The 70,949-nt window shown below is 34.1% G+C and overlaps 8 protein-coding genes and 2 long non-coding RNA genes across 11 annotated transcripts in view; 8 read left to right on the forward strand and 2 right to left on the reverse strand.

Annotated features, from left to right (window-relative positions):
* Positions 1 to 279: 279 nt before the first annotated feature.
* LOC106719804 (diphthine--ammonia ligase) lies at positions 280 to 12,899 on the forward strand. The gene is made up of 14 exons (XM_045680826.1): positions 280 to 667; positions 1,313 to 1,497; positions 2,267 to 2,340; positions 2,767 to 2,872; positions 3,256 to 3,425; positions 4,134 to 4,645; positions 5,664 to 5,848; positions 7,283 to 7,414; positions 7,587 to 7,748; positions 8,057 to 8,222; positions 10,391 to 10,492; positions 11,174 to 11,361; positions 12,304 to 12,491; positions 12,787 to 12,899. Exons 1-13 carry the CDS (start codon positions 553 to 555, stop codon positions 12,457 to 12,459), a joined length of 2,253 nt encoding a protein of 750 aa, XP_045536782.1. The 5' UTR covers positions 280 to 552; the 3' UTR covers positions 12,460 to 12,491; positions 12,787 to 12,899.
* A 2,030-nt stretch (positions 12,900 to 14,929) lies between these two features.
* Positions 14,930 to 30,742, reverse strand: LOC106719803. Of its 2 annotated transcripts, none has more exons than XM_045681015.1 (15): positions 30,601 to 30,742; positions 25,338 to 30,269; positions 24,775 to 25,252; positions 24,566 to 24,669; positions 24,380 to 24,481; positions 24,228 to 24,303; positions 23,105 to 23,255; positions 22,421 to 22,659; positions 21,778 to 22,007; positions 21,328 to 21,460; positions 20,943 to 21,141; positions 20,264 to 20,452; positions 19,594 to 19,789; positions 17,602 to 17,711; positions 14,930 to 16,068 (listed from the first exon to the last, which is right to left on the reverse strand). In XM_045681015.1, the coding sequence occupies exons 2-15, from the start codon at positions 30,239 to 30,241 to the stop codon at positions 15,719 to 15,721; spliced, it is 7,461 nt and encodes a 2,486-aa protein (XP_045536971.1). In that variant the 5' UTR covers positions 30,242 to 30,269; positions 30,601 to 30,742; the 3' UTR covers positions 14,930 to 15,718. The 2 variants fall into 2 exon arrangements, with proteins under 2 accessions (XP_045536971.1, XP_045536970.1); XM_045681014.1 differs by having other exon boundaries at positions 30,422 to 30,742.
* Positions 30,743 to 32,985: 2,243 nt separating this feature from the next.
* On the forward strand, positions 32,986 to 34,286 carry LOC106720055 (N-alpha-acetyltransferase 20). The gene is made up of 5 exons (XM_014514621.2): positions 32,986 to 33,141; positions 33,211 to 33,326; positions 33,454 to 33,583; positions 33,706 to 33,842; positions 34,171 to 34,286. The coding sequence occupies exons 1-5, from the start codon at positions 33,089 to 33,091 to the stop codon at positions 34,254 to 34,256; spliced, it is 522 nt and encodes a 173-aa protein (XP_014370107.1). The 5' UTR covers positions 32,986 to 33,088; the 3' UTR covers positions 34,257 to 34,286.
* A 59-nt stretch (positions 34,287 to 34,345) lies between these two features.
* LOC106720054 (protein crooked neck) lies at positions 34,346 to 37,359 on the reverse strand. Its single transcript, XM_014514620.2, has 5 exons — positions 37,209 to 37,359; positions 36,950 to 37,135; positions 36,525 to 36,640; positions 36,213 to 36,369; positions 34,346 to 36,021 (listed from the first exon to the last, which is right to left on the reverse strand). The coding sequence occupies exons 1-5, from the start codon at positions 37,245 to 37,247 to the stop codon at positions 34,429 to 34,431; spliced, it is 2,091 nt and encodes a 696-aa protein (XP_014370106.2). The 5' UTR covers positions 37,248 to 37,359; the 3' UTR covers positions 34,346 to 34,428.
* A 439-nt stretch (positions 37,360 to 37,798) lies between these two features.
* LOC106719884 (mitochondrial ribonuclease P catalytic subunit) lies at positions 37,799 to 40,519 on the forward strand. The gene is made up of 5 exons (XM_014514357.2): positions 37,799 to 37,971; positions 38,047 to 38,830; positions 38,947 to 39,333; positions 40,009 to 40,195; positions 40,353 to 40,519. Exons 1-5 carry the CDS (start codon positions 37,914 to 37,916, stop codon positions 40,497 to 40,499), a joined length of 1,563 nt encoding a protein of 520 aa, XP_014369843.2. The 5' UTR covers positions 37,799 to 37,913; the 3' UTR covers positions 40,500 to 40,519.
* Positions 40,520 to 41,098: 579 nt separating this feature from the next.
* Positions 41,099 to 45,162, forward strand: LOC106719958. Its single transcript, XM_045680984.1, has 7 exons — positions 41,099 to 41,271; positions 41,455 to 41,638; positions 41,870 to 42,011; positions 42,183 to 42,294; positions 42,539 to 42,744; positions 44,618 to 44,707; positions 44,993 to 45,162. The coding sequence occupies exons 1-5, from the start codon at positions 41,175 to 41,177 to the stop codon at positions 42,718 to 42,720; spliced, it is 717 nt and encodes a 238-aa protein (XP_045536940.1). The 5' UTR covers positions 41,099 to 41,174; the 3' UTR covers positions 42,721 to 42,744; positions 44,618 to 44,707; positions 44,993 to 45,162.
* A 4,582-nt stretch (positions 45,163 to 49,744) lies between these two features.
* Positions 49,745 to 50,376, forward strand: LOC106719986. The gene is made up of 3 exons (XR_001357438.2): positions 49,745 to 49,780; positions 49,994 to 50,083; positions 50,302 to 50,376. It is a non-coding gene; the product is annotated as an uncharacterized LOC106719986 (long non-coding RNA).
* A 2,282-nt stretch (positions 50,377 to 52,658) lies between these two features.
* On the forward strand, positions 52,659 to 53,261 carry LOC106719985. Its single transcript, XR_001357437.2, has 3 exons — positions 52,659 to 52,720; positions 52,971 to 53,063; positions 53,175 to 53,261. It is a non-coding gene; the product is annotated as an uncharacterized LOC106719985 (long non-coding RNA).
* A 10,863-nt stretch (positions 53,262 to 64,124) lies between these two features.
* On the forward strand, positions 64,125 to 66,563 carry LOC106719905 (pro-resilin). Its single transcript, XM_014514384.2, has 2 exons — positions 64,125 to 64,295; positions 64,796 to 66,563. Exons 1-2 carry the CDS (start codon positions 64,284 to 64,286, stop codon positions 66,197 to 66,199), a joined length of 1,416 nt encoding a protein of 471 aa, XP_014369870.1. The 5' UTR covers positions 64,125 to 64,283; the 3' UTR covers positions 66,200 to 66,563.
* Positions 66,564 to 70,885: 4,322 nt separating this feature from the next.
* The window catches only part of LOC106719945, a 1,424-nt gene continuing 1,360 nt past the window's right edge, over positions 70,886 to 70,949 (forward strand). Inside the window, exon 1 of the mRNA XM_014514437.2 lies at positions 70,886 to 70,949. This exon is cut by the window's right edge and continues 70 nt beyond it. The gene's annotated coding sequence lies outside the window, so the exon portion shown is untranslated.

Raw genomic sequence — 70,949 nt, forward strand, 5'->3', positions numbered from 1 at the left:
GTTTTACAGACAAAATTAATAATTAATCGTGGCATTAAAGTTGACCTTTATTTTTATTTTTTTAACTAATGAAAAGATTCGTTCAGAAATACTTTTGACTTTTTGTTTTTATTTGTTCATAAAAAATATCTTTTTTAATTTAGTATTAAGAAGCGAATCCAAATAATTATACGAAAATTCTTAAATTTTACAAATTTTCTAAGGCAAATTGTAAAATAACAAAAAGTTTGTTATACGGCAAAGCTAGTTTTCGAACGAAATAAGTATTTGACGTTTGATAAACCTTTGCGTGAAGTTTTTCAATATTTTTCTCCTAATTGAAGAATGTTATCAAAATAGATAACGATTATGCGGCAAATTATTTATCTCTCATGCAGGCTATTGTGTTAATTAGTGCTTGATATTAATTCTGTCATTACTTTAAGTAACCATGCTGCAGTCGTAGAGGAACCGCGTTGTGTATTTTTTTTATATTAAAAATGATTTATAATGTTATGAATGTTATGTAACGGGAATTTAGTGATATATATTCGGAAATATTGAATAAGGAAGATGAGGACGGTGGCGTTAATAAGCGGCGGGAAGGACAGTTGTTACAACATGCTCCAGTGCGTCGGTGCCGGGCACACAATCGTAGCACTGGCCAACCTACAACCACAAAATAAAGGTTACTTTCGTCACGTTAACTAATTTAGTCTTTTCAGTAGCGCGTATTAAATTGACGCTGTGTAAACAGTTTGTATTTGACCAAATTTATTGAGGAAAAAAATTCCCAATTTTTAAATTGCTCAGCATTATTTACTTAATTAATTTTATATAAAATGACGTCTAATCTGGTTATATTGTGTTAACAGAGAGTATATATGGCAAAATATCCTTTTTTAACATCAGTTATATTTTATATCAATCTATGGCTGTATTTTATTGACTCAAAAATAAAATATTGTAATCAAAATTCACAAAAAAATCCAAAATGATGACTCAAGTTTTATAAAGATACAACAATTCATACAAAGTAGAAATTTTCTTTTGTTGAACATGAATCCATAAATAGCTTGAGCCTAAAATGGTCATAGAGTTGCTTCTATGAAGAAAAAAAAAACAATTAAATATTTGTTTTTGGTTATTTTTAACATTATGCAAATAACAATGTGATGGAATATAATAACAAAGGAGCCAACAATGTAACAGCAACTGCATTATATAATTGTAGGAGATTTATTATGTGGCAATTGATATAATCATACAACAACAATACAGTTAGTTGTTTTTAACTAAATATTGCTTGTTATAATTAATCTTTTAATTTCAGATGAGTTAGACAGTTATATGTATCAAACTGTTGGTCATCAAGGAATTGACTTGTATGCCGAAGCAATGGGGTTGCCATTATATAGGGAAGTAATCTCTGGTGTGGCTGTAGATCAGGGCAGGTATTACAATCCTACAGAGAATGATGAAGTTGAAGATCTCTACAGACTCCTTAAAAGGATTATGGTATGTACATTTTAGTGTTAAACCAGGGATTCCCAAAGTGGTTGATATCGACCCCAAGGGGTCCAGTCCCTAAGGGTCAACATAAACAAAAACTGATTTTGGGGGTCGACGAGGTTTAAAAATCAACCCCTATTAATAATAGTCTGCTAACTTAAAGCATTGCTAATTTTCACTCTGTCTTCTTCTATTGACCTAAATCAGAATGAAAAATAACACTCTGTAGCTCTGCAGCTGTTTTAAGTTAGCAGACCATTATGAATAAGGGGGTTGATCTTAAAAGTAGGTAATTTGGCCATGGGGGTCTGAGGTAACAGGTCATTTTGGAAAAGGGGTCACTTGTCCAAAATAGTTTGGGGATCCCTGTGTTAAAGTAATACGCTGAAATCTGGATAACAGAGAAGCTTCTATAAGTGGGAGTCATTGTCCGATCCCGATGGACAATCTCCATAAGCATGAAACTCTGGTAAGAGGAAAACCTCTATATGCAAGAATAACATAGGTCTTTATTTGGTTTAATATTTACACACAAAAAGATAAATTTTTCCGCTCAACACTGTATTATGTGCACTTCATGACTTATCTTAGTTGACTTATGTAAACTTTCTCTTTAATGCAACAGTCATTATGTGCTACAATGACTTTGAAACTAAGTTCAATGTCATTGTGTTTGCTTAACGAGAATAATTATTTAGTGTGTTATTTTTATAATGATATAAGGAGAGATAACTAATTTCAGTATGTCACATAACAAATATTTGTTATGTTTTAGGATGATTTAGATATAGAGGCGGTTTCTTGTGGAGCTATTTTGTCTGACTACCAAAGAGTGAGAGTCGAAAATGTGTAAGTATATTAGATGGCATTCACGTAATGAGAATCATAAACTAGACTATTAAATAAGTATTTTAAAAATGATTTAAGTACATAGTTAACTAGTAAAAAATATGGACTCTGTAACACTGATCATACATACATTCAAATAAACTATGAGTACTATGTATAGATAAAAAGATGGTTAATGTTTAATTACTTTGATCATTACATTTCTTTTACTTTTTAATTTGTTTTCTGAAATTAAAATACCTGTTTAAAACATATTGTTATTTCTACTATGTCAAGGATAATAACAGATGACAATTTTATACAGAGATTTTGGTCTCAGAAATGAACAATCAAATAACAGTAGTACATTAATTTAATATTTAATATATTTAATATATCAACTAAAAATAGGCTATAACCATAAATCATAAACTTTTTCATTTTTAGATGTCAAAGGCTTGGTTTAGTGTGTCTCGCGTATTTATGGCGGAGGAATCAGAAGGAACTTCTACAGGAAATGATAGCTAGTGGCATAGAGGCTATTATCATTAAGGTTCAAAGACATTTTATCATTAATGTCATTGCTCATGTTTCCATGCCACTTTTTTTTTACCCGACTGACAAGAGAGTAATGTTTTTCCCAAGTGTGTAAGTTGTGTTACCTAACTGACAGAGGGTAATGTTTTTGGGTATTTTTATTATTTATTATGTAAGTGAGTTTGTATGTATGTAAGTAATTATGAAATCCAAGATCTTTTTGTTTTCTTTTGATAGTGTCGTAGGATTTCAGTCAGTCGGGTTTTTTGAGTGTTTAAGTTACTTTTTTTTGTAGAATATTGAACTCGTGAGTTTGTGGCATTTAATGTGTTAAAATTTTGATTTGATAGCCACTTAATAATTTGTATTTTAATTGACTGTTATTTTGACTTTGCACAGGTGGCTGCACTCGGATTGGACCCTAAAGTACATCTGGGTATGACCTTGAGTGATATTCAGCCACATCTTCTAGTCATGCAGGAAAAATATGGTTTAAATGTTTGTGGTGAAGGCGGAGAATATGAAACCTTTACATTGGACTGTCCATTGTTCAGAAAGCGACTGGTTATGTAAGTACTTAATATAATACACACACACAACTCACGCCTGTAACCCAAAGGGGTAGGCAGAGATCACGGTCCTTCATTTAGCTGTCATTTTTTCCCGGGAATACACACATATCTTGGAAATTGTCACTGATAATTTTCGCTGTAAGTCGAAAATCGAAAAACACATTGGTACATGGCGGGATTCGAACCTAGGACCTGCAGATTCCAAGTCAAGTGCTTAACCCCTAAGCCTGCAATATAATAAAGTAAATTCTTTGTTTTTTATATCACCATAATATTCAACTTGGGTGAATTTACAAATACATCTATCAAAATATTATCATACATATTGGATCATATAGTTATAGGTTATATATGTAGTTATGTAATTGGAAATGTAATTATTGAAGTAATTGTTTAATTAAAAACATTTAAGTCAATGATAACAAAGGAATATGATTTGTGGCAATACAAATTGCTTATTTGTTGTTTTTTAATATGTTAACTATCATTATGATAATTGATTTGAAGGCTTCAGATAAAGATACGTGATTTATTAAAACATGCTTTGAACATAAAAATATATTCACAGTACATTAAATTTATGTATTTCTTTAAAACTTTTTAAAACAGAAATGAAAATGTTTTAGATTTTCGGTATGGCAGTTATATATATATATAATATTTTGTTTGTATCAATAAATTTTATGTTTATTTTTACTTTAACAGAGATGATAAAGAATTGGTTATACATTCAGAGGATCCCATTGCTTCCGTTGGCTATTTAAATTTGAAGTTGCATCTTGAAACTAAAGAGAATTCCGGTGAACCAACACAACTACCTCCGACTGTTAAAAACTCTTTAGATTTTGTTAACGATTTAAATGATACTGTATTTAGTGATATAAGCGATATAGAACTCAGCGAATCTGAATTGGAATCTATTGAGAAATTGGAGAAAGGAAAGGAAGAAGAACTGAATCAATTGCTCACATATTCAAGAGAGGGGAAAGATATTTCTGCAACATTAGATGCGGCAGATGACTCTCAGATAGACAGTATCGAGAGTATAGAAGTTGGATATAATTACGATCATATGTGTAATGAGAGTATGAAACATCCAGTCATAGACCATAGAAGTATCTATGGTAATAGACACGGCTGGTATTTTATCGGAGGTATAGTCGGCGAGGGACATGATACTGCGCTCGCTACGGAGGACGCTATGAAGAAACTCATTAGTAGGTAAACTTTTTCGAGTGTTTTTTTTATAATCCAAAGTTCAAAAGAATGATCTCTTAACATTATATGAATTCTAGTAGTTAGATAAGTCAATCGTTTCAAAATTAAATCCCTTATCGATAGATCAAATATTGATAAGCTAGTAATAAATATTGCATGTTGTTAATATAATGTTAACATTGTGGTCTGTTTTAATCTTCAGTAGCAGATATATCGTTTTATCATATCATTTATTGTGCATGCGCCCACACGTACGTCACGTCAAAGCAACGTGTCTTTGATATCAATTTTTTTTTATATCAAATGGTAACAAACGAGCAAGTGGTTACCTGAGTCCGCCTAAACAGCGAAGCGACCGCTGCCCAAAGACATCCGCAATTGCAGATGTTTTGCCTACCTCTAATCTATAGAGGAGAGGATATATCCTCTTCCTATGCGTCCCCTTCTCCGTCAAATACACTTCTCTTTCCCATCCTCTCGTTATAAGAAAATTGTGGGAAGGAAACGTGGACTAAAATTAGGCCTCCGGCACCACACTCATCAGACGAAACGTGAAATTGCTTCAACTTCACGCCTGTCTTCTGTGTGGTCGTGGTATTTCAGCGGTCCACTCGGACCATTTGTGCACAAAACAAATATTGTTGTTACGGTAGCTACTACTGTTATTCATATTTTAATGTGGATATCAAAATTGGATGGATACGGATAGTGACTGATATCCTCTATTTATCAACTATACAACTCTCACCCAGAGGGATAGGCAGAAACTACGGGTTTCCATTAAACTCCCAGAAAGATTCAAAAACCTACTTCAAATATTAATTTGGGAATGAAACATATTGAAAATTCTGTGTAACGATGTTTATAGAGTAACTTCATCAAGATTTAAATAATTTTGAAGTCATATATTATTGAAATTTTGACTTTTTGAAACTATTTCCCTTGACCCTTTATACCCTAGACAAGATTATTTTAATGTCCTACACGGACAACTCAAGAACATGATACAATATTTAGAGTTGCTGGAGTCAGAAGATCTGCAGTTGTCCGCCGTGAGCTCTGTGAACATTTACATGAGGGATATGGCGGAGTACGCGGCGCTCAATGAAGTGTACGTGAACACCTTCAGACTGCCCAATCCGCCCACACGTGTCTGCATTCAGTGCCCCTTACCTGACGATGTAGGACTTATTATGGATGCGGTGAGTTATATAGTCCTTGTACAGTGTCATACAAACTTAAGACTGGATCGTAACTTCGTATAACATACTGCTCAGAATACATTTTTTCGTATCGGTGAGCACATACGTTCACTTATACCAACTTGCCTTCCATTAGTGCATGAGCTGCAATAAAGTTTGAATCTTATAATACCACAATAATATAATAACCTATAAATAGATTTTTAACCCTGCAATATGTATTCCTTTAGAAAGTGATAAGCGTGTATTACCGGATATGTTTAATTACGACACACTTTATTGTATTGTATTTAATTGGAATTGACACTCAGTGCTTTTGTAATCTTACTAATATTATAAATGTGAATGGATGTTTGTTTGGAAGGTATTTCTAGAACGGCTCAATCTTGATGAAATTTGGCACGGTTGTAGGACGTAGTCTGGAAGAATACATAGACTACTTATATAGTTTGTTTTAAATCTCGTGAGGACAGTCGCGGGGGACAGATAGTACATAGTAATTTAAAAAGAAACAAAGGCTAGCACGGATATTTCTCATGGCAGTTATTATTACGGAGAATGTATACCATTAGCTTCAATATTTGTTGTCTGATGCAAAACTAGATCGACCTTGATACAATAGTTAGTGCATTTGGAATATATATGTAAATTTCTTTTAAAATTTAATAATCTTGTAAGCATAATATGAATAATGTTTTGGTTAACAACTGGCTTAGTTAGACATAATTTTAAGACTGGTTTGGTAACAGATTAAAAAATAAATGTATAAGTCAAATTTGAATTAATACTTAAAGCATTTGTATCGCAGATGAACAATGTGTGCCAAGAACGTGCAAAAGATAAACATAATCTCTGTACATTTTTATACAATTATCAATTGTATTTTGTTACTATGCCTACTTTATCATTTCACTTTATCGTATTATACAACCGCTATCCGCTTTGATTGTTGTAAGATTAGTGACTACATCATTACAAAGCAAGAATATGAACTGCGTAGTTTGTTTTTTATGTGTTATCATAGTCATTCATAATACAAATCGTCATAAATCATGATATGAAAAGGTGGGGAAATAAGAAATAGGGGAAAAACGGGAAAAAATTTATATAAAGTAACAAAGGTGCGCCAATTTGGCGAATTTCACAGTGTCACGTAACCCTGTTAACCCCATCAAAGACTTGGTAAAATAAAGGGACGCTGTAGAAATCTCGCACACTGGTACTGAATTTAGGTCATTGACATCTCACACTTATCGTATGTGTGAGGTGTCAATGGTCATGTAAGTACCTAATCTCGAATTAAAGAAGTATTGACCGTATGTTCAGTAAATTTCATCATCATCATCATCTCCCTGTCTTTGTCATACTCTATATTTCTTCTGTTAAATATATTTTTTACAAAAGACCATGAAAGAAGGAACGTCAAATGTGCAGGTTGCGCACAAAGAGGACGTCAACCAGAGCCAGGAGGCGGACGGCAGCTGCAAGGAGCGCGTCACTATGCACGTGCAGGGCATCTCGCACTGGGCGCCCGCCAACATCGGCCCCTACAGTCAGGCGGTTAAGGTGAGCTGGGGTAACAACACCGTTGCTATGGCAACAATCATTTTAATACACTTTCCCTGTGGGACCCACCGGGTTGCCTTCCATCCAGTAAGTTTCAGTTGTTATCGCTGATTTCGATCGCTGGACTGGAATAATGTAAACCTGGCATAAGTTTTGCTTATATCGTATGTAGGTGGGTGAGGTAGTGAGCACCAGCGGGCAGATAGCGCTGGTGCCGGGTTCGATGCGGCTGGCGGGCAGCGGGGCGCGCGGCCAGTGCGCGCTCGCGCTGCGCCACATCGCCCGCGTGCTGCGTGCTGCCCACCCCCGTGCGCATATACGCAGCGTCGTACAGGTAACACTATACCAGAGATTCACAAACATTTTTTTCTTTACACCCCTTTCAAAATTTTACAGGATTCCATGAACTCTTCACTGTAACTTCTTTAAATTGTAAAACCCTTAATCTCTACCATTAGACATACAGCGGGGGACAACAGGTCCGTCGGGCATAACTTTGGGATTACTGCTATACACACACATGCTATATACTTTGTCAGTGTTACGAAACAAGGGTAAAAGATTGCAGGATCGTTATATTCGATATTTTATTCAGTACGATTGCAAGACATTACGTGAAGTGAGTCATGTTGTTGTGATCAGAGCGTGTGCTACGTGACGCACATCTCTGCGGCGCGCGAGGCTCGGCGACAGCTGGAGCGGCGCACGGCGGGCGCCATCGTGCAGTGCGCGGTGGTGCCGGCGCTGCCCCGCGGTGCCGCCGTCGAGTGGCACGCCTGGGCACACACTGACAACAACCGCTTCGACTGTACGTATGCTGCACACGCACGCACTACGTACACACGCATGCACTACGTACACACGCACGCACTACGTACACACGCACGCACTACGTACACACGCACGCACTACGTACACACGCACGCACTACGTACACACGCACGCACTACGTACACAAGCACGCACTACGTACACACGCACGCACTACGTACACACGCACGCATTACGTACACACGCACGCACTACATACACAAACAAGAGCATAAGTCAATTAGCGTTACAGCCGCACTCAATCATTAAGTCATTACTAATGGAGTTCCTTAGTGTAGAATCATCATCATCATCACTATACATACCCACTGAGGGCATAGTCAACCACGCTGGCCCAGTGCTGGTTGACCTCACACATATCATTGAATTTCTTCTCAGATATGTGCAGCATCACGATGTTTTCCTTCACAGTAAGAACGTCGGATGTATGTAGTGTAGAAAAAATACTTGAAATCTACATGAAATTACTTAAGTAACTAGAGTGCTACAGTATAAACAGTATATTTAACTGGGTACATAATTGAATAACTAAATTTAGAAACTAAAACAATGTTTAAATTACATTTATGTTGCGATATGATTTAAGAGTTGTTAGATGTTAGATTATTACTGATTTACTTATATACAAGTATGCCAGTATGTAGGCATAACTTTCACTCGGTGAGCGCCGAGACCAGTGAAAGTGCATACATATTAAATCATTCGCACTAGAATATTTCTAGTAATAAATTTTATTAGCTTCTTTTTTACTAAATTCGTAAAATTATCAGCCGAAAGAAGTAAATAGGTGACAAATTTAATTTCTAAATCTGATCCTATCTGATTGCCAAAACCATAGTACATTTATAAAACGCGAGATTAAACATGGGTGTCTAAGACCATAATCCCTAAATAAAATACATCGTCATCCCTGTCATTATTCATTAATAAAACAGATATAACAATAGATGTTTAAACGAAGATTTTAGTCTTCACGGTGAGAATTGCAAAATTACAATCGCAACACAAATTTTATTTATAAAGGTGGGTATAGACTAGAGCATTTACTTGTAACAAAACAACAAGCCGCTCTATGATATGTTGTGTACTTTCACGAACCAGACGTGCTTTGGAAACTATACTTTTACCTATATTATACCATTCGTAAGAACGTTACATTACATAGAAATGTTTGAGAAAATGCTCTAGTGTGTATACTCACCTTAATATTTTCAACAATAACTTATATTAATTTTGTATGAAACATCATGATGTTTTGTATTATCTTTGCTTTCGATTGGAAAAATTCATAAAAAATAAAAACACTCAAATATCCGCAATCGCAAGGAATGAAATGCGGAGAGCAAAACTGCTATCAAATATTTCGAAAGTGGAAACTGATGGTTACATTTTACGTCAACAAATGCATGAGTTACCAAAAAACAAGAATATAAATGAGAAATATTTCATTTATAAAAGTGTGTCAATATTTTAATATGCAATGAAATTGAATGAATTTTAACATTTGTCTCGCATTTTCTTATCTGATTTCCAAGGTCGTTATTATTAATAGTATTGACGTTTGTTTGGCTCCTAATATAAAATCATCGCGGCTGCCGACTGACGGTCTTAATTAGTTATAAGTTATTGACGTTAATGAAAATGTATGGACTTACATGTATGAGAAACTACTCTATCCGACATTTCTTGTGTAATCACATAGATAAATAAGCTAATTAAAAAAAACTCTAAATTTTTATCATCAGTGACCCAATTAATTGGATATAATAATGGAGAACAGAACATGTTCAAAATATAAAATATAGATTTTGCCCGCGAATTCTTCGAGCGGAATTTAAAAAAAAACTTAACAAGTAGCCTTATGTGATCATCCAGATTATATTCTACATCTGTGCTAAATTTCATCGAGATCCATTGAGCCGTTCTGGATACATACTAACTAACATCTATCCGTCTAAACTTTCGCATTTAAAATATTAGTAAGATAGTAAGAAGTACATCAGTCTGTTTGGCTGCGCTAATCTCGATAACCTAGGTAGCCTTTGACAGAACAATTATTATGTAAGGTTTTAGACAATTTAACATGAGTTGCAGACTTTGAAATAGCGAACTAAAATTTGTGTATAATATAAATATTGTTTGCAGACGAAGAAACCGGTTGTAATGTTGGCGAATACAAGGTTGCTATAACTCGTCGTTGGAACTACGAGAATACAGTCGCTGCCTGCGTCTGCTATGTAGCTACTGGTATGTCATTTTTAATTAATTTTAGATCCAAAAACGGTCCAGGTTCTTAGGAAATTAAGTCAAAACTCGTAAAAATTTGAAAGGAATGTATGAGAAAATGTTTAACAATCTCTGTGTTAAAACATCGACTGTACTTGTGATAAAGGTTAATAATTTTTTTTAAATTAAAATACAGAGAACTTGCTGACTTAGGTAAGACACTAATGGGTAGAATAAAGATAGAATGATACCTTTTATGTCAAAATTAGTTTAGTTGTTTAGGCTACATGTGATTACAATGGAACTTAGATATGTGCGAATAACCTTACCCTATTCAACAGGGATTTTTTTATATAGATAAGTATCCGCAATTGCAAATACCTTCAGTAAAGAGTAAAGATTGGTTTTGCAATGAATAGGCTCCGAAACTACCGTACTAATTTGATAAATTCTTTCTATTGGGAAGCTACGAAACGACTAAAACACTCACGTATATATGTCAGGTGTCGGCACCGACTAGTTTACTGATTGAGACTGGTAAGTTCCAGTCTCACTCACACTGATGAAAAGTGTTTTAGCCATTTCCTATTTTAGTTAATGATAATGTCTCACGAAAATTTATTAGTAGTTTTTGTTTTTAATTTCGCGCGAATGAAGGGTACAAAAATGACTAGATTTAATAATGTTTAGTGTTATGTTCAGGTTCGTCTCCATCTGCGTGTCAGCTGTCGTTCCCGAGTGAGGAGGCGTGCGAGTCTCATCGCGCGCTCGCGTCGCGTATGTCGTGCGAACACGTCGCCGACGCGCTCGAGTACGCGCTACGTAAACTCATCAACGACTGCTACGACCGCGAGCCTCAGCCACTCGTCAAACTCAGGATATTCTATCAGGTGAACTACTTTCAATGATTCTATCTTTTTTTTTTTTGTAGACAGATGTAAAAATATGTATATCTTACTAATATTATAAATGCGAATGTTTGGATGGATGGATAAATGTTTGTTACAAGGTATCTCCAAAACGACTCAACGGATATCGATGAAATTTGGCATAGATGTTGTTTATAACAAACAAAAATATTGCAAACGAAACGCATCTGACAAACTTTTAATTTTGAAGCTGTCATTTATCTGTCACGTCAAAATGAAACTGCTTAAAAGAAAATGTATTAAAGATGGAGAGCCTAATCGATGAGTCTTATCAAAATAATCCAGTTGTATCACTCAGATGTAGAACATAGTCTGGAAAAATACATAGGCTACTGATTAAGTTTTTTTATCAATTCCGCGCGAGACGGAGTCGCGGGCAAAATCAATTCAAAAGAGATTAATTTCATACATTACTCCAGCTTACTAAAGATTATATTTTACTTGTTCTCCCATTACAAACCATTATTTTTTTAACTTTTTGAGTGAATGAATAGAAACAGTTTATTGTTGGAATGTGTGTGTGTGTTGTTGGAATGTGTGTGTGTTGTTGGAATGTTGTGTGTATTGTTGGAATGTGTGTGTGTTGTTGGAATGTGTGTGTGTTGTTGGAATGTTGTGTGTTCTTGGAACGTGTGTGTATTGTTGGAATGTGTGTGTGTTGTTGGAAAGTGTGTGTGTTGTTGGAATGTGTGTGTGTTGTTGGAATGTTGTGTGTTCTTGGAACGTGTGTGTATTGTTGGAATGTGTGTGTGTTGTTGGAATGTGTGTGTGTTGTTGGAATGTTGTGTGTTCTTGGAACGTGTGTGTATTGTTGGAATGTGTGTGTGTTGTTGGAATGTGTGTGTGTTGTCGAAATGTGTGTTGTGTGACGTCAATTGTGGCAGTAACGTGTTGCGGATGTAGGTGTGGAGCGCGCCGTCACTGGAGACAGTGGTGGAGGGTGCGCGGTGTGCGGCGACGCGAGCGGGCGCGAGGCTCGCACTCACTGCGGCACCTGTCGCGGCGCTGCACAACGCATTCACCTTCCTGTCTATCAGCGGACTACGTCTCGACGAGTGACATTACATCTAATCACACAACTCACTTCGCAGGTTTGTAATCTGACTAGGCTAAATATAAAAAGTTCAGGAGGTTTAATGAATAAATCATCTATATCTATATATAAAAAAGAAAGTCGTGTTAGTTACACTATTTATAACTCAAAATCTGTCGAACTGATTTAGCTGAAAATTGATGGGGAGGTAGCTTAGAACTAGGAGACGGACATAGGTACTTTTTTATCATGTGTTTTTTTTATTCCGCGCAGACGAAGTCGCGGGTAAAAGCTCGTTTATTATAAATTTCACAATTCCTTGATATAATCTCAATTTTTTTTTTAATTCTCAGGTTCCCCCGAGATATGTAACGACGCTTTACGCCAGTTTTCAATGTATATGTGGCTGAATATTTTCAGTTTTTATAAAATTTTGTTAATTATAAAGCTACCAAGTTTTACCGTATTTAAGTCAAATTATATAAATTATTTTTATTGCACAATCGAGTTTGATTTATCCTAAAACGTAAATCCAAATTGAAAAGAAACAAAGAAAGAAAAAAAACAAAAATTAAATTAAATTTACTTTATTTTTATTTTTTTACAAAATTGACCGAACAGTGCGAGATTTCTAGAACGTTTACACTTGAATTAAGTAGACATAAAGTTATCATTATTCATCTTACACGTAAGTCTTATTCACCTGTCTCAATAAAGCAACTCGTGTACGAGCGAGACGCACACACGGTTAAATTCATCATAATATAAAAAAAAAATTAAACATGATTTGAATTTTTCTAACAGCGGGGACATTTATCTTAGAAATTGTCACTAAGTAAATTATTTACGATTAATATTAACGAAAGCAAATATAAAAACTAAACAATGATACATTTGAAAGTAATCAGTATTAGTTGATTTCACCGATCCTGCGTTTCAAACAAATCTAATACAATATAATACAAAATAGTACTGCGCTGGCTGACACAATACCGCGCAGTTAATGACGTCACTCGAATGTTTAGCATCAGAACTATAACCGCTTATAAACAACGCAATAATAAAGATTTATGTATTTATTTTATATGTTACATCAATCATTTGAAAATCAAAACAATTTCAGCAGACACATGATTTAATACTTAAAATTAGATTTTTAATTTATTGAGTCTTAAGGTGAATAGAATATACACTAGAGCATTTTCTCAAGCATTTCTATGTAATGTAATGTTCTTACGAATGGTATAATATGGGTAAAAGTATAGTTTCTAAAGCACGTCTGGTTCGTGAAATTGATACCCAACATATCATAGAGCGGCTTGTTGTTTTGTTACAAGTAAATGCTCTAGTCTATACCCACCTTTATATTTCCGATTAGTGATTTAGAGGCTGAAATAGTTCTCATGCTTTTTGTGCATCCAAAACATTATATGATTAATAATGTTTATGTCATAGATATATAACCTAATAATATATAATCCGGTGTACAAAAGTGAAGCGAAGAAACAGACTCCGAAGGCCTTTTGTGGGCATAAAATTCCTTCAGTGTTGTCATATACAATAGAAAATGACATTTGTAATGACTCAATTATATGTCAAACTTTTATGAAATACTCCATTTATAGGTTATATATATATGGTTTAAGTTTATATCTCCAGCAATGAAAAATTAGGTGCCCATTCTATATTTCAACTTTATATTACATTCATTATACAATAAATAATTTCTTAGTAATGAAAAATAAACATATACCTCTCAGTTAAATAATTTGATTCTTTATAATAATTCTATATACTATATTGGGCTTATATTTTCCAAGATAAATTAATAAATTAGGCAATTAGTTTTTAGTGTATGAGTTTTGTACTTCGAAAATAAGACGAAACGCTAGTCTTACAGCAAAATGTGGCTTTTAGTATTATAAGAAAATGTATAATTCAGTCAAAGATTAAGTAATGGATAACTTAAATGATGTCTCTTTTTCTTGCTAGAAGAAAAAAAGACATGATAATGTTTTTATACAAGTATATTGTCAGTAAAAACTCAACATAAAACTATTGCATCAACTTGTTCTAACCAAAGATTGCGTTTCGCCTTAAAAACATTCAGAGGAAAATCTGCTGAAATTCATTCGGACAACTAAATATAACCTCAAAAGTATCCTAATAATTATAATGTAGTGTTAATTATTTAAACAATATTTTAATTAAACTGCAAAATGAAAGATATTGTGATGAAGTTTCAAAATCGTATAGACATCACAATATTTAGTGTTTTATAATCAAAATATCAAAGGGAGAATTTCAACAACATTCTTTAATAATCCGTCAAGTATTTATAATATAGGGGCATATTGTATACAGTTGTATCCATATAAACGTATAACTAAAATAAATACCTTATTAAGGAAAAAATTAACAATAGTCTATAAAATTAATCTATTCTCAAATAAAAAAAAATGCGCTCTGTCTTCTTTTGAACATTTTAAAAATGATAACCAATTCTAAAACAAAATGATTGCATCACAAATGCATTAAAAGGCAGATTCATTTATAATATACAATTTATTTTTCCAATTTTTGAGAAATCATGTGCAAATAGAACATAAGTCAGACATTACACAAATATAAAACCATTCACAAAATGTATATAAACAACATGTCGATGACAAACGATAATACATCCATTTAACGAAACATCATACCGATTCAATCTCTATTTGACTCTCCTTAACATAAATAATTCACGGGGGATGCAAACATGATTTTTGCAGCAAACATAAAAAAAAAACTATTATTAATAAAAAATAGTATGATTGCCCAGCTACCCACATAGTGAAGTTAGTATTAAGTTACTGTACATTTTACGTGTTAGTGACCTGCGAACTACGGCTACCAAACCACTTCACGTCTGCCTCCGTCTGTCTGTCTGTCTGTCTGTCTGCGTGCGCACTGCCGGGGCACGGCCGACACTAGTATATCTCCACTATCCGACAACTTACATATACATAGCCTACTAGTTAAACGTAATTTAATCAGATTTATGCAACAGTTTACCTTACAACCGTATTACCGAAGCGGATAAGAGTTATATATAGACTAATAACAGCTAGATATATTACATAGTCAATGTACAGTCACTCGCAGTGTCCGATGCACGAATGAAATTAAAGCCGCGACACACACTTCGCGGTCCGCCCGCACGCACAACACGACACAACATACGTTTGCACTTATTAATATAGATAACGCACACTACGCGGTCCGCCCGCTGCAACACCGCGTTTACTCCGCGCCGTCGGGTCGCCGGTCGCCGACGTCGAGCGGGTCGTGCACCTCCTCGGGTACATCGGAGGCGTCGGACGCGTCGTCGGGACGTTCTGGGCGGTCGCACGACTCTATCGTGTCGTCTGCGACGTCGTTGGAGTTCTCAGAGACCTTGGAGGTCTGCATGCGGCTCTGCATGTACTGGCGGTGCGCGTACTTGTTGAAGCGCCGCTTGGCCATGAACAGCGTGGCGATGGTGCGGGGCGCGAGGCGCACGGCGGCCGCACGCGACGTGATGCCGCCGCGCCGACACTCGCCGCACGTATAGTCCATCACCTTCAAGTTGCTCACCGTTTGCTTAACGCAATCTACGAGAAAAAATTTAACACCCATTTACATGCAGTTTTCATTTATTAGATGACCTTGAACTCGGTTGCAGAGCTGATTAAAGTCATTTATTTTGTTCTTTACAAGGTTTAGTGTCATAGTCTTAAACAAAGTTGTCGTGAAGAAACTAACTACAGAAATTACCCTATGAGGTAAGATCTTAAACCGAGTTCAAAATCAGATATGTAATCGTCTAAATGCGTCTATAGCACACACAAATCGGCTGTTCTATTCGACTATTTGCGGCAATTTTCTTCCGCGAATCTTTCTATTTGCGTTCCGAAGTCAGCTATGTTCTAAACGAGGCAGATTATATATGTATAGTGTATATATATCATGCGTTCACCCATACGTTTTGTCTAACACATCTAACACAAAATTAAAGCATCGTTACGATGTATATCAATTTTAGTATCTTCAACTGTAGCTGTACATTTAAACCTGTTTTTTTTTATTATTTAGTTTGTGGATATATTTTTGCATGTGCAGGATTTGTAATGGAAGATGGCAGATATAATAAAAAATGAATAGAATAAAGCACAAAGTAATGTATTGTTACTCATATAATATCATTCTAATGAACAGCAGTATGACATGCACATGGATGTAAAGCAAATGAAAGCAAAAGCATTAATTTGAAGATATATTTTTTACGCTACAAATTATCACTTTTAGGCCCATCGTACACATGGAGACATAAATCGTCGAAACTCCGCCAACTTGAAAATTGTAGCGACAAAATACGAGCAATTGTCTTTGGCGATGACAGATATAAATGTCGGCGACGCGCGCTGTGTGCGAACCTCAATAACAATGTATTGAGTAAGTGCTTAGCGACTAAAATCGCAGGGTTTCGAAGATTTACGTTACCATGTGTATGAAGGGCTTTAAAACACAAAATATATCTTCGCTATTGTGAAAAAATTTAGTGACTAGTTATAAAAGGACACATGAATTAGACGATTTGTAACATATTTTTTAAAGTTTTAAAATTTTTAAAATCATATTTCTTAAAATTTATTTTTCATGCGATACCTCTTCAATACAAGATTCTGTACCTGATAACTTTTAAACACGTTACTGTTACTCTAAAGTTTGCAAAATAAAAGGCAATAAAGCTTCATTCTTATGCTTATAATCTTTATGCCATATTTTAAATCTTTACCATCACGAGTATTTTTTGGTGGAACTCAAATAATAGGTAGTGTGAATAACTAACAAATCAGTACTATAAGGTTGCTTTAAGATCTTTAGAAGTAAAATTAAGTTTGAAATCTTAATTTATTTAACACGTTTTACGTTTTTTAAATGGCATCTTTGTTTCTTTAAAAAACAACAATGATATTGATCATGTTATTTTTTCTAAAGGGTAATAAAATTCGAATCAAGGTCGTTTTACAAGCAGCCAATAGAGAGGTGGGCGTGGTGTGGGAGCGTGGTGTGGGAGCGTGGGCTGGGAGTGCGGGCTGGGAGTGGGCAAGCGTTGCGTCTACTGCGCGTGCCAGATGACGTACCTTGATGCAGTTGCCTATCGCAGAGTTTACATATGACGAGCTGCATAGTCCCCTTAGGCCCGATGAAGGAGCGCTCGCACAGCGGGCAGTAGCGACCGATGCGATACGCCCTACGCACGCACACACACACACGGACCGCACGCGCACAACCACCGGAACAGAAACACGCCATTAGTGTCAACGTCTCACTAACGACGTACCACATGACACACTATTTTTATTACTTCCCTTCTAATGGCTCGCTTTTTAACTTTGTATATTCAAATTAATATTCCTTTTTTTACTATAGTACGTAGAAGATTGTTAAATGACTTTAATTTTGAAAAATTAAGCAATTTTTAGTTCTAAATATTTTATGAAACCATATAGCTGGTAGACTTCTGTATACCTTATATTTTTACCGCTTTTACAACCAGAAAATTGCACAGAACGATAACCGACCTATCGAATTCGCGAAGTAACAACGACGAGAGACTCTCAGAGATAAATCATATATCAATAAAAGCTATTTTGCTACGCAATTACAATTGCTGTTTATGTCTTGTATAAACTTTATTCTTCTTTTTATTTAAGATATATTCACATCAACAGGTAGTTAATCTACACTGTTAGTTTTAACCAAATCGAGTATTAGATAAATTTAAGACGTTGAAAATGAGACAAATTAAACTTAATGGAACCATTTTAAGGGTTTATTAAAAAAAAGTTTAAAAATATTATACGTAAATAAATCTTAAAAAACGCATTGAGCCAGAAGGAAAGTAATAAAAATAGTCTAGTTAGTGAATGCTCTGAAATCGATGTAATTCTATGCCCGTGTTAGTTTTGTTTGAACAAATGAGAGATGTTAGTGGGACACGAAGGACAGATGATCACCCAGTGATGACCTAACAGCGATTGAAGGAACAAAAAGCTTAAACAAACCAATTATTTCTCATAAATTCACCTCAACAACTCTTTAAAATGTATCTTATTTAAATTACCAATAGTAAAAATAGTAAAACGGAGAGTGACCTTAATAATAATAATTTATAAAAAATAACATAACTGGCCACTTTACTGTTTCGCAAAGAAAACTATCTGCCAAAGTTAAAAAAAAAAAACTAATAAATTAAAAACAAAGGCAGTCAGTCTTCCAAATAACTAGAAAGTAACATTTGAAGGGGTGTAGCATGCAACATTACATAGCCTAATTCTTCTAAATAACAACAATAAAACAATAAATTTTGATATAAATCTATCCAATGGAGTCAATTGTTGGCCCGTGTAATACTTAGTAGAATTAGGCAGCCAACATTTTGTGCGTAAGAAATGCTGCGGGTCACAGAAATGATACGCGGGGGTCAAAATGCTACGAGACAGGTAAAAAGCGAATGGTCAGTGTCAGGGTCAGGGTCAGAGTATGTTAGTTCACATCGAAACACGCATAGACAATACATTAGCTACCAGGCCAAGGTTACGGCAACACATATTGTTCTGATAGTTCCACAATGTTATGTCTTCTACTGCGCCCCCAATATCCTGAATATATATTGAATATTCTTAATCACTTTGTCTTTATAAATTTAATATAATCATTTATTTTAAAATAATGATGCCTCAGATATCTGATATATTACGATTGTTGCCGTTTTTTATTATTCTGACGTAAAGATTTTGTTGACGGTAAAAATACACAATTCGTAAAAAAGCTAGTCAAGAAACTGAACATATTTAAAACATGGTTACAATATCACTGTAACAATGAATGTTTATTGTTTTCATTTTGTATACATGTATACATAGTAATTACAAAAGGAATGATTTTGTATTATGTATAGAATATGAATTAAAAATATTATCAAATTTTCAAAAAATGTAATAGTAAACTTGTTTTGTATTATTGCAAGTGTTATTAATCAAATCAAGTGTCAAATATTGGTGATAGTGACAGTTGGTGACAGGTAGTGACGCATTGAGTGATGTGGGCGTGTCGTGTGTGCGGAGACTGACCTGGCGCAGGGCGTGCACAGCGAGTGCGAGTACAGTTTGTGTCCGCCGGGGCCGCGGCGTGTCTGGTGGTGCCACTCGGGGGGCGCACCGCCGCACGCAGCCTCGCCCCCCGCACCACCACCACCACCACCACCCCCGCCCGGCTCCCGCGCCCCGCACGACTTGCACACAGCGCACTCCGCGCAGTGCCAACGACCTGGAGAACACACTCGCTCAATGTAACAACACACAACCCAACAATATTTAAGTTTAACTTTGGATTGGCTATCTTGAAGCTGGAATGCTAATCGCGATGATCAAAGACAAGGTCGTCCGACTTTTATTCCAGAACTAACAGTTGCCCGCGACTTTGGCGGAGCAAAATAAAGAAAAACGTAGCCTAAGTTACTACCTCACACACCAGTTATCTTCTAGTAAAAGTCTCCTCAAAATCGTATATGGTAATACAAATACTTTTTTTTTACTATATAAAATAAAGACACTTCAATTAATTTATATATAGATGTAAATGAACGTTAAAACAAGACGATTTAATTAGCCATATGATGTATTGAATAATCTTATAGCCTACAATAACATAGTGTTATACAGTGTTCATGTCAGTGACCCCTTGTAACATACCTAACCATAGTGCTAAGGTTTATTTTGAGCGTGTGCAAATGCTACATACCGCTGGGAACATGTCGAAGTCCTACACAGTAGATGTGGAAGCCGCGGTCGCAGAGGTCGCAGAAGAGCATCTTGTCGTCGTCAGCGGGCAGGCGACAGGAGCAGCAAGTCTTACACTCTGCGCACTGCCACGGGTACTCGCGACACTTGCGGATCGTGTCCGGACCCAGGTCCACGCAGCCCGGGTGCACTGTAATACATATAAACAATATATATAATACTGTTGCCCATTGACTGATATTTGACAAAAAAAAAAAAGTTGTCTATTGACGAAAAAAAAAAACAAGTACAGTGCAATCTCACTAATCCGGCACTATTAAAAACCGGAGGGTGCCGGATTATTGGAATTTTCGGATTACTGTGTTATACTGAAAAAGTCATCGGTAATTAATAAAATAAAGTATTTCATAGAGAGAATAAATGTGAATAATTTATTATGGAACAATTGAATTAACATGTAGGCACATATGTAATTAACTAATTTTGAAATAATCACAGGCACCCTCCCCCCACGCCTCCCTTTCCCCTCTATACCTGTGCGACCAAAGCGCAAAGGTAAAGGGAGGCGTGGGCGGAAGGTGCCGGATTATTGAACGTGCCGATCTATCGAAGTGCCGGATTAGTGAGATTATACTGTATTTTTCTTTAAGCAATTAATGCAAAAGAATAGAGTTACTTACATTTAGCATTACAGTTGGCGCAGACGAGGAACCTCTCGTGCGTATACTTGCGGTTGGCCTCTATGCGCAGACCGCAAGCGCGACACGTGTCCGCCTCCTCTTCTCTTGCGCCCCCGACCCCGCCCCCACTGCTAGCCCCGCCCCCGCCCCCCGCCTCGCCCTGCTGACTGCTGCGCTTCGTCTTTGTCAACTTCTTACGCTAAAACACGCAGATTATATAAATTATTTCTAGAAAGATAACATAACACTTTTATGATCACATGTTAAGGGTATATTTAGTATGTTACGTAATACTGCCGTACTCACGAGTTGTTATTGTCACTAAGGGTGATCCTTAGTGTAGTTAACGACTTAGAGTGCGACAGCTATTGTAAAAATATGAAACCTTAGGCGGGTGTGTGTCAACATCGGTGTCGGAGGAGGAGGAGCGCTCCAGCCAGTCCGCCTCCGAATCTGAACTGGACTCCGCGGACACGACCGCCGGCGGGGCCGCCAGAGCCGTGTTCAATGGGAAATATCTGTTTGTAAATAAATGGAGTTTATTAATATTTTACAAATACAATCAGTTTCTACATTAATTTGGTAATCTGTCCACCTATTACAATTTTAACAGACCAAAAGCCGCTCTCAGATACGCTACCTATTCTCTCTCTTCACATAATTTAGTATTAGAAAAATACGACAAGTGACTCCTTTACCACTCAATTAATGACTCTGAGTGCAGCAAAAAGATTTAGAAGGGAAACAAGTGAGTTAAATGGTTACAATCAACTATAAGCATCCCCAACACATAGTTCTGATATGTATAGGAGGAGGTGTTTTCAGGTAGCCGTACCTGAGTTGTTCCGAGCTGTAGACCCTGTAGCAGTGCTGGTACTGTCCGGGTAGCAACGCGAGCGGGTAGAAGCCGTGCGGGGGCCGCACGCGGGGTGGCGGCGGCGGGGCGGGGGGCGCGCGCCTGCGCAGCAACGTCAGAGACTGGAGGTCCGCACACGCCGGCCGCCGCAGAGAGTTCAAGCGAGCGTTCCACTCCGTGGCTGAAGCTATCGCCGCCGCTGCCATGTCCTACAAAACACCATTTTCTTTATATCTATCTATATATATAAAAGAAAGTCGTGTTAGTTACACTATTTATAACTCAAGAACGGCTGAATCGATTTGACTGAAAATTGGTGGGCAGGTAGCTTAGAACCAGGAAACGGACATAGGATAATTTTTACCCCGTTTTCTATTTTTTATTCCGCGCGGACGGAGTCGCGGCTAAAAGCTAGTATTCTATACTTTAAAAAAACCGTAGTTAAAAAGTTCACATCTTACAATATTGCATAAACAATACAATAAACAGTATATCAGTCAGTTACTTTAATAGGCACTTCATAGAAATTTTACAAAACACAAATTATAAATGTTTGGCATTATGTTTAACAATACTAAAAAAAATAAAACTATGATCCTTTCTATTAATTTCTAAACCTCACCTGTCTCATTTTCTCTGGATCTACTTTCGGTGGTTCCGGTTTTTGCTCCACAGGTTTCGGCTCCGGTTTCACATCAACTTTCTCCACCTTCACCTCCTCCACTTTAATCTCTTCAACCGTCTCCTCACTAGGGTCGGTGATCTGTTTTCTGCATTGATGTGATCGGTACTCTTCATACTTGTGTGGGTAATCGGAGAGCATTATGTCTAAAACGTCACTTGCATCTACTGCTGTTATACCTGATAAAGAAAAAAAAATGTTGGATATATCTGACTGTGGGTTTCCACTGTCGAAAAATTTGTACAAAAACATGACATCATTCTAAAAAAACAAGGACTAAGGACTGTTTTAATACAAGTGTCATGGCAGTTAAATACACAGATTATTTATTTTTTTTATAATTTAGAAAACAAAAAAACATATTTTAATTGTAGAAATTTAGAAATGACTTATTGTGAATTATTTTTACTTGGCAGATATGTGTTTCATGATTAGCAAAATATATGTCTAAACAAATAGATCTCCCACAAAGATTTACATACTGGGGGGTATTAATCTTGACATTGACCTCAAATAAAACCAGATGTTGTCAACATTTAATGAATTAAATTGAAACTAATTTAACGGTTTGAAGTTAAGTAACCCTGAAACTACAATAAGTTGGACAGTAGAGTTGACACTTACCAAGATCGCAAAGTGCTTCTGTTACAAGCCCTTTGCTGAGTACATAGTCCCTTTCATCACCACTTATAGTTCTTCTTTTTAATTCAGGATACCGCCGTTTGAAGCTTTTAACTCCAAGGAACATTGCAACTTGCTCTTGGATCATCATTACCTAAAAATTTAAATAAAAAGACTTAAGACTCACAAGCAAGACTAAAAACCAAACATTCAATAAAAATAAATCTTTATTTGTCTCCTATGTGTTCCTAAATTACTTTAAATATTATGCTGAAAATTATATATATTTTAAAGATGTCACAGAATAATTATGTCGTAAGAAAACATGTCTTTCTAATAAATATTTTCACCTGCATTGAAATTATGACAGTATTTGACAATAATAAGTTCATTAATATTTTCATCAGTTTAAGTTTTGTTAAATTGTATTACGATAATATGATTTATATGTTTACATTTGACGGCCTGACATTAGGTTAATAGCCTCAATAGATTACTTGTCAAATGTTGGCAATACATAATATTTGAATTCTTTTGAAGTGTAGTATGCCCCCTTTTCTTATAAAAAAAAATAGTAAATTTGTAACTGAGAATATTGTTTAACACTATCACGGCAGTTGCATTCTACAGTAATATCTTGTTTATATTGTGCCAGTACAGGACAGTGACCTGGCATGTATCACTGGTTCTAGTTAGTGTTAACTTTATGCCATTTGTATGCCAGCTCTGATTTTGAGCGCTACTGTGTTACTGTAAACCAGACATAATAGCTAATGCTATAATTATATTTTCATAACAATATTAAATCAATTTTGTTGAAACTTACAAAATGTATTTTTTATGTATGTAATACACAAATCAATTAAAGAAAATTATTCAAACAGCTGTATTGTCCTTTTTTTATATAACTTGTAATATACATTTACATTTCAGCATTACTTTTATACTTATTCATTTTTTATAAGAAATGTTCAATTTCAAATAATGAATATATTTCATAGATAGCCATTCTCTCACATAGTACCCAGTGTTTGAGTTGGCACGTCAAACAAAAAATTTGTCTTGTTTTTGACGTGCCAAATCATTTAAGTGTCGTATTTTTTTTATTTTCACTTAGAATGTTTACCTGATGTTCTGCAGCTGATTTTTCTGGAGGTGGCCACGTATACTCTTTGACATCAGCGGCAGTCCACTCTTTATTACTGCGAAACGAAATATCATTATTCAACAATTCACATTATTTATAAATTTATGAAATGTGAAAATAACATTGTATACCTGTCAAATAAATCTGCAAACTTTGACTTCTTTGTTTTACTACTTTCATTTGTTGAACTCTTTACAGAGCTTTGTGAATCCTCGTCAAGTAAATGTGATGGCCTGTAATTGGAATAGACGATATTATAATGAAATGATGAACAATACAAAACGTTAAAAATACGACGCAACTTGATAGAGACTCACTTTGCAGGAGTAGCATTGTCATCCATCATGCATGTCTCCTCTTCAAATAGTTGTACTGTTGTTGTAGCCGGTCCACAAACTCGACCATATATTCCCATAGTTTCCTGAAAAATTGCAACACAATGTTGTGATTTAAAAGTACAATAGCATGTTAAAAAGTAAATAATTCAAACAGGTCTATTTTAATATGTAACATATGAGTACCTCACCTTCATATACATGGCGCCGCGGCCCCCGCCCCGACCCCGGCCTCTGGCACGAGGACTGCGGCCCGCCGCGCGACCCCGCCCTCCGCGACTGCCACGCCCCCCTCGTGACCCCCGCCCACGGCCTTCGTTTACTTCAGGTGATTTTAAAAATGAATTCTCTAAATTTGGAAGTGTAGAATCAAGTACAACTTTAAGTTCGGACGCATCACTAAAGAGCTTCAAATCTCCCATGGATGAGTTTCTTCGTCTACTACTTAGGGGAGTAGAACAAGGCATCTTATCCAGTGCCTCGGTCATTCGTGGCAGTTTTATTCTTGAGCTGGTCAGGTCTATAGTTTCGGTAGATTTTTGTTCTTTGAAAAATTTGTTAGCTGCATCTGTAATCGTCTCTGGCGTCCTGTCTGAAGAGGTATCTAGACGTCGAGCGCCACGCCCTCGCCCTCTACCTCTGGGTTTTGTCAATATCATGGGCCTGTCTCTGTAAGAAATATTAAAAGACATGTAAACAAATAAGAAAAATTGTAAATATTCTAAATTTGTTGTTAAAAGGCATTAAATTTTACCTTGATAAGCGTAAAGACCTCTGAGGTCTCTCCTCAAGAGCAGGTGTTGGCAAGACAATTTTGGCGCCTTCCGAGAGTGGTATTTTGCGTGGTCGCCCGCGTTTTTTCGGTTGCGGAGTGGAAACCATCATTGGCGTGGTAGAATTAGGAATGTTGAAATTATCATTATGCACAGTTGAAGGTGCCTTTAACCCACTCACTTCAAGTGGATCTTGTGACTCTGATGGTATATTGAAGTCGTGTAATTCAGAGTTATCATTAAAAATTAATTCTTGTACCTCAGGATCGCTTTTTCCTAAAGTAATAATTTCAACTCTGTCACAGCTGCCTGTCGACGTACTGGATTCAAGTTCAGTTGTAATATTAGGATTCTTATCAGAATGACACATATCATTAAAGGCTTTAACCTGCATTTTTGGTTGAAAGTTAGATAATATGTTGTGTAATTTAGAGTTACCATTTTTTGCACAGTTTTCATTTTTTAGAACTGTGTGATTGATATTCCTTCCTTCCTGTTTAATTTCTAGTGAAAGTTTTTTTGTTGGTGACAATTGTTCTGCTTTATTTATAATGGGACTCATAGATAATGATTTGTTGGATAAAAGTTGTCCTAATTTTAATCTTTTTGTCTCAAGTACTGATAGTTCTGGTTCTTTGTTGTGAGTTGGACTGGTAATTGCTGCTGATGGTCTTTTTATGATATTCTTTTTTTCTACGGGCGACTTGTCCGAGTTTTCCACAATTCTAGAACTCCTTAATCTTTTTCCTAATTGTATCGTTGGATTAAGATTTACAGGTTGTTTCCTCCTAATATTTATCACATTCTTTTTAATGTTTTCATTATCATTTATCTCATTTTGAGGGTTTTCTGTTGTATACTTTTGTTGTTCTGGCCTTTTTGGATCCTCTGTAATTATTTTAGCTGATGCACCTTGGTCAGTCTTATTGATTTTTAATATAATTCTAGGTGAATCTTGGCCTGAACTTTGATTAGTTATTTTCTCTGATACAGTTATTTCCAAGGGTTTAGATAACCTTTCATTAAGTTCTTTAGAAAGTCCTTGCATCATATTATTTTTAAAAGTAGTATCACTAACTCCGTCTTTTGAAGTTACGGTAATGTTGCTGACTGTGTCAATTTTAGAACCAATTTCAGATTTAGTCATGTCCTTACTATTTTTTGTGACAAGTTCTTTGTTTTCTGAACTTGGGGTCTTTGACCTCAAAGTAGGTGACAAACAATTACTTGTAACAGGTTTATTTTCCTCCACATTACTTAAAACATCACTTTTTGTTTCCAGGAGTTTCTTCAACAAAGTACAATTTTGTATCGAAGGTGAATGCTGTTGCTTTATAATAACTTTAGATTCAGTGCAATCTGGTGTCAAACTTTTACCATCATCTTCTAATTTCACATCAGCAATAGCTGTGTCACATGATAAATCTATTTGGCATGTTCCAACTAATTTATTTAGGTTAGATTCAGTTTTTTGTGCGTCTAGGGATACATTTTCTTGAGATACAGTGGTGTCACATGATGTCATCTTTTTCTTTGTTTCAATGGTGACAGGTTTTTCAATATGTTCATTATGTACATCAGAATCTGTTTCGTTAGTTTTAGCAATACAGTTTTGTTTTGACAAAAGTGTCATGTTGGTTTGGTCTTCTGTAACTTTTGCATCAACAATACTACATGTATTTTCAACCGTGGCAGAGTCATGTTCTTTATATTCAGTAGTTTTAATATTGGAAACTTCTTTAACGGATTTTGTAGACACTTTAAAATTGCTTTTAGAAAGAACAGATATGTTGTCACCTACACTGTTAATATGTTTTTCATTGTCTCCACATTTATCAGAATTGGTCAGTTTTTCACCACTACCTGAATCAACCGTTTTCATATTAATTTTCATAACTAGTGGTGGATTTTTAAGTACCATTTCTTCACAATCATCACTGACCTTCTGGACTTCATCGGGTTTCAAAACAGGCTTAATATTTAATTTTGTAACAATTGGTATGATAGAATTTCTATGTTCTAAGCTCCGCAAACTCTCTTTTTTGGGTGATAAAGTAAAAGTATTTTCTTCTGGCTTCACAATGGGTTTTATATTAATTTTAGATACAACAGGAATACTGTCCACATTTGATATTTCTGTTTCACTTGGTTTTAAAATAGGTTTTATATTTATTTTGGTTACAACAGGTATGTCAGTATTATCATCACTTGAATTTCCTGTTTCTGAGGATTGATTCTCTGAAATTTCACCTTTTGATATATCTTCATCTTCTGGCTTAATTATAGGCTTAATATTAATTTTCGTAACAGCAGGTATATTATTTTCATCTAATTCAACTTTAGGATCACAGTCTTTTTCTTCTGATTTAACATCTGGTTTTTTTATTGGTTTTATATTTATTTTTGTAATTTTAGGTATCTCTATATCTTCTCTGTTACAATCTATCTCATTATCTTTAGGTTTAATTACAGGCTTAATATTTATTTTTGAAACTACAGGAACATTATCCTCTATTATTTCGGTCATATCAGTACTATCTGTAGGTTTAGGAATTGGTTTAATATTCAACTTAGTTACTGCAGGGATTTGTTCATAGGTTTCATTAGAGCTAACTTTTTTAAAATTTTCTGTATTTAAAATGGGTTTTATTGTAATTTTGGGTATATGTCGATCTTTCCCCTCTATTGTTGGTGTAAATGAATCTGTTGATATTTTAAGTTTTGGTATTTGTTGAATGTCTGTCAATTCACTACAACTAGTACTATCCTTCGCAGCCGTTTCTGGTGGCTTGATTGGCTTAATTGTAAGCTTCGGACTAAGTGGCTGACTGTCAGATTTCGCCACTGTTTTTATTGTTAACTTGGGTATTTTTTCAGTCTGAGAATCATCACTTTGACTGATGACTAGTTTCAATGTGGGTAAGCCATCTGGGTTGTCATTTTCATTTTGTTGAATACCTTTTATTGTTAGTTTTGGTATATTTTTTTCTGTATAAAATTGCCCCTCGGCTTCAGTCCCTGCTTTCCCCAATTTAATAGTAACTTTTGGCACAACATCTGCTGGTCCTTGATCTGAAGCCGAGGCTTGATCTGATGTGCTTGTACTTTCATCATTTTCCGAACATTCTGATTCAGATATTTCACTACTGCTAGATTTTCGATGTTCATCATTTATTTTTACAGGTCTTTTGGGTATAGGTTTAATATTTAATTTAGTTATACAAGGTATTTGTTCTTGAAAATCAGTTTTGTTTTCTTCCTCAGAAGGTGGTCTGATTGGTTTTATTGTTAACTTGGGTACAGGAGGTTTAGTTTCCTCTGGTTGTTTATTACCTAATTTAATAGTGAGTTTTGGTACTTGTTTAGCAGATTCTGATTCATCATTAACAATATTACTGCAGCTGCTATCACTCTTTTCCTCAGAGAGCTTCGCAGTTGACTCTGCTGTCTCACTTGCACTTGTCACAGAGAGATGTATTTTTATTGGTGGAATTTTCTTCAGATCTTTCAAACTTTCTTCCAATTCTAACTTATTACTTGAGCTTTCATTCAGTTGTAACTCAGTATTATTTTCTTCCACAAGACTTTCATTCAATATTACTGTTGAGACATCAGGTGTGTTTGAAACAGTGTCTATGCTAATCTTATTATTATCCAATATTTCTTTGTCAATATCTGATTTTGATGTGCTTATTACATTTACCTCTGAAGTAGATTCATTTGGTAGGATTTCACATGTAGATTGACATTGCTCCCTAACAGGTGATTTATTTATATGGGAATTGTCTGTATAAGTTACTTGGGAAAGTACTTTTTGTCTAATGAGTTTAATTTTTTTAGTAGGACTTGTTGATGTTTCTGCTTTGCAGATACTTATTTCGCTTACATTTCTAATCTCATCTGGCTTAACATTACCATGTAGAGGTGGCACCGCATCTGATGAACTGGACACATCTTTGACAACACACTCGCTACTTGATTGTTCATGAGCTTCGACATTAATACTTTGCAAGTCCACTGTAGAGGAGACAGTGGAGTCAGGACGGCGGTCACTTGGCGCCGGCCTTATGAGGCGCCGCCGCAACGGTTTTGTCACATTCTCCGAAACTGGCACTCTATCACTTAAACTAGTGTCACTTGATGAACATTCTGCACTCCCTACAACATTGTCTTGGCTATCACTGGACGTAACACATTTCACTGTCCGTTCACATGTTTCTTCATTCTTATCAGAAACACTTTGGTCAGTTTGCACAACACTGCTGGCAGGAATTCTAGGATTTGGGCTACTTGGAAGCGTCACAGAATTGGAAGCTTCAGTATCATGAGAAGTTGTTGGATCTGCATTCTTTTCACTAACTGTTATATTACATGTTTCTGACAAATCAGCAGTTTCTCTTAATGAATTGTTAGATGAACTGCCAATATTATCATCTTCTATTGGACTTTCATCATGTGTTTTAGATATAACAGCCGGTTCAATATTGGATGGTTGTGTTAGGGGATCTTCAGACTCACAGTGAGATGTTTGTTTTTGCTCATCTAAACGATTGTTAGATTGAATTTTGGGAGCGCATTCAACCTTTTCCACCGTAAGTGGGACACGCTTAGGAGCCCCAGGACCGTCAACGATTTCATCGATCATGTCAAGGATCGCTTCAGTGCTAGTGTTGACGTCTTGCGTCGATGGCGAAGGAACGCTATCGCCATCGAAATTATCCTCAGACATCGCGGGAGTTTTGCAGGAATCTCGAGCTTCCGATGAATCTTGCTGAAAACTACCAGTTGCACAGATGTCCTCAGCTTGCCTGATATCTTTTTCCCGCGCCGATGGGCGGCGGGAAGCGTTTGTTGCGGTTCCCGCATCATCTTCTGAACTCTCCATTATCTACTCTTTTGCGACGCTGTCATATCTGAAATATAAAACGCTCGCTGGGTGATATTTACGTTACGAATGGGTAACCTGTCGACGTGCGAGCTTGACAAACCACAGGCACCATTCTAATTCACCATAACGCTACAGAAATTTGTTCACAGAGTTCATGGTGTCGATTATTGTACCTACACATGTACTTTATTTTCATATTCACACCGTTTACGTGTCGCCCGAGTAGACACGGGGTCTCGAAAACTAATCATTCAACAGCGTAAACCGGCAAACAAAAAGCTTGTATACGCCATTTTTAAAACCAAAGACATGGCAGGTTTGGCTGTACGAGCCAATAAAAAATAACTTATACGGACAATTCGGCCATTGTCGTGTTGGTAAACTGCAAGAAGCCCATAGATCGCTCCACTTGAGCTTTTTAGCTTGTAGAAGAGTAATAAATATGCTTTTAGACATGTGGTAAAACGAGTAGGATAATAGCTCTCAAACATTAAATTGATTATTTCATATGGCAATGATAATGTTTTCGTTCAAAGTGTTGACAGCTTACAATCTCGTTATCGTACTTTGCGTTATTAATGTTGCCTGTCAATAAACATCAAAATACAAAAATGGCTATTTTTGGCAACTGGTAGTATTTACTGAGATATTACGTATTTGTTTATTTAATTAGTCTATTAGTATGATTTTCTTCTTTGTTATATACAAAAAATGTTTGTTCATCATTTTATAATTTTTACGTTTTATGTGTTGAAAAACAAGGATCATAAGAAAATCAATAAATAATTTTTTCTGTAATCGAAAATTTATAATTTATATAAAAATAATAATTAATTTGTCGCTCATAGCTGAAAAACTGCGATCTGCTACTTAGCAAATTTTTTGTATTTATCTTTAATTATGAAATTTTCAATATTTATACTATACTATATGTATCCGATCCACAGCATATGTACAACAGTACGTATTACCTATCACTATCTATAATTGAAATCAAAACAGTTTCGTCCAATAAATTTTTGGTTATAAATATCAGCATATTGTAATTTTTTATGCTTATGATTTGAAATTCGTTTTATAATACTTTTTCTGTAATAAATATTACAATTTTGGCATCTCAAATTACAAATCGATTTACTTTACTTTTGCTTTTATAAAATAGATTTTTACAGAAAAAGTTTTAACTCTAAAATGTTTTCTGTTTTCTCTCAAATCCTCTCAAACGATGTGCACAAAACTCAGATTAAGAATTATATAGATATGACACGCGCGTTCACCCGTAAGCATAAAAAAATTAAGTGCGGGTGACCAACCTTACGAAGGTGAGAAAAGCTGAAAGCTCTAAGTAGGTCGTCAAGTGTGAGCTGTCATCTGTCAAATTTTATACCTCACCTCATTCTATAAAAATGTTACAAACAATTTAGGAACTTAAAAAAAATGATTATTTTGAATTTTTTGAGTGAAATTTGACGGAAGTATTTATTATGACTACAGTCCACATAATACTTTGTATGATGTACTTGCTACTTCAACTGTTGATCATGCTGACATCTATAGTGATTAAAAGGCAGTTTTAAACCTAATTAGGCAATATTTAAATCGCTTGAGGAAATCTTAAATTATAGGTTTCTCAGATAAATAAAACAGCTCGCTTTGTTGTAGTAAAACTAATTCAACATCATTTATTCATCAGAAAAATACTTTATTTACTGCGATATTTAAATAAAATATTAAAATATATTGAATCCAATTATACAAAACCTAATTAAACTTAATTTAAATGTAATATAAAAACCAAAATATGTCATTAAAAAGTGTCCCTTTTGGCAAGGTTTCGAAGAACCGAAGATACTGGCAGCGTTCCCCCTTTGAATGGCTAGACTAATTATTTGTCCGAGGTAGCTGTCAGCTCTTCGGTCTCCTGCAGTGCCGTCTTTAAGGCAGGGCCCGCAGGGCCCTGGCCCGAGGCCCCGAGGTAGGCAGGGGCCCCACAATTCTGAAAATTTTCGCTACATATACAACAACAAATTTTATAACATAATAAGAAAAATATCAAATCACACACTTGGTAAAATAGAAACAAGATTTAGAAAATTTGTTTAAAAATTTATTTTTGCACTAAAATAACAGTAATTATATACAGCTTAAAAAACTTTTTTTCTCGATTTCTTCGAAGCAAAATTAGATATGAGTTCATCAAAATCAATCGATTTTAATAAGTCCGATTCTATACTCATTAAACTTAGATGATTCCATCCCTTACATAGGCCCCAGCCAGTACCTTGGCCCATAGCCTCGTTGATCCTAAAGACGGCACTGGTCTCCTGTGTTGCCGACTAACCTTTTTGCTGTGTCCTTAAAAAACCTTCTAGCGCTAGGACCCCATGGACCAAGGGTCTCGACACCGAATGGGACAAATTCATATTCGGAGCCTAGACCCCAACTAATTTCTTGTGATGACAACAGCAGTATAATTGAAATAAATAATAAAAGTAAATGCGCTGCCATGGTATTGACATTTTTGATTTTCGTTGAGTTTTATTGATTTTAAATATGAATAGCGAAATTAGTTCCATATTTTTCCAAAATGACGAGAGGAGGGAAAGTACCACAATGTCAGTGAGAAAATGGCGAAATCAAATAAACACAAAGCCGCATCTTATAGCCTATCCTGTAGACAATAGATGTCAGTGATTTTACTAATACTCTTTGATACAATTTGATGTTGACATATGATAACCAAACTTTTTTATTTCATTAGCTTTCAAGTCTTAAGGGGCACAAAATCTTGTCGGAAATAATACCTTAAAATTTACAAAAAATATTAGTTATTGTAGTATAGAAATGACGACGATTCGGCCCTTTACGTGTGAAGATATGTTATACTTTAACAATGTGTTAGTTCTTCACTAAGAATTTGTTCTTTTTTTTTTACAGAGGTTAAAAAAAAACATTTTGTTTTACAGAAATTTAGATCCCCTTACGGAAACCTACGGTTTGTCTTTTTATACACAGTATTTAGCACATTGGCCGGAATATTTTCAAGTTGCAGAATCGCCTAGTGGTGAAATAATGGGCTATAGTAAATATCTTTCTTTATATGTCTAGTATAAGAATTTATTTGTCTTAAAAATTAACGTCATACGTTTATGTTTTAACTCTCAATAATTTTTCTTTCGAATTAGAATGTCTGATAAATTGCATTTCAGTAATGGGAAAAGCGGAAGGTCATGGTGAAAATTGGCATGGCCATGTAACAGCCTTAACTGTTAGTCCAGATTACAGAAGATTGGGCCTAGCTGCTACTTTAATGAATTTACTCGAAGAAGTGTCTGAAAAGTAAGTAAAGTTTTAATTTAAATTACTCTCTGTGAATATATTTATTACTTTATGAAGCTAAAAAATAATTTAATGACAATCTTTTATAGATTTTGTGTTAATAAATGTAAATTTGATTTCAGAAAAAAAGCTTACTTTGTTGATCTCTTTGTGAGAGTCAGTAACAAAGTAGCAATTAATATGTACAAAAATCTTGGATATATTGTATATAGAACTGTATTGGAATATTATTCTGGAGACCCTGATGAAGATGCTTATGGTAAATAATAAGATTTAGCTTTTTTATTCTAAAAAATAATATTTATTACACAAGCAAACATTTGTAACATTTCAAGAATAGTAAGTTTTTTAACACAAGTGTACTAAATGAGAATGTTGCAATAATTTTGGAAATCTATGGGGACACTTACATTGTGGCAGAAGTACTAAGAAAAATTTTTTTTTTTTTACTATCACTAAATTGTGTATTAAATTATTATGAGTACAAAGTAAATAGTAATCATACATTAGTACAGTGTGTTGGAAACAAGACAATAAGTTGTGGAATATGAAATACATTTTTATAATGTAATTTATATTGTTTTCAGATATGAGAAAAGCCTGCTCAAGAGATGTGAATAAAAAATCTGTTATACCACTATCACATCCAGTTAGACCAGAAGATGTTGATTAAAATATTATCAAAATAAATGTTTTAATTCCATACTATGTTTCCTTGTTATATAAATAATTTACCTTCCTAGCATGTTCAGTATTGTTACTGTACTATTCTGGTCTAAATGCAATTTAACAGGAAATCTAAAGAAAAATAATCATACATTGCCATACAAATTTATTTGTTTCTTTCAAGACTTAGTTGCGTCATCTAATTCTGGAGTGCAAGGTGACTCATCATCTTGGCCTTCCTCTGTATTATTTGTTGGTTCAACTTCAACTTCTTTTTGCTTGCGCCAATTTTTAGCGGCTGCAAGCAATTTAAGATTCGGTCTGACCATTTCGTCTTCAGGGAATATGTAATCAAATACTTCCTCCCAACCTTCTTCCACTCCAGTTTCGCTAACGATCTTTTGTCGCTTTTTGACTCTCCTAGGCATTTTGGACAACACCATTTCAAGTTTTGATTCTTCACCAATTTCCACTTCAAAATCTTTCCAGGCTTCTAAAAGAAGAACTCTTGATTCCTTTTCTCCTGCACTTCGAAGGCTATCATTCGCACGTTCGTAAATCCTTCTTGCCAATTCAACATTAATATTGTCTGGATTTTCTGCATTAAGTTCAAATTTAGCATATGACAACCAAACTTTTACATGAACAGTTCTTTCCAATAGTCTTTCGTATAGTTGTCTAGCCTTTTCTGTTTCGCCTTGGGATACTTCAAAATCAATGTAGCTTTTCCACAACAACTCTGGCATATCTAATCGTGGTTGGGAGACTGCTATTTCATAGATGGCTCGAGCTCTATCAATGTCGCCGAGCAATGTCTCCAATTCAGCAAATTTAATCCATGTTATACAATTTTCAGGTCCATATTCAAGAAACTTTTGGTACAATATTCGACATCTATCAAATTCTCGTAATTGGATTTCCAAATCAATATATCCTCTGTATAACTTATCTCTGGGGCATATCCCTAATGCCATTCCCAATGTTTTTCTAGCCTGTTTTAAGTTCTTACATCTTACTTCTAGTTGTGCATACATTAACCATATTTTGGAAAATGTAAATATTTTGTGAGGAATGAGTTCTAAACAAGTTCTGTACACTTGTCTGGTCCTTTCAATATCTTCAGCTTCTAACTCTTCATACAAAGCATAATTGATCCATAAGTAAATATATCGTCTCCAGAATTGTTTGTCTTTTGATGGTGGTACATTAGCTATTGCTCTTTCATAGGTATCCCGTACATCGTCCACATTTCCTTCATTTTCAACAAGGCGTATATAGTCAAACCAAGCATCATAATTTGTAGGATTTTCTATTACTTCTTGCTCATACATATATTTTCTCTTGTTAACTATTACATCTTCAATTCCAGACCTATCTCCATATTTCTTCTCATGGATTGTGTATGCTTTATACAATTCTTTGTTCTTATCTTTTGGAATATGATCTAAAGCATATTTATATATGACCCTTGCTCTATCATGTTCTTTTTGATTTTCTTCAAATTTAGCAAAAGCTATGAACAATCTTTCATCAATTTCTTCATCTCCAAAGAACTCTACTGCTCTTTCATACACTTTTCTTGCACTGTTGATGAACCCATGATTTTCTTCAAATCTTGCATATTTTATCCAGTGCTTTACATCAGGATGAACCATGACAAATCGTTCATAGATTTGTCTTGCTCTATCCAGTTCTTTGTAACGCAATTCAAAATTGATGTATGTTTGCCAAGCTTGTTCATCTGGTTGCCATTCCATCCAACGCTCAAATACCTAGAATAAACAATACTGTTTTCAAATGGGAAATTATATTGATTGTAATACTGAATTGTAGCAAGACTTCATTGCTGATGGTAAAAATCACTTTAAATTATATTAATAATACTGAATCAGTCTTGGTTACCATTGTAATTGAGAGACTATTTTAAAAAGTATTTAATTACTAGTTACAAAACAATACCTACTTGTCTGGCACCAGCAACATTCTCCAACATTTCTTCCATGTATGTATACTTATACCAAAACTGGGACACTCTTGGTAATATTGTAACAGCTCTGTCCCATAAGTTACGAGCATGGTTCACCTGTCTGTTACGCATTTCCATCTCTGTGTACTTAAGCCTGTAATATGAAAGTGTAAATAAAGTACCTATCAAACTAGAAGTAAGTCTATCTATCTATGTTACAGACTAGAATAGAATAACATGGTCATGATTGACTTCACAACAAAAATCACAACTTTGTCTTATCCTGAGAAGTAAAGCTGATAAACATACCACAGAGTAACATTTCTATGATCCACATCCAAAGCTCGCTCGTAAATTGAACGGGCTCTCTGTATTTGCTTCTGTGACTCCTCCCATTGGGCATATTTAAGCCAATTGCCTATTACCTGAAAGAAAATAAATTACATTAGTATACTTAAGTACTTACTGCACTGGTGCAGGGGCCTAAAGCATTAGTATAGAATTAGTATAATAAAACATTTGACTAGCAAGTTTAATTTGCAACCAATTTATTAATTCAGAAAATAAAATATCATTTTAAATTATAAAATAAAGTAATAAAACATATTCTATTTGATAATTTAAAGTAGCAAAAACTCCTAATTTAAGTGGACAGTCCATGTTAAAGATTTGTTTTCATGGTGATTCATACTATATCATTAAATATCTATTGTATTATATGATTTGAATATTACTTGTCTATTTTTGCGTATATTATCCTCGAATGCTTTTCGTTTACGATGCTGGTAGTCTCTAAGCTCTTCTGGGTCGGATATCTTTTGTTTTGGTGGCGGTGGTAAGATCTCTAAATCTCGTTCCTTAGCTTCCCGTAATAGTTGCTCTGCTGTAATTTGTATTTCAGCAGGAGCTTTGTTTTTGACCTGAAAGATTTAAAAATATTAAGCAAAAACTTATGAACAAAAGAGGTTAAAAAGTAATATTAGTTTATCTTACTTTAGCCACTTTAGGCATTTTCGTGGCCTTTCCGTCCATTGTGAATTCTAATTATAAAACTTTTTATCACAAGTTTCTCTCAATACTAACATACAATTAAAATAAAATGGAAATCTATAATTCTCAAACATTAACTACCAAACTGTCAAAAACCAACTTGAAAACCCCAACACACACAAATTCAAAGAGTATGCGGAGAGTATGTTATGTATAAACCATATTTTTTAAACTATTTGTGAGTAAAGTATAGACAATCAGAAAGTGAACCAAAAATGAAGGAATAACTTTTTATAACTTTGGATGTCGCAGTACTAAGTTATAACAAATGTCTTTGTATTAATATTTCATGCTTTTACGCCTGGTGTAAGGATCTTAGTGGCGGTTTCTTTTTTACTTATACATTGAAATTCTGATTCTGATATTTGACATTGAAATTGACATTACTTGACTTGACTATACTTATTATCTATCACTAACTCTTTGATTGACATGAGTTGAATTGAATTTTATAGGTTATGTTTTGGTTTAAATTGAATGAAAATGTATAATTTTAATTGAGCTAATGTATATATTTAATTGATTAGCAATGATTGGTAGCCGGTAAAGTAAAGATACATTTCAAAATAAAGCACAAAAATTATTACACTTGTTATTCATTCATTCTTTAGTACTTTATTATAACTGAAGTTGAACTTTATTTCTATAATGCATTTAATGCACAGGAACTTAAAACTTTTGTCACAATGCCTATTACCAAACACAGGTCAGTAAACTTAAATATTAAAGTTTTCAAGTAAATTAAATTGACTACATTTCCTTTACTACCACTTTTTTTTAGCTTTATATTCAATGCGATGTTACACTATTAAGTTTTCTGGAACGGAGCAAATAGATTACTTAAATTCGGCACTGGAAGAAAAAGTAACAGATTGGGCTAACTTAAAAAGTAAAATTCTTAATATACAAGGTATCTTAAATGATAAAAATGTTGATGCTGTTATACTTAAAACAATAGTTAGAAACAGAAAAATAGATTTAGCATTGTCATATTTGGATTATTTAAAGAGTTCCACATCAGTGTTAAATATAGGTGTTACCAATGGTATCCTTAACTTGTATTATCAAAAAGCAAAAGAGACCCCATTGATTGAATCAGAAAAAGAATTTATTTTAAGAACTTATGAAGATCTTTATGCCAAGTACAAAGTTTTGGATTATTCCACTGCAGAGACACTTTTACATGCTGTATGTGCTATTGGTGAATGGAAGAAAGCTTTAAGAGTATTAGATGATATAATAATAAGTAGTACCCCTAGTCATTCAGCATACAGCACATTAATAGGAACTCTATTTAAATGTAACAAAGAAAAAGAAGCAATGGATATTATACAGAGGAGTGTAGCAGATTTAAGACCATTACAATGTTATGCTTACAATGAATGGATTGAATATTATCAAAGAAAGTACAAAACTAAAGGAACAATTATAAAGTATCTAGATAAAATTTGTTGGCATATTTCAGCAAATAGTACACTTATTACAAAAGAGACTGCAGATAAGATACAAAATGCATATGTTTCTTTAGGATGGAAGGCAGATTTTACAAAAATAAGGCAGGATAGGTATGGCACTTTTTCTATATCTCAAAAAATCTCTTTATTCAATATTTAAGGTGGAAAACCTTTGTACCCAATAAATATGGCTTAATGACTTAATACACATTTTTGTTCAATTTCAGTGGCCAGTGTATGTCATGTAACAGTTCATTAGATTGTCTTAAAATATCTGATGAAGATTTTAAATTACTGCAAAATGATGTTAAGAATAAACTCATTGTTGGATCAGATTTGTTTCTCAAGACATCACCGAAAGAATTGAGTGCATTTTTAAAGTTTGTTGATACAACTGCACCATATGATATTGTTTTAGATGCCTTGAATATTGCTTATGCTGTACGAAAAGGTTCTCACATACAGAAAATGGCATTGTTAAGAACAGTTGTTGATCATTTTGATAGAAAAAACAAGAAAATATTGTTATTGGGGCGTAAACATATGTTAAAGTGGCATAAAAAGACCCTGGAATATCTGATGCGTAAAACATGTAGCTTTTTTACCGAGGATATGTGAGTATACCTTTTGAGCTTTGTCTTTTGACTGACTTTTATATTCCTACTATTAACACAGTCAGTGCCATTGATTAAGCTAGTTGTTCAATTCAATTTAATACATGAAAATTATATGATGCTTATGGTGAGCCTTGTTATCAACAATAGTGCAGGTGACTGGCGTATCTGAACTGAATTTCCTACACCTACACAAATGGTTCCTAATGATGGTTGTACTGTGCACTGCATGATTGAAACTTGAAAACGAAGTGACATTAAATGTTTTAACTAAAAGCAATTATCTAATTACCTTCAGTATCTCTGCTGTCCTATTTAACAGAATATTTAGTATACATAAAATAAATACTAAATATTCTGTTAAATAGCATCGTTCTTAATAATTCTAAGCGTCGGTGGCTCAAGGGTTAAGCACTTGACTTGCAATCTGCAGGTTCTGGGTTTGAATCCCGCCATGTACCGATGTGTTTTTCGATTTTTCCGACGTTCTAACGGTGAAGGAAAACATCGTGATGCAACCTGCACATATCTGAGATGAAATTCAGTGATATATGTGAAGTGAACCAACCCGCACTTGGCCAGCGTTGTTGACTATGGCCTAGTCACCCCTAACTTGGGGTAGACTCCGAGCCCCTTGGTGGGGACGTATAGTGAGCTGATGATCATTTATTTCAGCTCACAAGATGATCCTTTCTTTCTAACTGCGGCTATTTTAAGTGGACCTAATACAGATATAGTGTCCAAAGACTTATTGCGTGGACACAGATTTATATTGAAAGATGAAAAGCTAAAGCAGATATTTCAAAGATGGCAATGGCAGCATCAGTGGAAAGTCTTTGTAGTTAGGAATACAGTTATAAAGGTAAAATTTTAAAACTTTTTTTTTGCCTTAATTCTAAGTAATTTTGTGGCTACGAAAGAAGAAATAGATAAGATTTTATTTTCACATGTCAAAATGTCCAATTACACTTTAAGCAATGTGTAATCTACAAAGAACTGAAAAAAAATAATTCTTCCAGCCTCCACTACAATATACACCATGTGCTCAGAAAAATGACGATGGCTGGCATCTGCCGTATGAGAAAATAAATAACGACGAGAAAGGATTTTTACACGACGGAATCCCTGATAGCTGGCTTTGTTTACGTTCAAAAGTTATTAGATAATCATGCAATAAATGTGTTTTAGAAAGATTCAATTGTTTTATTTTTTGATTTAGATAATTATGTATAAAAATTAGTTTTATCTTTATATGTTTTACACATGAGAAACAGTGGTGGGGTGCACAAATAAACGGCTCGCTCGGTGCAATACCACAACCACACAAAACGCGTGCAGTGGAAGCAAATCGTCTGATGAGGTCTAATTTTAGTCCATGTTCTCACCATTTTCTTATAAGGAATTGATGGAAAGGGAAATGACGGAGGACGGCGGGACACATAGGAGAGGGAAGTCATTCTGTGGGTCTCTTCCTCCGTTGAAAAAATATAGGCAATGTATTCGCAGTTGCGGATGTCTAAGGGCAGCGGTCGCTTTCTATTTCAGCGAATTTAGGTGACTACTTGCCCGTTTGCTATATATAAAGAAGAATAAAGCTCAAAGAAACTCTTATTAGAGTGCCGTACTTTAAAGAGAACGGATGAGTTTAAACTAAGGACCTATATAACCTCTTTGTTACTGTTTTATGCAATTTTATTCGAATAATGCTAATGCATAATGAATAATGAATTGTTAATGAAAAAGTCAAACTAGGTCAAAATGTCAACCGGCGTAGCCATCTCGTACTAATTTCGTATTACTATTTTAATGAAAAATTTTTTGTGCATCTAAAAAGTATCACAATGCCAATTTTTGGTAAATTTAAGAAAAAGAAAACCGAAGATGAAGGTTCTCGATCTGGATCTGAATCGCTGTCTGACAACGCTAAAAGCAGTTCCGGTAAGTTTCTTACTTCATTGTTAGTCGTTTGAGATGTCACAGATTCAATGATCTTGTTGTTTAGGAACTATCAGTGGACTCGTGTTCTCCTAGTTCAAGTCAGTAGAATCCATGGTAGTATAGCTTATGAAGCGGATATCAATCAGTTTGTGTTGACCATGTTTTGATTATTTTACTGGTTAGGTGAAATACCAAAACGTCGTATGTCGCGCTCGCTACGTAGCCACATGGAGCGTGTTGAAATGCTCGCTCGGCCCCAGTCGCGTCGGCTGCGCTCGCTCTGGGATGAGAAGTGTGCCATTCTGCCTGTGGACAGGAGGGACAAGATAAAAAGTGCCCTAGAAGAGGATTACTTTCTCAGTCCTGAGTACGCTGTATTTTTAACTGGATTTGCATGTTTTTAAAAATAAAATGGTATAAGTTACGAAAAAAGCTATTGATCGTTCTTGTTTGAACTAAACTTACTCTTACATGATAACGTTAGTTCTTAAGATAATCATTTCTTAGCAAAAGAATAGAATCAGTTTTTTAATGTCGTTCCGTTTTTTGTTGTCAGTTATACTAATATGTAGAGTTAACTAGCTACATTTGTATTTAGGCAAACAGAGCAATATTTTCAAGCTCTGGGTCACCACAAGCGGTGGCCTGGTTTCGGTACGACGATCAGCCGCAAGGAGCAAGCGGACTTAGAGAAGGAGCTTCGGCAACGAGAGAAGTGGCTTATCAACTTTAGTGCACAGGTTATATTCAAGTACATAATTGTAGTATGTAAGGGATTTGGGTTCTTAAGGTAAAGGTGGAAACCAAATTGAATACACTACTATTTGATGTTCAAAAGTGAGTGATGTACGGTTCAAATGAATACGTGAGGATCGAAAGATTTTAGTAATTGTTTGAATATTTTTTTGAAGGTGGCGTATCGGCTCTGCGACTACATAGCTAAAGGGGAGAAAGAGATGTTGGTGTCAAACAGATTGAGGAGTATTGCCGATATCGTTTTAGAAAGAGTTGCTGATATACTTGGTATATTGACCTTTAATGGTAACCTAAATATAGTAGCTTAGCGTTAAGGTTAAAGTTGCAAGATCGCAAATAGTGAAAACCTTTTGGATTTTAAAGATTTCTTAACACAAGTCTTTTACTATTACTTTAAACATCGTCACGTCGTCAACCTTTATAGCTTGAAGATAATTAAAAATTTTGGATATCCTGCAGCTTGCAATATTATCAACAATTATTTAATTAGAATTCTTGTTCTTACCGCCAGGTGAACCGAAGCCATCTCGCTCTCACCCTGGCCGGTTGGCGCGCTTCATGGTGGCGATATCAGACCGCATCGCGGTATGGATAGAGAACGCGGTGTACCGAGCCAATGCACTCGAGTGCCGCGAGTCGGAGGCCTTTGATGACCACGTACGCCTCGACGTTGACCCCTCACTAGTGCGATAGCTTACCAAGACATTTTCATGTGAGGTAATAGCAGGTTAAATATATCCTGTACATGTACAGCCTCCTGTGAGCTAGTTTACTCTAATATTAAGATAGAGGTGGACTATTTTCCCCTATCATCCCACAAGTAATGTAACTAAGATTTAGCTTACGATAAACTGGCTATTGTCCACAAGAAATTAAGACAAGAGTATAAGAATCTAATTATTCAAACTATGCGTAGATTTCCTTTTAATAACTAAGAAGTTTCTATTATATCTTACTTCTTATTTAGGTATATTGTAAATGCAAAAGTTGGATGGATGGATGTTTGTTAGAAGGTATCTCCAGAACGGCTTAATCTACAACACAACATAATATGGACAAACACATAGGCGGTTGCGGTTTTTAAATACGCGAGGGCGAAGTCGCGGGCAAAAGCTAGTTGTTTAATAAATTTAGTTCAATGTATGACAATTATTTCAAGTTGACAACAAAGGATAATATTATATGATGCAACTGTTTCTAGTTTATACATCACTCCATTGCAGTTGTAAGTGGCGAATAAATTATATCTAGGTGCTATGTTTACTATGTTTATCCATTTATGGCGCATAACAACACTTTAAATGAGTTTGTTGTATTATTAATCGGTTAAATTTAATTTTTGGAATAGATTTTACGAGTACAATTTTCCACTTCACATCATTAATCTCGTTACAATTTGTTCAACACTCACCTCACCACCTGCGACTCATACTAATTTTATAGAAAACAATTGACTTCTCAAAATTTATTTAGAAATTAATTTAATAGTATTGATTTTGTTTATTTTTACAGGTTTACAGCAACGATTAAAGTAAATTGATGTTAAATAATATCGTAACGCGAATTAATATGTCCGTAAAGAGATGGCTACTGTCCGAAAATTATTTTTAATGTTATCTTTATTGTGCGTTCCTCTTTTGTATTAATACTTGACATTGTTATCCAGTCATTTCTGTAATAAATATACTGAAGACATAATTTTTTTTTTAACTTATTTATAAGTAGCGATATAAGGAGTCTAAAAGTCGGACTTTTGTTGGACGTCTTTCGCGTAATCGTAAGTTGACTATGGATTGAAGAAATTAACAAAATGATTGCTTTGCTTTGCCCTTTTCGTATAAGGAAATAATAGGAAGGGGAAGTGGATTTGGCAGATGACGACATGCATAGGAAAGAAATCTTCTTTCTGTACGTCCCCCCCGTCTGTCCTTCGATCAAAGGTAGGCAGCGCATCAGTAATTGCAGATGTTTAGTTGGGCAGTGCCCGTTTTGCTATTTCGGCAAATTCATTTGGCCGCTTTTTCGTTTGCCACCTCATAATTTGAAAAAATAACCACTACATTAAAACAAATTTGGAAGCCAATGGTACAACAAGTATTTGCTACAAATATTTTATCACTATTTTTAAAATCTTCATATAATTAAAGGATTAACTAAACGGTAACTCAGCATACAATAAAAATGATTTAATAATAGTCTCCTGTGATTACTAACCATTCGAGTGGTTTTAATTTTTTTTTTACATAGTAGTATCATTAATAATGTAAAGAAGCATGTCCTTTGAGGGCTGGTAATATAATAATACTGGTTGTACAACAATCACCTTCAGATCTATAAATATGCCGGGCTTTTCAGAAGTAAATCATAGTTTGAGATAGCAAGTCTCCAAGCAACTCTTCCACAATGAAATACGTCGTACGTATTTTTTTAATTAATTACAACTAGCAGTGACTGATTTTTTACTTTAAATTTCTTACTAAGCTGTGGTAGTAATTACGGTATTTTCAAATATGGAATTGAAAATATATGGAATATGGAATTGAAAATTATTTTATCTACTTAGATATTAAAATATAATATTTGTATGCAGGTAATCTTCGTTTTGTGCTTGGTGGCGCTGACTGCTGCCAACCCACAGCTTCTCACATGGCCCGGCATCGTGGCTCCTCTGGGTTCTAGAGTAAGTGTGGAATCATTAATCCTGTTAATCTATCGAGATGATTATGTTCGTATTGTACATTTTCATCACACCTATAGTTATAACATTATCCAGATTTGTTTCCATTGTATAAGCCTTTTCAAATATCTCGCGGCCCAAGGTCATCGGCGCGCTGAGCAGTAAATTAAGAAGTATTTAGAAGCAAAGATCCGTAAACTGCTTTACTACTATGTCTCTAGCGATATTTTCTTTATGTTCATACTTTAAATCTTGCACTTGGTGTCTTATAACGTATTGTACTTACAGACCATTGTTGCTGGTCCTACGGTTGTGAACGACGGGCTTTGGGGCGGTCGTGTTCTTTCGTCCGGAGTTATCTCTGCTGGCTTGGTGTAAACACAGACGACAAGCAAAACGTTACAAGAATAATGAGCAATATATTTCTACATACATATGCAATATGAAATAAACAAAATAAAGACCTTTGAGTAAAAAAATGCTTTTATTTTCTATACCTATATGAACTTTATTCTTATCTAATCTGTATAATATGAATAGATTTAAAAAATATCAATCCTTTAATAGCTTTAATGAGGGAAATAACAATCTTTCATTTAATTCCCAATCTTCGATTAACAATATTATTATTTTAGTTTTCAATCAAAGAGATTCGAATATAAGGCTCTTCGTACACAAGGCAACAATGTCATTGCTTCCTAAACAGGCACGTGTCGCTGAAATTTTGTTCTTTCGTCGCCAAAATGAGCCAGAATCTGTCGCTCGCAACCTATTTGTCAAGAAGCACTACACTGCACTACACAAAACAACGTAAATTCTCCAAACCCGGGGAGTTTAGTCGCTAGGCGACTTATTCTATTAATGTCATAGATGTTCGTACACAGCGCACGTCGCCGACATTTCTATTTGTCATCGCCAAAGACAGTCGCCCGCAACCTGTTTGAAAACTCGACGGGAGAGAAAAGTTGCTGTAATTTTCAATAGCGGAGCAAATCTGTACAGTTGACATATACTCGCTATGCATGTATTGACCGAATAGACGATACAATATTAGTTTCAAGGATTCACGTTACTTTGTTTACGACGGGGATAACATGTATAAGTAGTTAGGGAGGTAGGATAGGGAGCACTTTCCTTCCGAATAGTTAAAAGCAACATAATTAGTTTTAATAAAAGTAATTAACTAAGTGGGGGATGGACGATATAAAATTACTATAAATGATGACTATACATGTACATGATATGGATAGAATATAACATATTATAGACATCGATTACATAGGTAATAAATCTTACAAATATTATGAATGCGAAAGTTTAGATGGATGGATGGATGTTTGTTTGAAGATATCGCCGGAACGGCTCAACGGATCTTCATGAAATTTGGTACGGTTGTAGAACATAGTCTGGAAGAACACATAGGCTACTTATAAAAGTTTTTTACACAGCTAGTGTTCTATAACATGTCAATACAGTGACAAGACTCGAAGAGGCGTATCGAACTTGACAACTAAGATAGAACAAGTGGTTATGCGTCTAAGAAAAAGTTGCTTTTTAGTTCGTGATGTCCGGTCTTTATTATTCTTAAATGTGTTTATTTATAATGAAATGAAAATTTAACATGTATCATCAGTCATGTTAATATTACCATAATATTTTAACTAGCTGTCGTGTCGCCCGCGACTCCGTCCGAGTGGAATTAAAAAAAACATAATAATTAGCCTATGCGTTCTCCCAGACTATGTTCTACAACAGTGCCAAATTTCATCAAGATCCGTTGAGCCGTTCTGGAGATAACTTCAAACAAACATCCATCCATCTATCTAAACATCCATATTTATAATATTAATAAGATAAGATAGTAAATTGTGTCCGTGTCCCATGGCGAATGACCGATTAAAAAAAAAACTGCAATTCTATCTTTGAATCATTTTCCTTTTCTTAACAATGTTATATTTATTGTTATACATTTATTTTTTTCGGTTCCACGACCTCAGCTATGTACCAAAGAGTGTCGCAGCATCGTTGTTAAGCTTTTGAAATCGAACGCCTGCGTAAAATGTGTAAATGTGAGAAACGACCTTTATAACAAATATTATAATATCCAATAAATTATACAACACTCGTACATAGATTGTTATTTGATACAAAGTAGAAGATTATAAACATTTCCTTTTCTAACGCCTACTGTATTTAAAAAAAGCTGTTGACCTTAAATGGTTGTAAGTAATTTTATAATAATTAATTCTAGTCATTAATCTGAATCTGTATAAATACTCTAGTTTACGCAAGTGGAGCATAGTCTACGCTAGGCTCTCTTCCAGATACATCTAGTGACATCAAATCACAAAAGCAACAATGAAATACCTCGTACGTATCATTTAAAAGCTCACAAGAAATTTACAATTGGGTAAAAAATTTCTTAGTGTAAGAGTAACAAATCATTACAGTTGCATTTTTATGCAACAAATATCTAGGAAATAACACGATTTTAAATCTTTTTAAATGAGAATAGAACATATTTGATCAATCAAGTATTACCTAAGTATTAATATAATCAGTGCAAAGTCATCCATAACAAAAGTAAAGTTAAATCATACTTTTATGTGACTATTGTAATTTTGTAGATCGTGTTCGTACTGTGCCTGGTCGCTCTGGCGTCTGCCAACCCGCAGCTCCTCACCTGGCCCGGTATTGTAGCTCCTCTTGGGTCAAGGGTAAGTCTTATTGTTAGTAATGAATGTTGCGAACAATACATGCTATTATATACAGGAATGATTCAGAATGATTTCGTTTTATAAATCAAATTAATGTTCATTCTATTTTTTGCAGACTGTCGTAGCTGGCCCGACCGTTGTTAACGGAGGTCTGTTCAATGAGCGCATCGTGTCTCCCGGTTTTATCTCTACTGGATTTATATAGAAAAATACTTCTCATGTTAACTTAAGCACCGAACTCTTATAGCAATTGAGTTCCAAAAGAAAAATGATTCAATAACTTGTGTAAATAAGTAAATAATTTTCACTTAAAAATCTTTTTTTTTAACTTTTAGAAATCACTTTTGCAGAATATAAAATCACACTCAATGTTATGTTTATTAAATTGACGAACACAATTTGGGATTAATCTGACGAATTAAATAAATAAGTAGGTACCTATCCAAAGGCCTTCATTGTCGACGTTATCACCATGCCATGTCATAATCTTAATATGTAAATCAATAAAATAATCAGATCTTAATAAATTAGAATATATAAATTAAGTACGTACATAAATAATTATCCTTGGTATTTTAATTCTTTTGTGCATTGTGTATTGGATAAGGAGAGCTCTTGATTTTGAAAAGTAATTAAAGTTATATTATGTATGTAGTTACAGTAAAATAAGACAAAATGATCAAACTTTTCGAGAAAAGAAACTTCAATGCATTGCTCAAATTTGGGATCACAATTAGTTTAAGCTTTATCTAAGAAGAAGAGCGTATCCTCAAGAAGCGCACGTATCACCATCTCAAAGGTCGGCAACGCTTCTGCGATTCCTCTGGTATTATAGATGTCCATGGGCGTCGATGAACACCTTGGTGTTCCCGCTGCTCGTTTGCCCCCTTTTCTTATAAAAAAAAGAATATAATCTAGCAGTTGCCTGCTACTTCGTCCAAGGGGAATTAAAGAAATGGAGTAACAAATATACCCTATATCATACGGAGATAGCGTAGCTTCCCAACAGTGAAAGAATTTTTGAAATCGGTTCAGTAGTTTCGGAGCATAAACAATGCAAACAAACAAATAAACAAACGATCAAATCTTTCCTCTACATATTAGTATAGAACAACTTACATAAAGTTAAGCAAATTAACAAAATCTATTAATGATCATTGTCTTTTAACATAATGAACTAGTTCATTATTGAGTTAGCATTATTATTACAGTCAGTAAGCTAAGAGCATAATATGTCGAACACATTTATAGAGATATATGACTCACCTCCTAATCTGAAAAGGATAGGAATTTAAATATATATATAGGAGGGTACCTTAAAGATAAAATGACGATCTGGCTTAATGATTCAAAAATGCCTGATGTAAGATAGTCGTAACTGCTGGCCTCCATAGCTGGAACACCTGTTCTTAAAAATATTACTAGCTCTTTCTTTTATGATGAAAGGGATGACAATGTGCTTTTGTTGGTTCGGCAGTGGAAACGCACGTTAAGAATCTCTCAATCTTATACTTCTATACACACTGTTCTGCGCTTTTAAAATCATCAGATCCCATATAACCTTAATGTGCACACATACAGAAGGAGTAAGTGTATCAAAGCATAAAACTGTATGGGGTTATCTTTATAGATGCGTCATTAAAACACTTCCAAGCATCAATACAATAAGGCTTACATACACTGCTTGTTGGTCTTGATGTATCCTGTATGCCACCTACCTCGTCGAGGATGGTATTCATCATCTCCCTGGCCTTAACCCACTCACTTGGGGTCGGCACACAAGGTTTTATAAACCTTACAAATTTGGCTTAATTTTTTTACGGCCGGCCGCCTGCCTGTGGCCAACCCTATTTGGCAGGAATATCTTAAAAATTTTATATAAACTAAGTAATTGAGAATTATTTCTAAAGAACACCACCAACAATAAAAATTAGTAATAAAACGTTAAAATTCCTGTATTCGTTTTTAGATGGAATCTGTCCTGTATTGAATAAAACAAATTTTAAGAGAAGTGACTTCACTTCAAAAATTGTGAACATTGGGATCTTTCCCCGATCTGCACAGATAGATAGGGATACGCCTACTTAATTACAGTACCTATCGCCTACTAAACTGCACGTGATCAAAGCTTTTTTAAGCTTGGCCTTTCTTTAAGTTTTACATAACAAGTGCAGGTTATTTAAATAAGAAAATTCATTGCAGAAACGTGACCTTAAGGGAATCTTTGCGAACGCTCACAATTGTACTGGTTCTGCAACAATTTCCTGCACTTTTAGTATATATTGGAGGAATATCTTTTGCTTAGACATAGTCTGTCTGTACCTACAGCCATACACTTCAATTAAAAATGAAATACTTAGTACGTATTATAAAATGATAATTTTTAACACAAAAAATAATCTTTCTTTATATCTGAGAAAACGCTAAATAAATAATAATATTTAAAACATAAACGTTAAAAATACAAACTGTTTTATCTTAAGTTTATTTTATACTAAGAAAAGTAACTTGATTTAGTATGTGTATAATATAAATATTAGCGAAGGAAAATTATAACAATATTTATTTACAGGTTATTTTTGTTCTCTGCTTCATCGCTTTGGCGGCTGCCAATCCCCAGTTGCTGACATGGCCGGGTATTGTCGCACCCCTCGCTCCTAGGGTATGTTATTGTAAACAATAAGTTAAATAATGCATAATGTAGTTTGTATACAGTTTACGTGTTGTATACATTTACAGTTGACCTAATAATTCTTCCCTATTTTTTGTACCAAAAAGGAGTTGCCGTTCTGCGACCACAATGCCTTTATCTTTACAAGTATGCAATTGATTATGTAATAAAGTAAATCGTAACTCATTGATATTATTTTTTTTTCACAGACTGTCGTTGCGGGACCAACTGTAGTGAATGGACTCTTCGGCGATCGTGTTGTGTCTCCTGGCGTTATCACTACCGGTTACATATAAATACAAATACATGTTTAAAGAAATGTTATCAATTAAATCATTATTGTTATGTTAACATACGAGCAATCGGTTCCTATATGAATACATTTTTATGCAAATGAAATAAAGTTTTTCGAATTAAATAAATTGTTTTATTATGAAATTAATAAAAAAACAATTAATTTTATTTCAGGTAACAAAGATTATATAGGGTCAGTCTGAACTTAAGAACGGATTTTTTTTTAGTAGCAGAATCAAATGATTAATTAATGAACGATTTATGAAAATTAGTCAATTTGTGACACAACAAACTTTCGTCCATTGTTGACGTATACAGAGAAAAAAAAAACTTGAGAGGTGTAAAGGGACACCCGGATGGAACGAAGTTCCTTTCAATTAATTAGTGAAGGAACCAATGTTTATTCTATGAATAAAAAACTTAAGTCTTCACAAGAAGTACATTTTATTTCTATGAATTTTCGTTATATATTGTCACTTCGTTGCCATGGTGAAGTAGCGCTCATTCGTCTATAGCAAAAAGTGTCGTGACAACTTTTCGTAAGAATTTTTTCCGTCTAGCCCCCTTTCACAACGCGCGATAAGGAACTTCGTTCCAAAAATTATAGAATCAATCAATACAATCATAGTTCAAGTATGTACTAGAGAGTTTTTAAGTATAAGGCACTGTATGTACACTACTATGTATTACAATAACTTCAAAGTTTCAAACAACTTACTTATGAGGTTAACATGTGAATTCTACATACATACTAAAAATTATAAGTACTAATTAGTAGTAGTATCATATTCAAAAAGAAAGCCTTCAAATTCTCCATAATCAGAAGACTCATAGAAGTCTTCAAAGAAATGAATCGTGAAAAGAAATGTTTCGTCATTTCTCTACGAATGCCGGTTAAGTTATTTGATCTGCGGCATCTGACTAGGACGAAACGCTTTCTAACAAGCGAAAGTCATAAAAAATATAACGACACTGACTGTTTAGAATAAGCTTTTTAAATTAAAGGAAGAAAAACACTTTACAATCGTGTCCGTCGAACAAAAAAGAAGATAGGGATGCTTAATTTTTCAGACAAAATAGGATATTTACTTCGCATGTGGATGTTTTACTTTGCCAATCAAGTTGTACAGTTTTATATGGACAACGGTCGATAGCTTGAACAATTGCTAGCAGTCTTTAAGATGCAAAGTATGTTAATGGGATGTAATTATATTTAGACACTATTCATTTAGATCGTTTGGAGCGAATGGCTTCTTATCAAGTGTCAGATCGATGTAGTGAGTCTAGTGTTGCACTGATACACCGGCACATTGTCGGGTATCTTTCTAACATTATGTAGAAAAAAAAAAAATCAGTCGAATTGATAACCTCCTTCTTTTTGAAGTCGGCTAAAAATAAAAGCCAAAACCGAAAAAGAAGCGAAACAAATTAAAAGTTAGTTTTTATATAGGAAACGTCAGGCGCTGTCCTCAAACGCGATTTTAAGGGTCAATTTCACAATAACCAAGTAAAGTGACGGATAACTAACTAACAAATAAAATAAATGACACATAATACAGGAAGTATTACGTGTTAGTTAAAATAGTTTGTGTTTCACAGCTTATTTAGAGATTGTGAAACGCCAACGACGACTTTATTTGACAAATAAGTTCCAAGTATCTTATTTAGAACTTACTTGGACATCGTGAAACACGCCTTTAATAATTGTACAAAAAAATCTTTTTATACTTTAGTATAGGTTATTTTTAATGTTGGATTAGGATAAAATCACATAGCGATCGAGAAAACTGTAGCTGCTGTTGTTGCAATAACAAGGAAAGGGCGACAGATGTTTCACTCGTTAATAGAGTGAAATGTGAAATGTAATCGATGTCAATCATTAAAATGTAATTAGTAAATTATATGACATACTAATTACAAACCATGGCTAAAGTCACGTGTAGTCAGATGTATGTTAGGACTAGTTTCGAAACCGACGGAGGTCCAACAGGGTAAATGATTACTGGGTTGGGTTGTGTTGAAAAAGTTTGACAATCATGTATGGCTTTTGGATGTTGTCTTAATACAGATCTCCTTTGTTTAAATGACATTTTTTTATTAACATATTTATAATAACGAATAAAATTAGAAATACACTATGGAACAACTATTTTAATACATAATTAGAACCAGTATGACAATGTAAAGGGAGGAATTGTACAAGTTTTAACAATTAGGTTGCTCGCTTGCTATATATTGTGAACTCTTCCTTGAAATAGCATAGTTTGCTTCAGCAAGTTACACAAATTGTTTCACTTGGAACTTTTTACTACAACCTTTACAATGAAATTCGTCGTAAGTATTGATTACTTTTATGACAATTTAAATATCTCATTAGCCATAATTTAAAATGACGGTCGTGAACTGAACTAATTGATTTTTGATTATTTGAAGAATCATGCTAAATTTAACTAACCCAAGTCTTCCATGATACGAACTGTCACACAATTCTCTGGCAGAGTGACCCAAAATTAGACAGCTTTTAATACAAGATCATTTTAGATGTTATTTTTGAGTAATAAATACTAATAATTATTGATTGCAGGTGGTATTCGTTATGTGCCTGATCGCCATGGCGTCTGCAGCCCCCCAGTTGATCTACCCTTTCAACGGACTTGTGGATAATCTGGCTTCTCAGGTTATAGTTAATTGCAATAAATAAAAGCTATATTTTCTTACAAAAATATTTACAATAAAAATACAAAATAAATACAATAAAACAACTTTAAATTACATTTTCTTTTTTCAGACTGTGATTGCTGGTCCGACTGTGGTCAACCGAGGCCTTGCAGGTTTCGGTGCAGGCCTAGTGGCGCCCGGATTCGCTGACTTCTTGTGCGACAATTGTTAAATTAAATGTTTGATCTATTTACATTATTTTAAATTTCCATAAAACTCATTCATCACCGATACCAGATTTGTAATTTTTTTAAATAAACATATTTTGCACATATATTTTTTTTATTTTTTTTTATAAATGTGTAGATAAAATAAGTATATCTGAAAACTAGGCGATTTATAATATCATTCTTTTGAAGAGATTGGCACTAGTGTGGTGTTCAATAACAAACGACTCTGTCTTATACAGACAAAAATTTATGTATAAGTTATCCCAAATCTAAAAGTATAATTTTTTTATAATGTTAAAGGACAATAGCAATGGACAGCATAGTTAAGCATATGCTTATCCAGTATTCGGAAATTGGTTTCAAATGCAGCTAAAAATATTTCGATCCTAAACAAATATACTAGGATCTATTAAAAATAAAATGCATCGGGAGATAAAATAGTATAAGTTAAAAATAACTAAGCATTACGAAGTATGAAACGCCCACATTTCAATAAAGCTCGATAACGGAATGTTTAGAGCAATTACATAAACTACATTATAAGTAAACAAAGGAATAACGTGTCTTGAATGGTAGGCTTTATTATTATTTTAATTTATTTGCAGATTAATTCATTTCATTTAAATTGCAAAATACATATTTGTAATGATATGTGAATTAGCTAGATTATAACAAAGCATTTCTTGAATTTAGTAAGTAATAATCTATATCTAAATAAATAATGACAATGATCTGTACAGTCAGCCGCATAAATATGTAGGCTTCTTGAATACACATACTCGATTAAAAAAATATGAAAACACAAGTCCGTGAATAATATGCAAACGCAGTGGGAAGCATATTGACGGACAAGTGTGAAACCGAAGGTATACTATTTCTGGAATTTTGTAATTATATACATACTAGCTTTTACCCGCGACTCTGTCCGCGCGCAATAAAAAAATGCACACAAAATAAAAAAAGTTCCTATGTCCGTCTCCTAGTTCTAAGCTACCTCTCCATCAATTTTCAGCTAAATCAATTCGACCGATCTTGAGTTATAAATAGGGTAACTAACACAACTTTCTTTTATATATATATATTTATGTAGCTGACTGTACGTGAAAAATGTATAGATACAGATTTTAAATAATTTATCATTAAAAACGACCATGCTAACAAAGTAATAGGCGACAACAAGTTTAGAATAAACTACTTTGTGACGAGTGACGAACATAAATATTACATTCTATTATTAGTATTAACTGCCAGTTATGTAGAGCTGTTTGATACCTTTCTATAAACGAAGACTGGACATTGTCGGCTTATATTGATGAAAAAAGATGTCTGTTGAGTGACGTTATAAAACCCAAAATATATGCGCCACTAAACCCGTAGACTTCGAGTTCAATTCGAAGAAATGGGACTGCCCTTTAATATGTCCTTTTATATATGCGTAGTTTTCTATTTGCTTTTAAGACTAAAAATAAACGATTTACTAATTTCAAAAGAAAGGGGATCTAGAGCTATCTTATAATTATTAAAGATGAATAATTATGTAACTGCAAAATATTTTGATATCATATAGAAATAAATTATGATTCAAATTTATGTTCTAATGTTCCGTATGGCTGCTTCCCGAGGGCTAAACATTTAAAATATAAATTATTCATGTTTTAAAACATGTTTTTTTTTATTTAAAAGAATATTAAGATTTTAAGTTATTTATAACGAACGGTACTAGTTACAAATAATGAAAACGAGCTCTATTTGATAGAAGTGGATGTAATAATTTATTATTGTTTACCTTAACTGGAGTTGCTGAGTTGTATGTTGACTTCATGTTTTTTCTCTTTCAACAATAAGTATTTTCATTAAATATTCAGATTGTTAGATATGACCTCAGGAGGTCCTAGGCCGAGGATCAGGTACTCTAATGTATTAGTAGGCGACCTTCCAAGCCAGTATATATACAGCTGTCATCTGTAGGGCGGCATAGTTAGCACTTAGAAGGCTTACGAGCAGTTCTAGTGAGATCTACCCTCAATAACCTCATCAAAATGAAATTCGCTGTACGTATTTAGTTATTCAACATCATTTGTATTGAAATATTTGTATCTAGTTCGCTCTTGTCATCATTACGAGACATTTATTAATAAAAACGATACCTAGAATTGTCTAGCATTGCATTACCGGTACCCGACATTTGATGAACTATCAACAACTCATTACTGAATCAAAATAAATTGTTATCTAATTTTCAGATCTTCTTCGTGCTTTGCTTCGTGGCGTTCGCCGCTGCTGCCCCTCAGCTGCTCACCTGGCCCGGCTTTGTGGCTCCATTTGCCCCTCTTGCCCCTAGGGTAAGTTGTTAATTTAATGTAAACAATTTTTTTTATCAAAAACTTAAAATTTATTATTTTGTCTGATAAATTTGGACATTCGGAATTTGGAAATTCGGATCCGGGTTTTTAAGGATGTTCTTTATAGAAAAAATAAAGAGGTTACATAATTAGATTATGATAGGCGATTTAGATAGGCGACGCAGTAAGTTCTATTTCGTCAAATACATATTTGAGGTAATAATGGAAAATTATAATGGATTAACTTTCTCTTACAGACTGTGGTAGCTGGCCCGACTGTTGTGAACGGTCTGGGCTGGGGCGGTCGCTTCATAGCTCCCGGAGTCGTCGGCGCTACTGTTATTTAAATTGCTCAAATTAAACATACAGACAAACGGACCTTACACGACGAAACTGATCATGTGAACAAATTGCAGGCACATTCGATTATTATCAAAGTTTGTAAAATAAATTGTTTTTATAAAAAAATACAAAAAATAACCTTTTTTTCAATCCTGTATACCAAAAAAATATTCTTTAAATTTTATTGGTGATTAAAAAATTAAGCATTACGCTAAAATAGTGGAAAAAATATGAATAAAAACGTGAATCGCGCCTACAAATAATTTCTTTTTTAATTTCCACAGATAGATTAATACTTAATTTAATAAAGTACAATAAATTAACTTTTAGCTTTTGAAGTAAAATAATTAAATAATATCTATTAGATTATTAATGCATAATATTTGAAAACCAATTTCGTTTAAGAAACTTTTGTAAATCCAATGTAGTCTACGTAAACATTTCACTGATACAATATCAGGTGAATTTTAAAGCAAAATGAGTCGTTACACAAGATTCTTATGTCATACTTACGTGGGTGGGAAGGAATCATTTGGAATATCTTTGCGGAACGTCTTTTAGGTGTGAATCTATATCGAGATATTTTATGTATCGGAAAGCGAGCTTAATCTGTGAATATGAATGAATATTAAATAATATGCATATGATAATAGACTTCCGTTCCAGATTCTATTAATTTATGACTCAATAAATGGCATCATTGATTGATGGCTTACTACTAAAAATACTTATTTAATTTATAATAGTTAAAGTAAATTTCTCTCCCCCTTAATCATCATAATCATCATCAGTCTATGACAGTGTTCACTGCTAGATATAGACCTTTGCCAATGTCTTCTACATTATGCGGTCTTCTACTTTCTTATCCAGCAAATTCCCCAACCGTGGGTTGTCAAAGCCGACACATTTATATCAAGACATACTGTTATCTTAAATTTTTTTTTTGGGAAGAGAGGGATGACAGATTATTTTATATAGTTGATGCGGTAGTGGAACCTTACGGTAATGCCATGTAATTTACAATCACCGTTTCGCTTATTTACCACAAAAAGATGTATAATTAATAAAATTATTGCACACATGCATTAGCGGATTTCGTTAACTAGAGCGTTTATAATAATATAAAATATTATTTTAAGTTTCGTAATGTAAACAAGTGCAGACATAACACTGCAGCGGCGAAAGACAGTAAAAGTGTTGGTGATGGCGGTAAAGTGGTCATTTGTAGGATTATTATGCGATAAGAGGGTTCCGCGTGTATTTATCTTGGTTAAATGGAAACATTATTTTTGTATGCCGCACACGCAATAAAAATGATTGCATAGTTATTGGTACAGGTCAGGATTGCTGGAAGCTTTCAATGTTTTTCTTATGTAAGGAAACTAAGGAGTCAAAAATTTGTCAGCACAAAACAGATACAATCTATATTCAGCGATCGAGAATTCTGCAAAAAAAAAACTAATTAGGTTTTATAAGAAACTAAGACTTATTTTCTTAGTAATAATAGAGATAATTCTATTTCAAATTTCCATGAAGCTTGTTGTCGGACGATGGTAAAACTTATTGGTGATTTTATAAACATGCTTTAAGATTTGTTTACAACGATAAAAGAATATCTAAACTGTGGATCTCTAAAACTGATTAAAAGAATCACGACTACTGAAAAAATAACACTCACTTTATAACTTCAAGTTATTGTTATTATTATAAAGACTTGCCGAGCTAAAAACCTCATACCTCTAAGTAACTACCGAGACTACTTGTGAATCTTTAGGTAAAATTTAATTATTATATAAGAAAATTTTAATAAATCTATGTAACATCTGTTGCACGAAGACAAGGTTAGAATCACAGAAAATCGGCTTCAAATAAGATATTAAACAGATTTCTATATTTTGTGGAATTTAGATCAAATTTTGTTTACTTATAGAAGTTACTTAAGTATAGTTTATAAGTTAATAACAATATGCATTTATGTTTTAATTGCATTGCTATATAACACCAAGGATAACCTTGATCGGTTCTTACATGATTAGGATTGTCCTAGGTAAGCTAAAATACGTAAATCTGGCGACCACGGCAGCTTAGTCGATGAGTATTAGTTTCATTTGCTTCCATTTGTTTATTAAATGACAAACAGTATGGTACGATTGAACAGCTCTGGATAGTGACTTCGGAAGGGAAAGGTAATCGCTCGAGTGAATGTCGGAAGTATCCGCGCGTGTGATATCATTATTTAATTCATTGAGATCGAGAGCGTCCACCTCCCATACAAACACATCAGGTGTTATCGTATTACATGATTTCTTTCTCGGTTTTTATTTATTTATTTACATTCACATTTCTTTCATTAGAGTAAAATATATGACGTTTACAACGTAACAGTTACATGTAAAATTGAAGACGTTATTAAAAGAAGGATAATAAGTTCAATAGGAATATTTATACTAAATTAAAAAAAAAAACTCCTTAAGAGGCTATAGTACTATATTTGATGAACGAAATGTATGCATCTAACGGTTTATTTGACGCAAAAATCTGAGCAATGAAACGGCATTTGAACGTGACGATCGAGTTTTTTTTTTCAAATATGTAACCGTCAGATACCGCTATGTTAATTAAAACACGTCGCAGTAAGCTTGTAAAAAACTAACATAACTATTTACTAGTAAATATTGTAGACAAATTCTTTTTTAATTTAAAAAAGAAGAAAATTATTTGAACTGTGATGGTACATACAATTTATAAAATTTAATGAAATCTTTGTAGATCTTTCGATTATAAACAAGGCTAAGAGTTTATAACTGTCGGTATTAGGTAAGGATTTTAAAAGTAATATTCAACTACTAGCTTTTACCCGCGACTCCGTCCGCGCGGAATAAAAAATAGAAAACGGGGTAAAAATTATCCTATGTCCGTTTCCTGGTTCTAAGCTACCTGCCCACCAATTTTCAGTCAAATCGATTCAGCCGTTCTTGAGTTATAAATAGTGTAACTAACACGACTTTCTTTTATATATATAGATAGATGAAGAGAAATAGATTACACTTTTTCGGAATGCTATTTAGTGGGGAGAAGAAAGGATGTTTTTACATTTAAAATATGTATCTAATAATCAACATAAAATTTCTTTTCGGTAGGTTCATACTATGATAATACTTAACATGAATGTAAATAATTATTTATTAAACGATATAATAAGCCAGTTATTATGTCTATATAACCATTTTACTGCAATAGAATCATGTCTACTTAATTCAGTTAATTGTAATAAAAAAGGTCTCAATTTACTATAGGATCTTATCTAGAACAATGTTACTAATCGTTCTTTGATACACGTTAACAATGCAATTCTCAAACGTGCGAATGTTGATGAAATTTTAAAATGTTTTCTGCAGTAACGCAGTTACGAATTTTACATTATCGTCTTAAATGACCTGAACCGATTGAGCGACTCACGCGACGTCGAAAGTTGGCCGGCAGTAAATATGTCTAATAATCAACAGATTGAGAACCAGTTCCTCTGATCAGCCGCTTATGTAGCTTATGTTCCGTCTATTCTCTTATCTAACGCATATTTATGAGTTATGTCAAAGACATTAGTGTTACTTAACTATTTCCTTTCTTAATTTACTTTAAAATATCTAGTCGTCTAGAATTGAAATATCGTCACACCGTCACCTTTTAAAGATAGTTTTGTTCTCTCACATTGTATCCACATATATTGATTTTTTCTCATATGGTAATAAAAAAAGTATGATGTAATGAAAATGTAAATAACATTATGGTGGTATAGAAAATCTTAAGAAAATTATAAATGCGAAAGTTTAGATAGATGGATGGATGTTTGTTGTTAGATATATCCAGAAAGGGTTAACGGATTTCTATAAAATTTTGCATAGATGTAGAATACAGTCTGGAAGAACAAATAGGCTATCTATAATCCCAGTAATATCTACGGTTACCATGTCATACGCTTGATTCACATATTTGATTCGATAAATACGCAACGGATCAACACATCTTATTGCAATTTGGCACAAATATAGAACATAATCATTAATAATTTCACTTGTATATATTGTTATTTCGTATTAAAAATCTGTGAATCGATTATAAAGGAAAATCCGAGTTAAATCACTTTAACAATAAGATGTATACTGTGTTACGCATTGTGATCTGCTTTATGAATATAAAATAGGATTTGTAATATTTAAGTAAACAAGTCACACGAAACTTAAAGGTGTTATTTCTGTGGTTTTTGGCACTTGTTGATAAAAATCGAACGTGTGGAAAGTTTTTTTTCCAAATTCAAAATGTACACATTGGGTTGGATGCCCTTATGTTTAAATCTTGTTAAGATTTTATTGAGACCGTAGATTATTAAGAACTGTAGGTACTGGAATCCTCTTAGAAGGGAAAGGTAGAGTTCTCTACCTTTCCATTTACATATATCTTACTCTCTTTCTATTGGTGACACATTTCAAAAACATGAATCTACACCATCGATTTATTTTACTTTAGTTATCTTATTGTAACATAACAGTTAACTAAAATGTAAAATAATATTTTGCATAGAATAGGATTGATATTTAAATTATTAAACTACCCCTCGCCCTTGACTCCGTCCGCGTGGAATTAAAAAATACATAATAGTAGCCTATGTGTCATTCCAGATTATTCTACATTTGTGTCAAATTTCATTAAGATTCGTTAAGCCGTTCCAGAGATACCTTCAAACAAACATCCATCCATCCAAACATTCGTATTTATAATATTAGTAAGATAATTAAACAATAAACTATTGCAATATATAATAGAAAACATTTATAGCTCAAGTTACATTTAAATCAAGATCGTCATAACACATAATCATTGTTTATTTCTTGTGCGGTGTACAGATAGATAGATGTAACTGTTATATGTATGATATTCCTGATGTAACTGTCACTAACTTCCTAAAAATAAAATTATATGTCTAACGTTAACAATAGAATAGTGGATATCCGCGATAGAAGAATATGTATATACTGAGTAAAAGAAGTAAAGAATATAAGAATATGTATATATATACTGTTAGGTTAAACTTATTATGTATTTTAAAGCTGTCTAGTCAATACACTTTGACATAAGGTTTTTAAAAATGAATCAACAATTTTCTTGAGATTGCTAAACATCTACTTTCTCATCGATGGGTGTGAATCACTCTATGTATTATGTGAACAATTTAAAAAGGCCCGTAAAAGTGAAAATAAGTACGCGCATCCTATAACTTTTCCATCGGTAGGGCTATAATTATATAACAGAATACGCAGAGAATCAGGTAGGACGCTCTGACGCTCTACTTTCCGTTCGGTGAACGAGAGTTTTGTTTGGTTTTGTTTGTTAATTGATAAATTGTTTGACCGTACAGTGAAGCAGAAAGTGATTCGGACGTAATAATTTCTCGGACGATTGCACTGGACCGCGCGATTATTTTATTTTATTCATATCAATAATTCTAAGTGACTGATTTAGTAAATTTGCTGTTATACAGTGTATTTTTGTTGTAGTGTTGTAGTTCAATTCTAAATGTCCAGTAAATGCGAATTGAGAAGAGATTAATATCAGTGTTTTTCATTGGCTCAGTAGTTTTTTTGTTCCAAATAAACTCATAAACTACTAACTCAAATCTATACTCTAATTTAGATTTGTACAAATAAGATAATCAGTTATACAATTTCCCAGTTTTGAAATCAATTGAAACCGTAAAGAGCTGTATTAACAATATACATAATACGATATATAAGTACTAGTTAATTAGTTGTTAGAAGTTCTCAAAAAATTTCCTCTTAAAATTGGATTCGGAGAAATTTCCCCTCAAAAAAAGGCAACCACAACAACTAATCTATGAAAAGTAACATTAAGTTACGAAACATTTACATTCACCGCAAAAAAACGTATTAACCACAAAAGGAAAAAAAAGCCTGCATTGAAGATTTAAGAAGATCAATTTACGTGGTACAATTAAAGCTGGGTGACGTAATGCAATGTTATTAACTAAATAATTAAACTTCCAAGTCAACATTTACGTCAAATTTTTATTGACTAGACACTGTAAGAGGCATTTAAAATTCAACCGGATTTGAGTTGGCATAGCGCGGAAGGCGCTTAGCTTAAACTTCGTAACAGTTACTACACTTGAGGGCTCTTTTGGGGCCGTTATTTCATTATAATTACTGGATTGGGTTTGATAAACAAAGTACGTATTAGTTTACACATACGTAATACGTTACAGCATGTCTAATCAGGTATTAGTGTATGCTTAATTAATTGATGTAAATCAGTGCGTGGCATTCAGTTCCAGACCGTTTGACAAGTTGGCCATTATTTCTGTTTTGTCAATACATGGATAACTATAACTTTGACTTATTACTAGCATAAAAGACTCTTTAGAGCGTCGGTGGCTCATAGGTTAAACACTTAACTTGTAATCTGCAGGTTCTGGGTTCGATCCCGCTATGTACCAATGTGTTTTTCGATTTTCGATTTACATATGTACATTTATTCGACGTTCTTACGGTAAAGAAAAACATAGTGATGCAACCTGCACATATCTGCGAAGAAATGCAATGAAATGTGTAAAGTCAACCAACCCGCACTGGGTCAGCGTGGTTGACTATGGCCCAGTCACCCCTAACTTAGAGTAGGCTCCAAACCCCTCAGTGGGGACGTTTTCTGAGCTGATGTTGATCAAGTTGAGCAAGATCGGTAGAGTAATTGCAGAGATTTATCCTAGACTTACATTACATTTTTGCAAGAAGAGAAATTTTGAAACATTAGTATAAATATTAGATTTTGCAACAGAAATGATGTGAAAAAACATAATATAGGCCATTAAGGTTAAACGAGAACAAAGAACTGTCTTATTATAACTTCTAAATAGGTTATTGTTATTAAAGCAGGCAGTATGAAGACAATGAAGTTATATAATAATAAATTACTCGATGGCGATGGCCGAATAATAGTGCCTACATTAGTTTGTCGAAGAAAGAAAAAAAAAACACAAAATAGAGAAACTTTCACAGCATGTGCATGATTACAACGAATTTGAATTAAGAATTGGGTACAAACCGTTAAAATGTACAAACCATTTGTTACAATATTTGAAATTCGAACAGTGAGACAGAAATTATAATTTCAATCATTCACGCGATGTATGAACAAAATTTGGCCACTGCACTATATTTTTAATACTTTATTTGTCAATATACCTACAACTACTGTTTATAAATACCTAGGTATTAGTATAATCTTTAGTGTGTGGACATAGATACGCATGCATGACTTTTCTAAAGGGTAAACAAATATCAATTATCAAAATTAGACTACAACCTTCAAGGAAAACATTCCCTTACAAGCAGATCATTTGCTTGTGTTGTAAATAGTCAATAAGATGTGTTTATCGTGAACAGTGAACCTTACAAAGGCTATTTTGCATTACAGGGCGCACGTCATGATGTCACATCAATACAATGAAAGTGCATTTACCTTTTAACAATTCAACAAACGTACACTCTTTGATTTATTATTGGGATTTGAACACATTTAAGCTTCCTGGGTTAAGTTGTATTAAAATCAATGTAAAATAAAATAAAATTTTATGTAGTTAATATTCCTTCAAGAAGCGAGCGTACCTCTTTTTTAAAGGCCGGTAACGTATCTGAGGTTCTTCTAGAGTTGCTAATGTCAATGGGGGCAGTTACCTCTATTTATTAAGGATTAAGGGTTCCACAGCTCGTGTGCCTCCTATTCTTATACCTATAAAAAATAGTACTTTACTCGGATTAAAAAAGTAGGTCAAGTATAAATAACACAGTACAATAAATAATTTCATACATTGACAATTAGTATATTGTGAAATGTAATATACTTAGGATATAAACACAAGATATTTAGTAAACGCGTCCGGTTGACATCCGAGTTGATAAGTGCACCAAACCGTGATCGAATTGTGACGCAACGCTTCCGGCCTTGCGTTACCTCATTCTTGGGCTCGGAAGCCCGATAGCTTGCTCCCATTTTTTCAGCCAGTCCAGTGAAAGGGTCCTCCGATACACTTTTACCCTCCCGAAGCGCCTGAGACTCAAGCGTTCCTCCGCGCCGTTCGCTGTCTTATAAATTCGGTGAAAACACAAGCAACATCACATTACAAATTCGGCGGCTGTACAGAGCAGCCGTTCGATCAGTGTCTTATAAATAGATACATTTGTGAAGTGAAAAAAACATTAGTATAGTGACTTAGTTTCTTAAACGTGACTGTCGTTCTTAATTAAACGTTTCAAAATGAAATTCACGGTGAGTGTGCATTCTGTGATAACAGCAGTAGATAAAAATAAACAAAAATTAAAGAGACATAGCGGTGATTATAATAATGATTATTCTTTTATATGAATAATATATAATAAATCAATATTTCTGAATTAATCGTAATGGTGATAAAAATTGTTTTTCAATGAATTACATTACAATAACATAATTTCTTACTTGAAATTAGTTTAATAATATCTCTTTAGATACAAATAATAAAAAAAGTCTATTTATTTCTACTTAAAGTAAAAGCGGTAAAAGTGAAATTAAAGTTATAATGCAGGCTTGAATCTTTAACGGCGTCATGCGGGTCCGCATTTTTATTATGGTGTGAAACAGGTTTTAAGCTCTGTGCGATGGTAGATTTGCACTAACGGAAGTTAAAGAAAATTTGTTCGAGGATTAAACAATATATCCTAGAGTGTTATTGATTTGATTTTCGGTTTCTTAGTATTATTTACTTATCGTTTAAATTTCTGTTGTTCCAGGTCGTATTCACCACACTTCTGTGTCTGTCAACATCGTTTGCTATAAAGACAAAAGTAGAAGAACCCAAGGATAAAAGAGAAACTTTAACTGGCTACCCTGGGGCTGGTCATTCTTCGCACAGCTATCAAGCTCCCTCGTTCGGTCAAGGAAGCGAGGAAGCGAGCGCTATCAGCGTCGGCGCCGGCTACAGCATTGGTGGAGCCAAACCTAGTTACAGCTTCGGCGCACCAGGATCTGGATACCAACTGTCGGCGGAAAGCCACCAGTCAAGTGGTCACAGTCCTATCCAACTTGCTCCTATTACCCTCCAATCAAGCCATGGATCTTTAGTCGGCAATGATCTCTCTCAACTGATGAGTCAAATTTCTCACGGTCTTAATTCAGGAGCGATTACATTACAAGGACAAGGAGGAGGTTATCAGTTAGGTAATTTAGGTGCGCATGGAGGCCAGGAACTCTCGTTACCTCAGTACTCTTTCGGATCTCCAAAGTTACAACAACAATTTGCTGCGTTTGAACAATCCCAAGCTGTGCCGTCATATGCTGCTGGCACTAAGGGCCTCAGTTCTTATAGCTCAACCGGTCCCGTATTGTTTACTCCGGCCGAGTCTCACGGTAACCAAGCTGCTTTAACTTACGGTGCTCCCAGTTCAGGTCATTCTTTTGGTGATTCTGGATCCCTATCTTTAGGCAATGCTGGCCATTCACTGTCAGGATACTCATTGGGTAATCAAGGACAGGCGTTAAGTGGACAATACGCTAGCTTAGGTGGCGGATACGGTGCTTCAGGTAACTCATTTAAGCCTTCTGCATTCTTAGGTTCTTCTGTACAGAGTGACTCTGGACATTCTCTATCAAGCCTTTCTGGATCATACGGCGCACCTTCATTCGGTGGCTCACACGGAGCATCTAGCTCACACGGTGCTTTCTTGCTTGGTTCGGGAGGTCATGGCGCTAGCTTTGGTGGATCTTTGGGCAATCTTGGTGGCAGCTCATCGAAATTCATCGCACCTACGTATTTGCCGTCCAAGTCTGAAGGGTTTGGTTCATTAGAATCGATTGCCGCCTTCTCTTCAGGTGGACATTTGGAATCTCCTCGCGCTTCGACATACAATATCCCATCTGGTTCTTTCTCGCATCAGGCGACATCATCTAACAGTCCGCAATATTACGTGTCATCATCAAAACATTCCTTGCCCAGCGGCAGTTTCAGTAGCGGTCCTTCATACCGAGGAGTCACTTCTGGACACAGTTCACTGAACTCCTATTCCTCTGGACCTAAATACAACTTCGGAGGCTCAAGCTCTCGTTACGGATCGCCCAAAGATAGCCATGGTGCTTACAGTGAAACCTCGTACAACACAATTAAGTATAGCGAAGAACTTAAGCCCCGTATTCACTAATTTATGAAATGTAATCTAAAGTAGTTATGTAAAAGCTAATCACATGGTATTCTGTAAATATAGGCTAAATAGATGTGCGAGAGAGTAGGCGGGCCACGGTCTAGACGGAAAGATTGAAATAGCGAAAGCGACGCTATTTTCTTTAGACTTATAAATATGTATCCGTACAGATAAATACTTGGAGTTGTTAATCTTTAAAAAATATCAATTTTTTTTTGGTTTGAGAGTGTTATTAGAAGAATAAGTGGCCCGGCCCGTTAATTGTAAATTAGGCTTTAAAATAGCATTGCACTGATTACCAATGTATTTGTACCGTTAAAATCGATGTTGACTTTGAATACGCAGTGAATTTCTGTACATATACCGTTCTTAGTAAGATAGCTTATTTATTATTGTTACTGATTTTATGTTGTCTTTAAGTTTTTGTTGATATAAATAAATTTTTAAACAATTATTGAACATCTTTTAATTTTAACCTTATGAACACTTCATTATCGATCCCTGTATGAAGGGAATACGAACTATCGAGTCACTTTCAAACGCCTCACTACGCAATCTAAGAAAGTTGCCGCAAACGGAGGAAACGTGATACAGAAACTTAAGTAATAAACACGTGACTTTATCTTTGATTTCACACAAAGGAAAGTAAAGGAAGTTTACTTTTGTTATAAAAATAAACATCACTGTAATATACTAATATAATTATTTCAGGCTGTATGATTAGCGTTACACAATCGCTTGCTTCTTGTAAACAAAAAAAAGGCAGACGCCACGGTTGACAGATTAAGTAGACCGAATGGGAGTCAACTGCGTTCACTTCCGAATTCTCTGGTGAGATTATATATCAGTTTCCTGCTCTTCTACCGGTCATCGAAGTGTTTCTTATCACTAAAATGAGATAATTTAAATAATGATTGATTGATAAATTACGTTATTATGTATTAATCAATGCTTATTTCAATAAGTTATTTGAATTGTGTGGAGACTTAAATGAAAATTTATATTATTACTTATTGTTGCCCGCGACTCTATCCACGTGCAGTTAAAACGATCTTAATAGGAGGATGAAAAATAGATAGTACCGATCAGACCTACTGAATATGATTATAAAATTTCATAAAAATTGGTCAAACCGTTTCGCAGGAGTATGTTAACTAACATTGTGACACGAGAATTTTACATTTTTGTTAACCAAAAATTAATTATTTTTTTATGTTTTAACTTTTGTTTTCTAATTAGTAAAGTATAAAAGGCAATTAGTTTTAATTGATGCGAATGAGTTCACTGTTTCAATGATTTGAGAAATTCGTGCGAAAATTTGCATCCGTAGTGTAGTCAATACAAGTGATAAAAATATTTTTTTAACTTATACTAAAAAAAAGAAAACGTAAAAAGTATTAAAGTGCGGAAAAAGTGGTTATATACCACATATATATATCAAGAAAAAAATGTAAATGAGACGAAACTGAACTGAAATTGCCGGCAGTACGTAAATCAGGACTTTAACAATGAAATTATTTGTTTATCTATTTATAATAATCAAAATACAAAATTATTGTTCATCTTATTTATATACAAATATAGATTCACTATAATAATTATTAATCACAGAGGAATGTTTTAATATATACATCTATACTAGTATTATAAAGAGAAAAGATTTGATTGTTTGTTCGTTTGTTGGTTTGCATTGAATAAGTTCCGAAACTATTAAAGCGATTTGAAAAAAATCTTTCACTGTTGGGAAGTTACGCTATCCTCGGGAGATATATGCTATCATTATTACTAGACATTTTTAATTGTCTGCCAAAGTCGCGGGCAACTTTTATTGTTTAATATAAACAATCTTAAATTTGTTTCTAACAGCATTGAAACATTTCAATAGGAGACAGACTTAGAAATCGATTGCCACCAAAGAAATCCAGTTGTACGAGTGACGCACACTTCCTTGCACCGACCTCAAGAGACTAATTCAATATTTAATTGGAATGAAAGTTTTACAGTTTGTGTTTAAGATAGCTAATGTGATGAAATTAAAAAAATGTAACCTTTTAAAAGACTAACTAAATCGTAAATTATACAGGATATGAACCTTACAACTCGTTTACTTACCTAGGAAAATAAATGTTCTGTAAATATTCTTGCTATTTCATTTGTTTTAATTTTAGATAACACATATTACCTGACTCAAAAGGAGGGTTGCTTTTTTGGTGATGTGTTTGTAACTACATACTGTATACATAATATGTATGTCATTCTATTGTGAATAACTGTAGCGTAAACAAATAAATTGAATTTCAAGTTACTCGTATAAAGTTTTTTGTCAGCGCCACCTAGTAATATTTTCCAACTCATGAGTATCAAGAAGCAACTTGACAATTATATAAGATCCTTAATATTACTAACAGATGGCGCTTGGATAAATATTTAAGAAAAGTTGTTAACAATTGTACATTTGAAACGCGTTGATGTCTTTTCTATGATGCAATATTTATACTACTGTAATAATCGTTTAATATGGATTCAGCGTTAGATAATGAAAATGTTTCATAATTAAGTATTTTCGAGTAAAATAATTGTGCATGAATCAGAAATGAAATTTTATAGTATAGTCAGGTGTTAGTAAGGCAATAACTTTTCACATAATACGTATTTATTCGATTGTTTTATCTTTATTAACCCACTGTTTTATTTGACTTAAGGTTTCTTAATTATTTTTTAGCAAAACAACTTCTTCCAAGTCGTCATTCTCACGCTTTATTCTCTAATTAAGTTAGTGAAAACATTTTCTAAATTAGCGTTCTGAGTTCAGCAACAAAAATAACACTGAAAAAGAGTATTTTGCATAAACTTTTTACTAATGTAGTAATAGCTTTTTTTAAAATATATTTTACGTTTAATTGTTAAATGTAATTTATTTTGTAATATATTTCTTATGTACATCAGTAGCTTTCTTAATTCGTAGCTTACATCAAATGATGATTGATAAGAATCGTAAATTACAACACATTTGTAGGAAGCCGAAACCCTCACTTAACTGTTTTTGATACGTAACAACTAATCAACAAGTAACTGGTCCCGAATATCGCAATTGGATTCTTACGGCAGATGCATCATTCATCTGTCATATTAGATTGTTTATTAATTTTAAAGCTAGCATCAGTCATGTTTACGTCTTCAAGTTTTTGGGTCGTGAGAACATTTTCCAGTAGTTTATGAGTCATTTATTTTCAGTGATATAATGTTCTTCATTACAGATGTTCTTATTTTCTTTTTGCTTGTTAGGTATTAAAAATTGCGTATACTGGTTACCAGTAGAGCATAGATTATTATTTAGCTAGTTGAAATCAAAGGCAATGAACATTTTCCGAGAAACAAGACACTGTTTAATTTAACTTTGATGTAATATAATTAGGTTACGATGTAATTCAGTAATAGGTAAATTTTGAATACGTAATAAAACAGAATCTTATGTACAAATTAAGATAGATACAACAAACCGAGTATATAATATCTTTATAGTTTTAAAGTATTTCCATCTGTTATGAATATCCAATATACTTTATGACACTAAGACATGTACATTTATATAACAGGGGAGTAATATGGATTGTGGGGTTGATCTAGTTTAGTATTGCCAAATGCATTAATAATAATAAAGGAATTGTATTTTTTAAAATGTTTTTCCCAGTTATAAACAATAGAAATACATTTTTAAAGCCATTAATTATTGCTAGTAACTTATGTTGTTTGAAACTCAAAGAATCTTGGTTAATACGCTGAAAATCATTATTTAAAATATGTGCACTTTAGTTAATTATTAAATATTTTCTTTATTGATCATAAGTTGTAAATATAACATCAATTTAACAAGATTTCATTTATTTCACAAATGCTTAAACTACACGCCAAACACACGTATATGGGTCTTGCTTCACAAACATCTATTTTTTACATCATTATCCTTCACTAGGCAAGCCTTTATATGGCATATTTAAGTCTTGGAAGGCAGCTATTTAGATTTTTGAATAAGGATTCCTAGTAAAGATAATAAATGTAATGAGGGCGTTGTCTGCTCATTTGTATCTTACTCTGTATTAGTTACTTACAAAGGCTATGTTTAAAATTTTTAAAGGAATCTTAGTTTATCTTAGAGTTATAGTTTTTATATAGAAAATAAATTTGTAAGTTCTCATCTCTTCGCTGAGAAATTCTCAAACAACGCGGTCTCGGAAACGGACACGGGGCAATCGATGAATGCAGTGCGTTTCCGTGACCGACCGGGAAGTCGGTTCTCTCAAACTGGATCTGTTACGATACAGGACAAAGACCTATCGGTCATTTCCTTTCTTTAACCATAGAGAAATGGACTAGTCAGAAACATGTACTGAATAAATTCTGCTACTTTCTGCGGGAGGTGAGGTAAATGTGAAAATCACGCATGTGCATACCAAGCTGACAAATACATATTTATAAATGGATACTGACTCAAAATATTACATGGAAAAATAACAAAAACAAGCAAATATAGAACTTGGTCGTTTTTTGAGAAAGGTGAATGAACGCGCTTGACAGGTCCTGCCATTTAAAAGTCAAAGTTTCCTTTAGTGGTCGCGCTCTGGACTAAGTGCAAGAGGAAAGTTGTCCGCGAACGTTCATATAAATGCGTGAACTTGATAATTCTGAACACTTTTCATTGCGGCATTGAGTTGACAACTTTTCTTTTCGCTTTACGCCATTTTACTGAAGT

Source organism: Papilio machaon, chromosome 14 (assembly GCF_912999745.1).
Source record: "Papilio machaon chromosome 14, ilPapMach1.1, whole genome shotgun sequence".
Lineage (NCBI taxonomy): Eukaryota > Metazoa > Arthropoda > Insecta > Lepidoptera > Papilionidae > Papilio > Papilio machaon.

Excerpts from the sequence above, each read along its gene's own strand:
- LOC106719804 (XM_045680826.1), top strand. The coding sequence starts at position 553 with ATGAGGACGGTGGCGTTAATAAGCGGCGGGAAGGACAGTTGTTACAAC. Across the intron at positions 3,426-4,133 it reads TTCAGAAAGCGACTGGTTAT|AGATGATAAAGAATTGGTTA; the intron begins GTAAGTACTTAA and ends TTACTTTAACAG. Across the intron at positions 8,223-10,390 it reads TGACAACAACCGCTTCGACT|ACGAAGAAACCGGTTGTAAT; the intron begins GTACGTATGCTG and ends TATTGTTTGCAG.
- LOC106719803 (XM_045681015.1), bottom strand. The coding sequence starts at position 30,241 with ATGGAGAGTTCAGAAGATGATGCGGGAACCGCAACAAACGCTTCCCGC. Across the intron at positions 25,253-25,337 it reads AGGTCTTTACGCTTATCAAG|AGACAGGCCCATGATATTGA; the intron begins GTAAAATTTAAT and ends TATTTCTTACAG. Across the intron at positions 22,660-23,104 it reads AGAAGCACTTTGCGATCTTG|GTATAACAGCAGTAGATGCA; the intron begins GTAAGTGTCAAC and ends TTTCTTTATCAG.
- LOC106720055 (XM_014514621.2), top strand. The coding sequence starts at position 33,089 with ATGACGACGATTCGGCCCTTTACGTGTGAAGATATGTTATACTTTAAC. Across the intron at positions 33,142-33,210 it reads ATGTTATACTTTAACAATGT|AAATTTAGATCCCCTTACGG; the intron begins GTTAGTTCTTCA and ends TTTGTTTTACAG. Across the intron at positions 33,843-34,170 it reads CCCTGATGAAGATGCTTATG|ATATGAGAAAAGCCTGCTCA; the intron begins GTAAATAATAAG and ends TATTGTTTTCAG.
- LOC106720054 (XM_014514620.2), bottom strand. The coding sequence starts at position 37,247 with ATGGACGGAAAGGCCACGAAAATGCCTAAAGTGGCTAAA. Across the intron at positions 36,641-36,949 it reads ATATACGCAAAAATAGACAA|GTAATAGGCAATTGGCTTAA; the intron begins GTAATATTCAAA and ends ATTTTCTTTCAG. Across the intron at positions 36,370-36,524 it reads CATAGAAATGTTACTCTGTG|GCTTAAGTACACAGAGATGG; the intron begins GTATGTTTATCA and ends TTCATATTACAG.
- LOC106719884 (XM_014514357.2), top strand. The coding sequence starts at position 37,914 with ATGCATTTAATGCACAGGAACTTAAAACTTTTGTCACAATGCCTATTA. Across the intron at positions 38,831-38,946 it reads ACAAAAATAAGGCAGGATAG|TGGCCAGTGTATGTCATGTA; the intron begins GTATGGCACTTT and ends GTTCAATTTCAG. Across the intron at positions 40,196-40,352 it reads TTAGGAATACAGTTATAAAG|CCTCCACTACAATATACACC; the intron begins GTAAAATTTTAA and ends TAATTCTTCCAG.
- LOC106719958 (XM_045680984.1), top strand. The coding sequence starts at position 41,175 with ATGCCAATTTTTGGTAAATTTAAGAAAAAGAAAACCGAAGATGAAGGT. Across the intron at positions 42,012-42,182 it reads TTATCAACTTTAGTGCACAG|GTGGCGTATCGGCTCTGCGA; the intron begins GTTATATTCAAG and ends ATTTTTTTGAAG. Across the intron at positions 42,295-42,538 it reads AAGAGTTGCTGATATACTTG|GTGAACCGAAGCCATCTCGC; the intron begins GTATATTGACCT and ends TCTTACCGCCAG.